The 72089-nt window shown below is 38.4% G+C and overlaps 1 protein-coding gene and 2 long non-coding RNA genes across 5 annotated transcripts; 2 read left to right on the top strand and 1 right to left on the bottom strand.

Moving 5' to 3' along the window:
- Window positions 1–20759: 20759 nt before the first annotated feature.
- LOC126645103 (uncharacterized) lies at window positions 20760–33983 on the bottom strand. The gene is made up of 3 exons (XR_007630068.1): window positions 33312–33983; window positions 23093–23228; window positions 20760–22073 (listed from the first exon to the last, which is right to left on the bottom strand). It is a non-coding gene; the product is annotated as an uncharacterized LOC126645103 (long non-coding RNA).
- On the top strand, window positions 33459–41345 carry LOC126645105 (uncharacterized). Of its 2 annotated transcripts, XR_007630077.1 has the most exons (4): window positions 33459–33514; window positions 34180–34421; window positions 35328–38287; window positions 39322–41345. It is a non-coding gene; the product is annotated as an uncharacterized LOC126645105 (long non-coding RNA). The 2 variants fall into 2 exon arrangements; XR_007630076.1 differs by lacking the exon at window positions 33459–33514 and having other exon boundaries at window positions 33538–34421.
- Window positions 41346–46709: 5364 nt separating this feature from the next.
- SLC38A4 (solute carrier family 38 member 4) lies at window positions 46710–69173 on the top strand. Of its 2 annotated transcripts, XM_050325083.1 has the most exons (16): window positions 46710–46846; window positions 50491–50718; window positions 51496–51574; window positions 52874–52989; window positions 56005–56078; window positions 56204–56296; window positions 57900–57981; window positions 58073–58155; window positions 58267–58325; window positions 58713–58991; window positions 59110–59189; window positions 60277–60377; window positions 61339–61463; window positions 64061–64205; window positions 65125–65222; window positions 66601–69173. In XM_050325083.1, exons 2-16 carry the CDS (start codon window positions 50600–50602, stop codon window positions 66700–66702), a joined length of 1635 nt encoding a protein of 544 aa, XP_050181040.1. In that variant the 5' UTR covers window positions 46710–46846; window positions 50491–50599; the 3' UTR covers window positions 66703–69173. The 2 variants fall into 2 exon arrangements, with proteins under 2 accessions (XP_050181040.1, XP_050181041.1); XM_050325084.1 differs by lacking the exons at window positions 65125–65222; window positions 66601–69173 and adding an exon at window positions 64619–65118.
- Window positions 69174–72089: the final 2916 nt, after the last annotated feature.

Here is a 72089-nt window from a genome sequence, read left to right as displayed (position 1 = left end):
TGTTTAAGTGAAGGATTTGCTTTCATTTGAGAGTAGGAACACAAAGTTTTATGTGTTGCATTAATGTGATAAATCTGAGATTTCCACAGAACCTTCATGCTTATCTTCTCCCTGATGTCTTCTGTAATGAGAAAGTCTCATTATCTAAACCTGTTTTATTCTACACATTTGCTTTGGGTGAGGTCAGAAGGGAGGACAACTGGTAAGAGCAGGAGGAGTTACAGCTCCCTGGCAATACAAAGCACATAAAGGTCTGTTGACCTAGCCCAGCCCAGTTATGACTACATGCCTATGAAAGCTGTGTAATAACCTATATGAAAGCAGAGGGTGTCAGCCAACAGTTATTTCTTTCTTGCGGGTCCCGGTGACACTGAGTGGTGACACCTGCCCAGGTGTCTTGGAGTGATACCATTCTTGTGGCCAGGCTGGTGGTTGAAAGTCCTGGGAATGGTGATGCTGGGTCTGACTCAGAGCAGACAAGTAGAATGAGGACACAGGGTTCTTGCGCTGTTGTCATAACCCTTTAACCCTTCAGTAGCAGCCAGCTATGCTAGCTGTGGATTAGGACCCCAGTATTTTAGGAGCTCCTGTAAAAAGAGTGACAGAAAAGTGTTAACAGAAATGGTAACAGAAAAGTGACCCCTGCACTAAGGACCTTCTAGGCTAAATATTCACAGTGTACATAGACAGCTTCACTACTTAGGCCACCTTTCTCAAACCCTTTCCCCACTTAAAAACATCATTTAAAAGGTTGAAAATTTAGTTTCATCTTTGTTGTCATTTTTTGTTATTTCACATCTCAGAATCCCATAGGAATAGTTATTGACCTATGGAAGTTCTACTGTACCTTGTGATTTCTATCAATGTTACCTTGTAAGAAATAAAACATGAAACTGAGTCAGCAAAAAGCACACAGGCAGCAATTCCCCACCTTGTGTTACATGTATACAGCAAGAATAAACAGCAGATGTCAGCACTAATCCAGAATTTGAAATGTTAAATGGAATTTGATCAGACCCCACTTTACTGTCCTCAAAATGCATATAATCAGACTGTGAAGCAATTCATCAAAACCTCTGCTTGGGAACACAAATATGTTTCTGTTTAAAGAACCTTAGTAAATTTTAATTATCACTTCTACAAAAGTACACCTAGCTAGCAAGGGATGACATCTGTACAGATAGGTTTTATTTTCAACCATGCAGTAAAATATCGCTATCTTCATGCACCTCCATAAAAACAAAGATTATTTTTAATAAGTGGGTTCAGAGGACATAGTAGTTTGGAAAGGGCAAGCGCAAATGTTCAAGAGACACCTGAGGAGCAACAGGGATACCTAAAGCTGAAGGACAGAGGAGAATCAGAAGCCTCTTGGTGCAGTTGGCAGGCAGGGGCTGCAGTTCAGCCTTGCTTTGGGATAGAACAGGATAGGACAAGTGAGTGAAATAGGTGTAAGAACACAACATGATTTTCCTGGAAATCAAGCATAATTTAGCAAGTGTGCAAGTACACACAAACCATGTGCACCTGCATGCTGAACTAATGAATATGTGGGAATAAGAGACCAGAATCCTCCCTGCCCTCTCACCACCCCTTTGAGGTCAATGGATGCTGGATTCCTTCTGGAGAACTTGCAGCACGGACTAATACACTGCCTCCCAGTCCCTGGAAAGTCTTTCACATCTTGGAAAAGAAGGCCAAAAATAAAATTTAAAATGTTTTACAGACTGTAAGGATATTTCCTACCATCATGGAGCACAGTGAAATTCCTCAAGGTTTTGATCACTGTCATGACTACTAGAGATACAATAACCTATACAATACCTAAGATACCCAACATTACTCTTTCAAATATCTGTGGTGGGATCTCTCAAATGTTGCTGCAGTGTGCTGTCTGCAGTAAACCATTCTTGATAAGACTGTTCCCAATAGAAATCTTCCAAAAATAAGGAAAAAAATGCTACTCTAAAAATAGTAGCAAGTTTTATACCAATATTTATGAATGGGTTTATTCTATTGGGGGTTTTTTTCTACCTTTCTGAAGCATTTTCTGTAAAAAAAAAAAAGAAAAATGCCAGGCTTAATGATTTTATTACCCACAACTATAGCTTGGTCTCCAAGGATCACATGTTCCTTAACTGACATTGAATGGAAGAGGACAAGAAATATACCCAGGATCAATTATAAAAGTAAAAGTAGGTTGGCTATTTAAAATCGTATTACTTCTGGTTACAAAAACAAATTGACAGCTGTTTACATTATGAACTTAAAAATTCAGTTCTTCCAAAGCTGAGAGCTAAGTCTCAGTTTGAAGAAACTGGCAAGATAACCAGTGCTACCTTTATTTTTTTTACCAACCACCACAAGCATATTACAGTCAACTGCCTTCCACATCATTCCTTGTTCCCTGAACTCCTTTGTTCTATGCTATTTGAAGGGGGGAGGGGAAGAAAAAAAGGTAGGCTATTTTTATTAACTAGTAAAACAATTACTTTGATTCATCTTCTCTGACCAGAAGAACAAAACAGGTCATCAATCTCAACTTCTCTGTCAGCATAGAGATGTCAAAGCAGAATTAAGTGGTGGAAAAATAGTTGAGGGAGAAAGTGGAAAAAACAAGACACACAAAATCAAAGACAGTAAATCCCATTTCTCAAGAGTGGGAGAGAACTACTGCTGAGTTGCCACAGTGCCACTAGCTGATGCTCTGTCAGGTTAGAAACTTCATTTTTCACACAGAATCAGAGAAACTGTGATACTTGGGAAGGGTGCAGGCTTCTCATGAATTCATGGAAAAAATAGAAAATTAAATTAATTCTCTTTTAAATCCAGGTGAATTAAAAATTCTTTGATCTCCACTCTTTATAATAACAAAGAAAATCATCCTTGAAATTGGTTGCATCATCTTTTCTTTGCAGGATACTTCAGTGCAGGATTAGAGTCCTCTCCTGCCTTCCCCCTAAACTGCTCTCTCCAAGGTGTCTTCTCTCATCCCGAGTGGTAACTAGCTCTTTTCCAAACCAAAGCATGGAAGACTGAATTTTCTACTAATTTCAGTACTCTCTTTATGCACAACAGATGCTCTTAAGCATTACTGCAAGGGATAGTTTGAGCACTATCACACTCTGAAGATGCTTCAATTCCAGCAGCTCCATAAATAAAGTGAAATTCCAAGATCTGTCTACCATAAATGTCCCACATCTAGACTTCTGATATGAAAAGTATTAAAAAAACTACTTAAGCTTTTCTGTTTTACTGCTCCAGCAATGACAGAATGAGAACTAGATTAAGTATATTGGTCCTATAACTAGTTGAATTTCTCTACTGTTTGAAATCCCTGTTAGCCAGAAGAAATGTTCAATAGCTCATGGGTGACCTTTCACTTCAGAGGATTTTAGCCACCGAAAAATGTCTAGGAATCTGGGAGGCAATGAAGACAACAAAAACTGTACAGCATGTAAAAGGTTCTGTCTTACATCCTGCCTCAATATGCAAAACCATTTCTTTTCCCCATTCATCTCATTCATGCACTGGGGGAACAACTAAACTGCATCATCTGTCAGCTGGGGGGTGTGGTGTGGGTGGAGCAACATTAAAAAAAGGGAGCAGAGTTGCTTATTATCAAAGTAGTGATGGTTTTGTGTGCCAAGTAATTTTGGTCCCTCTAGTCATTTCATGTGAGGTCAAGCAGCATCCAGAACACAGACCCTGCAGAGCATTTCCTTCTAATGTCCCTTCCTCTGAGACTTCCCAGGCAAGAGAGGACAGATGTTCCTGGGCCACTAGTGCCCAACAGGGATCTTCAGATGAAGAAACCCCAAAGTCCATCAGATGTTGCTGACAGTCTCAGAGAATGAATATAAATTAATATAAATATGCCAATGTTAACATCATCCTGGTGGAATGTAACAAGGGAATCACCTAATTTAATCAATGCAAACTTTTTCAGTTCACTGCTTGCTTCCTGAAATCATTTTGGGCTACTAAAAAGTAATTATTGAGATACAGAAGTGTTCTGGGTATTAAAAAGAACTTTCAAAAAACCTGAGACGAGATGTAGAGATGTAATTTGAAAGAAAAGAAGTGAGACTGGTTAAAAGTTTTCAAGCATTTCTATAAACAAGGCCATTCATAAAATGCTGGGTAAATTGGAAGTAGGTGGTTCTCTCAGAAATGCTGTCATACACTTTCTTAAAAGGAGCTGGCCATTCAGTACCTACTTTGTGTCTCTTCTACCCTTATCTGTAATCTCATCTGTTACAAGACTCTCCATGTCCTTAAATATTACTTCTTATCAGACCTCTCTAGTCAAAAGCAGATTAAATATTTATGTGTTGCATAAATATATGCCGAAGCCCCTGGTGGTCTAGTGGTTAAGGGCACGGCGCTGTCACCACAGAGGCCCGGGTTTGATTCCCGGTCAGGGCCACTCCCCGGGCCAGATGGAGCTCGTTAGCCCTTAAAGGCAACCCATCTACGTCCTAAGGACCTCGCTGCCACTGTCCAAGCTCGCTTGGCCCCGGCAGATGAACCTTAGGATTAAAGGGTGGGCTCAGTTCCGCGCACACTGTGTCTCACCTAAAAAATCCAATGCGCAGGCTGGAAGGTGTAAAGACCTTCCCCGGATCTTCACTCGCGAAGACTGGCCATTATAAATATATGCCAGTGGGCAGAGTGAGTGAATATGAGAATGCAGCCATATGCAGCCACATAAAGGCATGACTTCATACAGAAAAAGGTGCAACTTCCATCTGATTACAGGGACACCACCATTTCTTGCCTGTCACTTCACATAAGGAGTTCATCAGAAGACCAAATTGACAGGATTGTGCCAACCAACCTTTTTGGATTGGAACACAGACATGTTTTCAGATTTTCAGGATATTTGACTGGTTTAAAATATCAACAGCGGAATATACTCTAACAAAGAGTCCTTATGCAGCCCTCTCAGGAAAGAAAAGTTTATCTCATACATCCATTCAAAGAGATGAAGTGCTAAAAATAATTTACTGTTTCTATACAGTAAAGAATTTTATAATATCACACTCTTTGTCACAATATTATCACTTACACTTTTTTTTAAATAACAGATTGCTGTAAAACCATGAGTAGTTCTTTAATATTTTGCATTATTCTTACTAGCTGTCCACTTATTTCAAAGCCTTGTTTAAAGACAGATTGATTCTTTTCCTCCAAAATAACCCTATGGAAAAATTCAGAATAGTACCTGAGAGCTTCATACGCATTCAAGAATTTAGTTGCACTTCCTGCCTGTGAGAAGTCTGCTATTATTATCCAGATCTTTGTACTTTGAGAATTAATGCATTTAAGGACCAAGATAAGATTTACTCTAAATGCCTGTTTTAAGAAAATGAGGGTATGAATGTTACAGCTCCAGCTCTAAACACTGGTTTTGCAATAATGTAAAGTCAAACACTTGAGATGCAGCCTCCAGGTCCCTCTTGTGTCCCCTTTATTTATTCCATTCCTCATGGGTTCATGAAAGAGCATCCATTGCTGCAAGATTCTCCCTGCCCTTCCAGTCCTTTTGCAATGATTTATACCCAGAATTCAGAATAGACTTTTTGCAGCCATGTATTGGGATTTGAACTGACCACAGCTAAGTAGAGAGCCAGCTAAGCAGGGATCTGAACTTTAACTTCTAACTTCTTGTAAAGTCATCACAGCAAAACAGCAATCACCACCTCCATCAATACTTAGTTAAATTTGAAGGAAACTTGGTTTTGTCAAACAGGGTAAGTTTGAGAAGTTAATTACATGGGTCTCTCTTCATTTCTGGACCCCAAATACCCTAAGAAAAGGAGTAGATGCTGTGTAGAAAAACGTGGAAACACCCAGAAAGGACTGTGGACCTCCAGAGAGGACATAGGAGCACATAGCAGGCTCCTACTGAAGTCAAGTGTCCCTAAAGCTGGCTGAAGAATCTGAACCATGTCCTGAATGTAGACAGAGCCCCACTTTCCCTTCTTACCACCTTGATTGGACTTAATCATACAGCATGAAGGATATTCAAAGCCCTTTAAATTAAAAGGTTGTCTATAATTCTAATTTCCCCTAAATATGGAAATGTTTAATTTTTTTATTTAAGATATCAGAAATTAACCATAAAACACAAAAGACAAGAATCTTGGGAAATACAGTTTGAAAACATGATGCTCCTCCCTCTTTCCTGGACAGTCCATATATTTTGCAGTTCTCCAACAGCCATGTGACTCGTGAGATGTTCTGTGCAGGTTGGTCAGAACACAACACTTCTAGCTTCATTTGAACAGGACCTGAGTTTCAGGTCAGGACTTTCATGTGCAGCTGCCACACACCATTAAAACTGTCAAAATAACCTGCTAACAATGTCTTATGGTCTTAGTAACTATTTTACAAACACTAACAAATTTGTTCACATCTTCCATTCAGAGAAATTAAGGTGTGGGACTGTTGGTAAGAGTCATGTAGTAAATTAGAGCTACAGCAGAGTACCTTACTCCCAAGATAAACTGTCTTCCCTTCTCAGTACCTCACAGAACTCTCTTCCTCACAGCTTCCGTCCTGTTTTCTGTTTTGCTCCATATATTCATAGATATTCTAGGACATCTCTGTGCAGACCATCTTCCAGGTCATATTTTGGTTCTTTCTGGCAGAGCAAGAGATGGTCTCAGCAGATCCAGGTGTGATGTCAGGACAAGCCCTTCATATCTCATAAACTGCCCACTTTGTTTACCCAGAAATAGCAAGATCTGGTTTGTTCCCAGGAGAAAATCCCTCTTTCATTCAGCAGTGATGTGTCCTCTGTAAAATTAAACCTGAAGCCCCTCTGACCGCAGATCTGAGAGGCAGTCAGCAGCAGTAGCTGCAGCCTTGGATACTTGAACACTCATGAAGCATGTCAAAGACCTTCTCCTTTTTACCGAGTTCTCTGCAGGGACCCTGATTATGGCATCATCCCCTCCCCCCTCCGCCCCATAGCTCTGATGGGACCACTGTCCCTGTATTCTTACACACTAACAGCAAAACCAGCAAACCATGGTAGACTGCTTACCTTGCAAGGTGGACCTACCTCATTCCAGTTGTTAACATGTCCAAGTTTCCTCCTGCTTCTTCCAAATGCATCCTTCTAGTTATGATAAAGAATTCTAATACTTTGCAAAAGATCACTAACCCACACAAAGCCTGAGTCTAATGCATCGCACCAAAATTCTGCTGAATTTGAGACACAGGTCCAACTCTGCTGAGAAATTTAGATGGAAACCCAGCCTGGCTTGGCCAGAATCACTGCTCAGCTCTGTAGTCTCCTACTTCTGCACCAACACATGTAGCAAGACACCAACAGCCTGTGAGTCCTTCCCATAAACCCAATATTCCCACTGCAACACATTTTTCGTGACAGGTAGCCAGTGCCACCATTTGTCCTAACAGTGTGAAACAAACTGGGAAGACCTACAAGAGCAGTGGTACCTCCAGATCTCCACTACCTACTGACCAAGCTGGGAAGTGCCCTGTAGCTGAGAGCATTCCCCTGCTCCTGCCCTGCAGCCAGGTGAGGCTGTCAGGCTGGTGAACAGGCTCAGTGTCCCCACACCCCTGGGTGTGTGCTGTGGCTGTCCCTCACAAAGGTGGACATGGACTCAGGTTTCAAGTCCTTGGCTCTTCCCTGCCTTGGGACATGAAGGACAGCCAAAACACCACAACCACCCTACTATAGGTAGTAACATAGGAAAACTTTCTGTTTTCCTATTCTTTCACACAGGAGGACCACAGAATTTGTCCTCAGAAATGCTGTAAGATAACTTGGTTATTGTATTACTTCTGATATTAATTCTGATTCTTCTATCACATTCTGCTGAAATAGGCAAAACTAACCCCCAGTTACTGATGAAGCTGCAATCTAGTCCATGTCAATAATGTAAGTAGTACTTTAGTGCTTGGTTATAGAGGAAATAAAACATTATGAAAAAAAAATTTTTTAAGTACCAAGATAGAGAAAACAAGAATGTTCAACATATCTGCTTCCCCAGAAGAAAAACAGCAACATGTATATTTTAAGTACAGTCATGATATAAGCAAGGAGACACTGTTACCATCTATGCTCACGCTTTGCATGATTAATGATTTTAATATTTTTATGCTTCTAATTTTTGCGTCTCTTTTTGTTCATTGGGGGACATTCAGGATGGGGGTTGTATGCATTTAAAAACCCTTTGAAAATTAAGAATACTGGCCTAGAAATTCTTGGAAAGAATGCAGCTGAGCCATGTAGAAAGGAACAGCATTGATGTATTCGAGGAAGTGTTCCTGCTGAGCTGGCATTTTATAGCTTGTTTCTGTCCAAACCGAACTGCTCATACTGATTCATTAGTAAAGGATCTGCTCTTTGCCAGATCACACTTGCCTATGCCAATCTACTTTAGCCAGGTATTAGCAGTTCCTCTACATGGCACATGCATAGCCTTTCCAACACGGCCATATACTAAAGCCAGTGGCAAAGGATTACAGGGAATGATTTTGCTTTAAAAAACGTTATTTGAATGTGTAGAAACACTTGTTAGAGTTATAACCTATTCCAAAGATTTTCAGTCACAAACTCTGCAGATTGCATGAAAAATATTTACCAAAACCTATCTTTGGTTAAGCAATGTAAACATGTCTGTTTCTGCATCAAACATGCAGAGGGTGTTTTGGTCAGATGCAAAATTGTTGTTGTGCTGAATGAAGACTATTTCTAATGTGAAACTCCTGACTTCCTTTTCATTGTCCTGCAAATCTCTGACTGCCATCCTCCATCTTCACTTTGTTCATCAGCAGCACCTGCCAATTGTTTGCAAGAGCTTCTCTTAAGAGTTTCCAACTCTTCCCACACCTGTGAGCAAAGGAGGTGATTACTATGTGGCTGGCTACCTTAAGACAGATGAGATATTCCTATTTTGTATCCTTCTACTGTAGCTGAAACCTAAATCACAGAAACTGAATCTACACCTAGAAACTCTGTTTCTTAACTTTAAAATTTACATTAGGGTTCTAGTTTGCTGATAGGTGCCCTTCTGGCTGCATATGAAATTTCCTTTATCTAAAACAATAGCTTGTTTTAGCAATCCAATGATTTTAGTATTTTTAAAAAATAGTTTGTAGACATGTCTAAAAAGGAAAGGGAACCTATTATTTATGATAATATCACTGGTGTTACATAAGAGTTACAAAATATCTTGGTCTTTAAAGGAGGCATCTTGCAGGAATTACAAATGAGATTAGAATCACCAGCTGGAGTGATGGGAAACCCACAGAGAGATATAGCAAGGCATCCCAGCAAGGCAAAGCCCCAGAGCTGTGCTGAGCAGCACGGACAAGGAGCTGCTGTCTGCAGCAAGAGCTTTCCCACTGCAGTAGCTGCTCCTAAGTGTGAACCTGTCCTCTTTCTGGCCTTTGAGTTGTTTCAACTAACACCTTTTACCTCACCATTGGAGTAGGATAACAGCTTTGGAGAAAAAATAGTTTAAACTAAGAAGTTTAAACATGGAAGGTTTTTGATAGAAACACTGGACATCCAGGTTGACTTACACTATTTACACCAAACTGACTTTGCATTTTTTTAACATGGCTTACCCAGGAGTCTTTCGTTAAAACTACTGATTTCACTACATGTCTGTTTTGCTTCTCTGGAATTATAACTGTTCCTGCATGAGCAAGCTGGATGAGACTGCATATGAGAAGGCAAGTACATGTTCAGTGTCTTCCTAGATGGAGGAAAAAAGCCACTGTGGAATAAACTAGGCACACCTGAGAGTAATTTTCTATCTGACCTCCCAAGACTACAGAGCTTTTCTTGGTCTAGTGTTTGTTTGAAAAATTATGGTAAATTATCCTCTTAAATGTGTGCATAAGATAGATGCATGTTTCAGTACCTTGGTGATACAGGACTGCTTGACGTAGGGGCGCAGTGATGTTTAGCTAAGCATTAGAGACATGTGAGGAGCTGATGCCTGTTTCTAAACCTGTGATTTACCATAGCAAACAAGGGACCAAAAGGACGTATGATTATGTAGTTCAACACTTAGTGTGACAGGAACAGACTTTGAATTCCTCTTCTGCCTCCCAGCACCATTTCTGCATTCTACATTAAAGTATGATCAGTTAAAATATAAAACCAAGTCTTGGGAAGGGGAGCTTCAGTCAGGGTAGGTTCTCTGTGCCCCACAGCAGGGAAGGCCTCCTGTGCATCTTTGCTCTCCACTCTGCTTTCTGGGAAGCCAATGAGTCTAACCAGCAGTGCAACTCCACTCTAGTAGACAAGTGAGAGGCCAAGAAGAGGAGAAGCTGTCAATGCTCAGCCCGTGGTATCTGAAAGCCAAATAGGATGGCACAGAGAGGCCCTATACTTGATTTCTCCTGCAAACTTATGGATAGCTGAGTTTTTCCAAAAACTGCCATTAACTTTAAACACTTCTAATTAGACTTCAAGGCAAAAGACATCTTTCAGGACAATTCAGGATTGACTTCTTCCCCCTCAGGACCTATAGATAGAGATTATAGTATTTCAAAACTGTCTGTTAGTGGCAACACAGTACTGTACTATTTGTTCCATTAATTACTTAACACACAAATAGACTTGAGATAATATTCTCAGCACTATTTACAAGGTCTTCTGAAGTCAGGCCTCAGTTTTGTTCTTCAAATGTTTTGAACAAAGTGAAAGCCATGTGGGTGGATTTAATGGTCAAGCTTGACAGTCTGGGGCCACACAGCTCCTGCTGGACTCGTAGTGTAAGCAGAGTAAGGGAACATCAGCATGAAAAAGACCTGAGAAAGGCCTGAAAAAGCGTATTTAGACATACATTTATTGCTCTGACAGTGAAGAAGTGATTGACTTCATAACAAACATTTATAGAAATTTGAAAAATATATCCTTATATAAACAAAGGAGTGCTAAACATAGTGAATTATTATCTTCTCAATCCATAGATCCACTGCAATTGCCGCAAAGTTTAAGAATATGTTTAAGCTACAGAAGGTAGTGGATTTAACTAGCTAAAGAAATAAGGAGCATAATGAAATACAACTTCACCAAACTAGCAAGTCACCTTTTGAGGAATACAAATGGAAAATTTGGAATAGCCATTTTAATTTAAAAACAGATGGAGCATGAAGATTTTGAAACACATTTTACACTTTCTACTTCATGAGTTCTGAAGTCCTTCAGGTGCTGCCAAATTGAATGAATAGATGGCAGTCAAAGTAAAACCAGACATTTTCCCTTGCTCTCTTCTTTTATACACATATACACACATACATACAGAGAGAGAGAAGAGAGATGATTCATGATAATGGAATTTGAATGAAAGAATTACTGGGCATTTACTTTTCTGTTTTACTCTCTAAGGTATCCAGTTCTTCTAAGAAGCAAGTCAGCCCTGTTTTGTTCCTTGACGTATCAAGAAATTATGATTAACCTTGAATTGGATAGAAATTAGGGATGAATGATGGCATTTAACTGATGACTAAAATCCTACTTGTCTCTTAAACACTAGCTGGTTACAAAGTAGGATCTAGATAAGATGATAAGTAATTTCAAGTACTTAAAATGCAAGTGGCACCACCCTCAGTGGTGATATGTATCTACATTTGCTAAAGCTTCTTCTTCCTCTTCCTTTGGGCACCCTGATACCCACATACCTTACATCAAGGTGCAGGAATCTAAAGGATAAAAGAAAACTTATGTTCACTCATGTACATGCTTGTGACCATATGAGGAAATTTTGAAAGGATGACACATTTTACATTTCTTCAGCAGAAAAGCTGTGGTACCTGGCACTTTCAAAACTGAAAGTATGAATCTACTATGAAGGTACTGAAATATATAGCTTTCTCTTTTACATAATTTTGAAATAAATGGATTTATAAAGTGCACCATCATTTTACAGCAGTTAAGTCACAGCCAGTCATTCCCTGAGGAACTGGGTTATCAGGTTTCCATCTTGATTTTCATGAGGCCTTCAGCTTTGTATTTTTCTGGAAATTTACAATATTGCATCTTGAAATGCTGTCTATTTGCTGTGAAATTGATAGCTTGCATTTTCTCACCCAGTTTTCTTTCCTTCTGCAACAAGATCAGATGGCTAAAGTCAAGGTCCTCTAAAGGACCCTTTCAACCCAAACCATTCCATGATTCTATGATTCTGCAATTCTATGATTCTATGATTCTATGATTCTATGATTTATTCAAAACAACATCTATATGCATAACGTTTTTGACAAATTTTATGTTATGGAGTAAAAAATTATTTTTAATGAAACAAAATAAATTGTTTTTTGTGGAAACACTTCGTAAGTTTCAATGCTTTAATCAGCATTAGAAATCTACTTATACCAAGATGAAATCTCTTTGAAGTTATTGCAATTTATATATTTTTCTGGAATTTTAAATGCTAATTTTAAATGCCAAAAATGCAGTTTTTTAAATATTCACTGATAAAATGGAATCTTAAAAACAGTGGTTACAAAATAATTTTTAAACAGGAAGCATAGTATGTTATAGAAAACTCATAAACTAATTTCACCAAATACATTGCAAACAAAGAAGAATTTGAATAGCTCCACAAGGAAATAAACCTATAGTGGGTAAAATTCTGCACATATAGAGTCAGGTTTTAGGTAATGTCTTTTTCCTATGCAACTTATAATGGGCCTTAGATTGATGGGAATTTGCAACTTTCTTGAAATATCATCAGCTGAAGCCTTTCACTTCAGCTTATAATTTTCTTTAGTTGTAACATATGTTCTTAATGTTATTTTACTACAAAGGTGATATTACTTGTACTGTACCGTGCCCTTATCCAAAAAAGTGCTAATCATGTATATGGTTACATGCTTTCCCAGATATTTTTGAACCACAGACTAAGACCTGACATATAAATCTACATACAAATTGAATGTTTCATTTTTATTTTCAAGCTCAAAGCCTGAATCAGCATTTTCAGCTCCAAAATCCCAAAGACTGCTTTTACTGAAATAATTAGTAATAATTATATTTTAACTAAGGTTCAAGTATTTTATTTTCTTCCCACTCATAATATCAATGTTTCCACAGTGACAAGTAAAATACATCATCTCATATTTCACAATAAAGAAACCCTGAATAAACATGGGCATGGTAACTGTAGCTGATTAATTTAACTCTGGATTTAAAATTCACCATCAGTCATTAATTGCAAAAAAACTTTTATGATCCTTATGGTCAACAACTGTGAGTTAATGACAGCCACAAGGTAGGGCTGGTATTCAAGCTGATGAGGTCATGTCCTTTACTTCTGAATCCGTTTACATTTTTTTCTTTAACAAGCCAAGGCAGATTGATTGCAACGAAGTGTTGTACTATGCTCAACTCAGAGAATTCATAAGTAAGAATAGCGTTAAATTCTCACTAAATAGATTCCTTTTTTCCTTACGTGGTAGATGGAGATTCCAGCTTTTTAGAGTTTTACACGTATGGACCTCATGCAGTGTGTGGCAATTCAGCCTGACTAGATGTTTGAATTGTGCTCTGTCATTTTATTCCAAGGTTATTAACCCTTCCTTGACACTGCTGTAAAATTTTGGTCAATTTTGAAACTAATTGTTCAAAATAAAAAGACGTAATATTTTTCATTTAAAATTTTCTGAATAAATATTGCAATTTTCAAGTTGCTTCAAGGCTCAAAATGTTTACCAAACTGGATCACAACCTGTGATTAGTTTCATCCCATTTCATAAGGTATATTCTAATCATGCTGGATCAAAAACTGATTTGTCTGTGGGCTCAGAGAAAAGTTATAACCTCCTTAAGAGGTTATAGGCTACTTCAAAGAAGTGAAAACAGCTAAAATGCCACTCAGGTGGCAACTTTTTCTTCTTCTGTACTTTATCCTTTGTGTCAGGTTTCCACAGCTGTCTATGATAAGGAAGAACACGGACATTCAAGGCTGTTGAAAATTGTTTTGGAAAGGAAAAAGAAAATAAAAGCCTACCAAACCAATAATGAATTTAGGTTCTCTATTTTCTTAGATTCCTTAGAGATCACATTGAGCCAGAACTGATCAGTTCCAGTTCCTACTAACATCAAACTGTCCAATACTTCCCACTGATGAGCTGTGATGTGCCTTATAATCTTGTCCAGTTTTATTTGGGCTGGATTTTTCCATGATGGATAACAAGCTAAGGCACTTCTATGTCTATACATAACTTCCATGCTTCAGCTGCTAATTAATGATCAATATTAAGAAAAAATTCTTGAACTGGTGGAACTACCTTCCAGAGCAGCCCAAAGAAAAACTTCTGGAAAAATTCATAGTAGGAACAGCAACAAAGAAGAGAGGAAGATCATTAAATATCAGTCATATTTTAAAAAGATGCATGACTTGAGAATTCACTGGCAGTCTTGATTCTTTCATTTCTATAACCTCCAAGTGCTTGAACTCACAGCCTTAAAATTCTGTTAAGGGAACTTTTACACCTGTGTGTGTAGGTTGCTGGGTGTATTTCAGTTTTAATTATAAAATAATCTTGAAAGAGAGATCAAGAATATGAGGCTGCATGAACTCAAGAAGTATCAGCCATAGGTGGATTATATAAATGTCATATGAACAAAACAAGCAGGATGGTTCTGCTCATTTAAACATCTTAGTTTCAAAGAGGCTTAATTGTGAAACAGGTTGCATAAAATAAGATTTCCTCTTCATCTCACAGTTTTTTTACTAAAAGTTAACATTAAACATATACCAAATAATATAGCTCATGTAAAGTATGGTACATGGAGTCCTTTCCTAGGAAATATAACAACTTATGCTTACTCCAGCCATTAATTAGCCCAATTAAACGCAGAACCAGTCAAATAATTTCAATTTTAATAATGAAATCCTGAGTACACTCCATTTTTCTTCATAAAGAAAAGATTTTATCTTGAAATGTTTAGAACTGCATTATTCCTAAATATATCCCAACTCAAATTTGATTCCTGCTTGGACTTTGAAATACTCTGTTTAAATTAGAGCTAGCTTAATAACAGCTAAAATATGAGCTATGGTGATACTAGTATTGACATTTGAAAATTTAAAATAACATTTATGTGCAAATAGATATATATGGAGAAGGTTAACGCTCTGATAGTGTTCTAAAATTTCTGTGTTTCATTCTGATTTTTTCTCTACTCTCAATCCCTGCCAGTACCAGTATGCTGGTAATACAGTGAGTCTTTGTTTAACCTAAAACAACAACGTTTCAAGCTTCATTTTATTTTGTGATTTATTTCTGAGTTTCTACCTGTTTTCATTGTCTAATTTAAATACATCTATACATATATATATGTGTGTGTGTATACACATATGTAATAAGGCATTGTAGATGGTAAGATGAGTAGCAGAGGTAGATGAGAAAAGCAGAAAAGTAGACAGATTCTGTTCGTGTCTTTAGTTCTAAATTCTTACCAGAACATTCGCAATTTATTTTCAAATTCTGCATAATTTTTACAGTGTTGGGATGGGGGCTTGGTCGTTGAGCTTGGGGTTCTGGACATTTTAAAATATTGGCCATCAGAATTTTTTAAAATAACATTGCCTAATTTTCTTCTGCTTTATTTCTCGTGCTCACACAGAAAGTAAGAACTGTTTCATTCTCTTCAGATTAATATTTTTTGGAAAGTCACTATAATTGTCCTCCCTTGATTTGTAACACCAATAACCTTGTAACATCAATAACCTTGTTCACCTTCCAATTGAGGAAAATATTAGTAATTACGGTAGAGATTTTAGCACAGCTGCAGTAAACCTGGCTCCCTACACCAGGGTCCCCTCTGCAGCATTTTGCTCTCTGGCTAGAACATCTCTCATGAACACACTGGTATATTGCAAGGACAAAAAAAATATGCCTTTAAATGGTAAGAAAACACCTCAGGCTGCAGCTCAGACCACTTTATGTGCTTGAGCCAGTCTTCTGGTAGTGTATGAAGGGGAGTTTTCCATCTATAGACCTTTGGCAAGGGCTGCCTAAGACATTCAGGGTGCTGAATGTTGACACAGTGGTGGAATTTTTGCTATCCCATGTCTGTCCTTTAATAATATTTTATATTACTTCTCAATGAATCTCGGGTTCAGGACAGGTCACATTTTGTTTAACAAGCACTGAAACTAGAATAAATTTACAAAGATACTTCTTACTCTATTCTAGACTAAGATCTCCTGCTCTTAAAGTATGGTCATCAATCTTTTGATATGATACTGTTCAAGACCATTTAGTATGTATAGTTCCTTCAGAAAGCAATATTTCTCAATGCTTAACAAAACATTCCTGCAACAAGAAGTCATTCTGCATTTCACCCTTCCAGCCTCAGCAATCAACTGTGCTTGTTGCATGTGTGTTTTATTTAGTTTGGCTCAGTATTTCCCTTAGTTTAGAGATCAAGAAAGTGAAGCTGTACAGTAAAAATAAGGCCTCTGTGGGTTGAAAGGAAAAAAAAAAAGGGGCAAAAGGATGGGGAACATTTCATTGTATGTGGCTTGTATCTAATATCTTTGTTAACAGTATGCTTCAGATGCTTTGCATTAAAACTTAATATAGAGAATGCTGTGTATGTACCAAAATCAAGGGCATTATTGGATAAATGCTATCACTGTGCCCAAGTTCTGATTTATTCTGACATAAAATTGCTTGCCTGCAGTTGAAGGTTCATTCTTCAACCCAAAGACATAAGTAAATACTGATAATAAGGATTTAAATTATCATAACAGTTTTTATAAATTTTATCAGTTTTTATTCTCTTAGTTTTATGCTTTTAACTGCCATTATATAGTCATATTAATATTGATAATTAAGACAGGCACATGAAATACTCTGTTTTAGTCTCATTCCAGTGTCAACCTGTACAAGTTGACTGTCTTCCACAATTGGATGGACCATTTTCTTATTGCATGCTTTTTCTTTTTGTTCTAGACAGCCATCTCTCTTACTTTTCTACCTAGGTCATGCTACACTCTCACTTTTCCTGTAGCTAACATATATTCTTACAGGGTAAAACACTAATGAGCTGAAAGAAAGGGCTGAGGAAGGAAATAAGAGGGAGTTAAGAGACTCCTGGAGAAAAAGGCACTCTGATTTCCCAAGTGCATGGATGACAATGTAGCTGCTGGAACACATTGGCTTAGAACACTTTGACAGTTTCTTTCTAAAAATTTCCATTTTGGTTCTGGGTGAAGGTGAAATGTCCTGGAAGGTTTGAGCTAAAGGAAGTGGTAGCTTTTTATGTGAACTATGAGTAATGAAGCCATGGTTTCCAAAAATAAAGTGCCAAAATATTTAGGGTCTTATTATTGACTTATTTGTCTGTGATGTTTTATTTTAAAGAGAAACAATCACAAAAGTAAACCTGGAAATACTACTTAATCAAATGAGCAAAGTGTAATAGCTATTTACCTAATTAAGAAATCAAGAGGCTGAGAATGCCAAAGGTTGCATAACCTTAATTCAATGAATATTTTTCTAGCCATAGCTATTGGTTATTTGGTGAAAATAAGTGATGCTATTCCCAACCCAGTGTTTACTGAGCTACCTGAGCAGCTCAAGCAGAAGCCACATGGAACTGCTGTTCCCCTCCCGGTGAGCTGCCTGGAGCAACAGCCCAGCTCTGTCCATGGGACAGGTTAACATTTCGTGTACTAACAAGCCAGTCTTTTACTGAAGCAAGATAATATAGGACTTTATGGATTTTAATATGTATATGTATAAAATTTAGAGTTGAATGTATACCCTTGGATTTTACCTGGTCTTTGTTAACTATTAATCATCACAACGTTATTGCTAGTAGGGATTGTCACAACATTCATTCTTGTAGGTGCAATCCTTGCTAAAAATGTTCTTCAGTGTGGAGACATCAGTATTTGTTTGATGCAGTTTTCTACATGCAGTATATGTTTTCATACTAATGAAAAACACTTATCTCTGCTCAATTATATATCCATAAAGTAAAGAGCAATAATTGAGTGCATATTACCTGTCTTCCTAAAGTGCATTTCTCCTGTGTGACAGGCATAATGTTTCAATTGCCAGCTCAAGAGTTAAGACAAGAAGTGCCATAATCAGTTTGTCCATGTGCCCTTTAATCCGTTGTTCTGCATACTCTCATGTATGTAATAGTATGCATTATTTATTAAATGAGCACACACACACTTGTCCTCAGGAAAGATGTACATTTGAAAGTAATAAATGAAAAATATTCTTTTGCGGAATCCAATTAATTTCTGAACTCAATTTGTCTGCGTATTTGGCTGGGGCTTTTTTTAAGTTGGTGTGGTTAATTATGGTAATCCAGTAGTATTACTCTGTCTTCACTGTAATAGTAAAAAATACTTTTGTTTAAAGAAACTTCTTTTTGTTTTTCTCCTTGGGAATGTATGTGGTTTGTATGGGATCATAAACAGATGTTTGTGAGTCTCGGTTAATTTTTCTTATCAGTAGCCTTGGAGAGAGAAAAATTATTTAATCAAATGATTTAATGTTATTTAAGTAGGAATAAAGTAACCAGGTTCATATTATTCTTAAGAGCACTTCATAAACCCAAGTGAGATTACTCATGTGAACAAGATCAATAGGATTAAGCTTTCTGATTGCTAACTAGTTTGTGTGATGTCAAAATGGATGTCCATGTAGTTTGAGTATTAAAAATTGAACCAAGGATAGAACTTGGATTCAGAGGATAATTCTTCTAATTTAAAAGATTGACAACTCAAATAAAGTGAAAGTTGCTTCTGATAATGTAATCTAGCAGTTCATCCAATTCAAAAAGACATTTGTCTGTTAACTAATATGTGAATTTTAGCACTTTGCTCCAAGGAGTGTCCTTTGATTACATCTGGATAACACTTAACATGTAGGGTTGCAACCTCAAGGCACTCAAGAGACAGTAGTTTTTACATTAATTGTAGGAAGACATAATTTTCCATTGAACCATCTGGAGCAGTAAGACCTGGGACAGGGTTGCAGAAGAATTCACTAAACCCTGAAAATTCAAAACTAAACTGAGACTTTGTCCTTTTTCACCAGATAACACAAGTTTTTGCAACAGGTCTTACATAACTGGCAGCTGTAATATATAAACAAATTGTATTGAGTTAAGAGAAAAAAAGAGTCAGTGTCTTAACTATGAATGTCTTTACTTTCATGAATTTAGGTTTACTCCTGAAAAAGAGATACCTTTTTTCGTGGTGGCTAGTAGGAAAACAGAACTTTACAGAGGATCAGTGTTACAGATACCTTTTCTGCCACATGCAGATGTTTAACCCTTGGGCAGAAGCAAGTGAATATTCAGATTGCTGTGATTACTAAAATTAAGTCTCAACTACCTATTTGAAGAAGTAGCCTACAAAATTACATTAAAAAAAACCAAACCAAAACAAAACAAAAGTGCATCATACCAGCCAAACCAAGCACAAAGCAATTTCTTCTAGAAGAAATTATGCATAAATCTCTGGCTTGTGCGGAAGCTATGTTAATCTGCTTTTGTAATTATCTTCCCTTACTCTTAGTGTACATGTCAGTGTATATCCAGTGAGCCAAATTGCATATAAAATCAAAATAAAGTTCCACTAAATATCTCTTTCATCAAAACCAAAGAGACAGTTCAGAGAATCACATTTCACACAGGATATATCGACAGAAGGAACTGTAAATGCCAGTGAACATTCCCCATGGCTTAGTGTCTCTTCTCCTGTTAAATCTTTCCTGGTTTAAAGTACAAATAATTTTTCAGCTTTGCTCTTCAATGCTCATCAGGTTCTCCAGAAGGATTGCTTCAACCCTGCATGATGAGTCAGTGTTCTCAGTGAGGCTGGTGTCATGTGGGCTTGTAGGGGACAGCCACTGGGACTGGCAGATAGTACTGGGCATCTGACAATCCAGACATCAGCAGGTCACCATGAACTTTACATAGTCATTTCCCTAAGAACTAACAGAACCTTAGCCAATTATTTCCCAGAGTTTGAATCTGCGATTTTGTGGTCCACAGCCTGAAAGAGCTCCAGGGGCAGCCATCTTTTTGTGGCTCATTGCCTTTTCTCTATCCTCTTTATTAAATGAGAAATAAAACACAGTGAATTACAGGATTAAGCAGCTGAACTTCTGTTCTGCCAAGAATGCTAAGACCCACTGCAGACGGGGAAGGAGGTTTCATACATGCCTTTGGAAACAATCCTGTTACCATTTCCCTAAGAGAGTATTTCTGACCCATCATATGCCCTGTGATGGCAGCAGAAATAATCACAGCTCTAAAAAACCACTGGAGCAGTCCTTGTTGAAATCTTTTTTTTACTATGGTGAGGCCCTGCACCCTCTCTGCTCTGCCCATATTTCTCTGCCCTGTGTAAACTCCTGTCCTTGCAAGGAGTGAGCCCTTCTCCCTTGGCAGGAGAGGGCTTGATCCCTGCGTTTGAGTGTATGTGGTTGCCTGAGCTCCACAGAGACACACAGTTCCCAAAGGAAGTTGAACATCTTAAAGTTAACTCTTCATGTTCTACCCAAAGGGATTTCATGTCCATCAGACTCTCACTCCAAGCATATATTTGCCAACTATGATATGGAATATTGACTTCCAAAAAGTGGAAGTGCAAAGAACTAAGTTAAGCACAAAGAACTAGCTAAGTGCAAAGAACTGACTAAGTGTTCATCTTTGACCAGGATTGGAAAAAGAATAGTTAGGAAACTGACTTCCTAGATTTCATTTGATACACCAAAAATACAGAAGCAGAAGGGTGAGCATATATTTGTGACAGCCCAACTGTTTGCAGAGCTGGGTTGGGACCTGGCTCCAAAGAGATAAACATGGGACCTCCACAGAAGTCCATGCTGCTCAATACACTGAGCAGTCCTAGTATCAACACAAGCATAGGGGTACAAACAATTAGAAGAGGACAGAAACAGCCGAGTCCAGCAGTGCTGACAGGGAGAAAGGCTGTACAACCACAACCACAAGCACCTCAGATGGGCTGAACTGAAAAGATCAAAAGGAAAAAGGTTGAGCAGGAACATCGAGCAATGAGATGTCCCATCCCAACATTACTATGAGCATTTGTTTCAAAGAACAGATGTTTTCTATAAAGCTGACTTGGAAATTGGTACCTTCCTACTTCTGAGAGAATTCTTTCACTTCATCTTTTTACTGGCAGAAGTACTGTTATTGCTTTACATTCCTGCCAGCCCTGCAGAGCCACCTCAGCACTAAGGAGGTGAACCGGAGTCTATTTTGGCATAAAGCAGAAACGACACAGCTTGATCTCAGATCCCAGGGTGGACTTTCAGTGCTGGCAGTCAAGAAAGTCAAGGGTTTATTTGTAAATTAAAAGAAAGGTCATCAGGAAAGTCACTGGAGAAAAAAAAAGAAAAAAGATATTATGGAACCCTACCATGTCATTTATAGTCTCTTTATAGATGAGAACATAGTTTATGGAATGTAATGTGAGTTATAAATAATATTATTGTTTATTTCAGCCAAAAAGCTGTAGTTCATTATTAATAGAATGGATGTGTTTCTGTTGTTTTGCTCATTACTTTATTGTAAAATATACCTGTAACGATAATCTATGGAAAAATTACTGCAGTAATGGTGAAAAGAATAGTAAAAGAACTTACACAGAGTATTTCCAGTAAGCAAAATACCCAAAGATTATTTAATATCTTTGTTCTCTTAAATCAAATAACTGGGGGGGGGGGAACCAACTAAAAACAATGCCAAAAGCATTGCCAAAAAACAAAAAGCCCCAAAAGCCCCAAAAAACAAATACATTTCCAAAATAAATAAGGGAAGAGAGGTGAATTGGCAGATTTGACTTGAAGTTAACTCTTAAAAAGGGACCATTTGTACCAATAAATCTGGGAGAAAGGCTTAGTCATTTTCTATATCTGTTCAACACTCAGGGTATTCCATTATCTTGGCTGGTGTGTGGTGCATACTCAACAGTAAATCCATACAATATCATATCAATCTTTAATGCCCACTTATTTCAAGCTCCATTGATGAGGAATTACTATGTGATGTCAAATAGAAATGTTCCCTGCAAAAGAGAAATAAATATTCTTTTTCAAATATTGTAATTGAAAACACTATGAAAAACATGGACATAGCAAAAAAATAAGTCACGCTGTCCAGAAATCTGACATGGTAATACTGAAAAATTTGTGGTACTTCACTGAGCCATGTAATGCTGGCATTTAATTTTTAGAAAGGTGATGTGAACAGTTTTTTTACTGTTAAAAAAATTAGAAATGGAATTTTAAGCAACACAAAACATTAACTACTATAAAACAATCATTTTAACATCAAGTTACAATATGTGCAATAGATTTTCTCCATCAGGAGTAAGGCAGGTGGGGGAAAAGTAAAGATGAAATACATTTTTGTGAGGGAAGGATAATGATGCAAGGGGATGTGCTTTGATTTTTAATGAATGAGTCCACCCAGTGAATATCTACAGCAACATGTATAGCAGGAAGTCATGAGCTATTCCCATGGCTCCCTAGGTGGTCACCACTTTGCATGAGGAAAAGGTAGGGGTAGGAGATTGACAGGGGTCTCCTCCATGGATCCAGAGACTGAAGACCAAGCTCTGGTCTGCACTGGTGCCAAAGGCCATTTTAAACAAATCCAGTTATAAATAGAAACTCTTCTGTTGAATCCAAGGACTCAAAGGCAGCTTTTCTAGCTGTCACTAGTTTCAGAAAATGGTATGTTTTGGTCATGCTTTTTGGAAAGACATATAGGCAGACCTTTGACTCATTTTGTTACAGGTTGTGAAGGGTTTAGTAACCTGAATTTACAGTAGCAAGGACGAGTGAGGTTACAGATATATCCCTGTGACAGTTAATCACCGGGTTCTCAAGATAATACAAAAAAGTAATACCATGGTGACTAGGTTACTTCTGTCACTTAAACTAAATTGCATAACCCTAGGTCTTGAAAAGTAATCTAGAATGTTACTGTTTGATAATATGGTCATATTATTATTTCAGTCCTTTGAAGGCCACAACCAGCAATTCCTAGTTTGGGGAACTGGTAAATTTGTGGTGGATGTACCTTGGATCAATCAGCCATGAAAATACAAACAAACAAACACAAAAAACAGAAGGGCTACAGATGTCAGGAAGCCACAGCAAAGTTCACATAGGCTATGACAAACTCTGCCACCGTAGGTTCACAATTAATATTATCCCTAAAATGAACAAAGAGACAGTCAAAAGAGAGCACAGTCAGCAGCTTAAAGTTTTGAATGATAACAAAGGTGTAAATTGTCACACAAGTTCTCAGGCAGGCATTCGTTGACAGGCTTTCACCAGCGCTGGCTGGACCATCCCTTCTCACCCGAGCAGCAGCAGCAGCATGTTTTGCGCAGGAAGGGAGTCATGGCAAGGGAATAAAAACCAGAGGTTAAATACAGCTCTTGGCACAGCTTGTCTAGGCAGGAGGCCACCAGGACTGGAGAGAGCATGGGTTGACCATCTCCTCCAGCCCCTGCGTCTCTTGGCCTCAGCCCCCACCAGGAACAGGGCACCGGTCTGGGAGGGCACAGAACCAGGGTGGGAGCCTCACCCAGCAGCACTCAGACTCCAAGTCAGGGTGAAGGTGCACCCTTGAACTCCATCTCAGCCATAGTTACCTGGGACCAGAGCATGTCACCAGTGCTCAGGAACATTAAGGACCATCCCTTCTGTTGCTGTACATCATCCCTTACCCCAAGTATAAATAACTCTCCATGAAAAAGAATAGAAAACCAGTGGGAAAATGGTACTGTTATAAAAAAAATTTACATATAAGGTGGATACACTTCATCAGTAGATTTTAAACAGATTTTTAAACATCAGATTTTTAAACATCTTCAATGAATAAACTTGTTAGTTTGTAAGAAAAAAATACCATTTCCCTCTGATCAAATAGGAACATGCTTATTGTGAATGAGGTTTTGGGACTTAATAAAATGCTTCAAGGGTTTAACTGAACCATTGCCTCTGCTATCAAAAATATTCACAATATATTTGAGGGGTTTGCATTTCTGTACCACAGAGAGAGGACCTTTGTGAACCATCTTTCTGTGGCATAGCATGAATTCTCAGGACTGATAAAGGGAGAATGCCAAAGTAATAAATCCCTCAGCGATTAGCTAAGTGGAAGAATTCGGAGACTTCAGCACGGCAGCAGAGACTTTATAAAATACATCAGGAGTTTTAACCTTTTAACTTGACGGAGGTGGGCAATTTCTGAGAGCCCATGAGGGGTTTGTAAGAAAAACAAGCATTTTGTCAGTAGGATTAAATTCACTGCAGGAAATCCTTACACATTCAAAATTTATTAGAAATCTGTAAATAGAAAATAGAAGAAAGCTCTTGGTATAATAAGTTGGTAATAAAGGTGACTAAATCAGATAAAGCAGCAGAAATAAAACTCATTAATTTTAACTTCCAAGAAATAGTGCAATTTAAAACAAGTTAAATCAAAGTATAAGATAAAGATTTCAACAGTAATAGGGATGGTCAACATGTATTTATTTTTATTCTAAAATTGATCATTATTTCTGCTGCAAAATATATAAAACCTCAGTTGTCCTGAATGACTAATCCAAAAATGGTGGAGATTATATTGCTCTGGTCTGCACTAACTGATCTCTTGTACTCATCACCCAACTAGCTTAGGTTTTCACAGCCATTCTAAAGATAAAATTCTGTGGTGTTGGCAAGTCTTTAAAGTCTATAAGCACATTTTTAAATCAACTGGTTCAGCAAAATTGCTATGAAAACCTACAAGAACAATATGACACACACCCAGATAGACCAGTTTAATACTGAAGAAGACATGTAAGGTATATCATTAAGCAAGAAAGTTTAGATTTTTAGTGAATGGATGTGCTGAACAACACTGAATACATTCATGCAATCACAGAATCATGGAAACACAGAATGTTTTGGGTTGGAAAGGACCTTCTACATCACCTAGTTGCAACCTCCCTGCCACAGGCAGGGACAAGTTGCACTACACCAGGTAGCTCAAAGTCTCATCCAGCCTGGCCTTGAACACTTCCAGGGATGGGGCATCCGCAACTTCTCTGGGCAACCTCTTTCGGTACCTCAGCACCCTCACAGTAAAGAATTTCTTCCTAATATCTAATTTAAACCTATCCTCTTTCAGTTTAAGGCCCTTTCCTACTTGTCCTACCACTACATGCCCCTGTAAAAAGTTCCTCTCCACCTCTCTTGTAAGCCTTCTAGGTACTGGAAGGCTCTTATAAGCTCTCCATGGAGCCTTCTCTTCTTGAAGTTGAACAGCCCCAATTCTCTCCACCTTTGCTCATAAAAGAGGTGATCTGGTCAGTCTGTATTTGTATTTGGGATTGCTCTGGCTACAAGAGCTGGTGGGACAAGTCTGAGAAGAGAGGGAAATGGGAAAGGAAGTGTTGGAATCTGCTTAGGGCTTTGATATGTTGGCATCCCACATCAGCAAGGTGAAAATAAGTTTTAGCCATGTAGGATATTAAAGTTATAATTCTTGATATTGTGGATTTTTTCCCTCAAAATTCAGCCAGGTAGGTCTGTAAAGTCACAGAAGTCCGTACATTTTCAGGGTTGAAAGAACATCACTTTTTGTGTATCAAAAAAGAAATTGCATTATTTAAGAAAAAAAGTCAGTGTACATCTGAAGACAGAAATTTCAGCAATTTGATGATGCTACCATTTTTAATCCTCATCTGTCTACTGGGAGTACATGTGAGGACATTGTAAACAGTCTTGTTCCTGTTAATTCGTTCCACCTCACCTCTCGCAAACCGGAAGCCATAAAGAATAATTTGTCTGAGCTGTTCCAAACAAATCTTTTCATGTCTTCTCTATTTATGAAAATCCTGAGTTCTTTAAAGCACATCCATACGTTTTGAAGATATTACAAAAAATAAGTTATACTATTTACTAGAACTCATTTTAATAATCACGAGTATAGAAAATAGATTCTTTTGCATTTTGATAACTGCATTCATTCTTGTGATATTTCTTTATTTAGATATATGCCATTAGAATTGTTGTAAACACAGTAGTTGTTTGATTTCACATTCTTCTTCTGGCAAAAACACAGGCATTTTTATAATTCTCAGGTATATTTTAGCATATTAATTATTTTTCATATAGATAAGGATTTTTCACTCTTCATACCTATGACATATAACATTTCTAACACATAATTCGGAATACTGAATTGAAGGATGTCAACATAAAATATATCTGAACAAAAACTTTTGGATCTTGTTTCTACTGCTCTGCTGGGCTTCAGCATTTCAGAGACATTTTGTACATTGGAGATACCTAAATATTTTCCAGTGGTATCCTCTTTTCTCTCCTTACTAATCCCAAGAACATGGATTTCATTCTTTAATTGTTTTGTTCAGTTGCTTGCATTCGTCATGCCATTTAATCTGCTGAACCTTGGGGGGCTTGAATTATGATTAAAATGCAAATTCAAATGGTAGGTGAACCGCAAGGGTTCCCCTTTGATTAAAAATAACACTTTTCATTATTTTTAAAAAAATCAATATTAAATTATTTTAACATAGCTGTGAGCTATGTTAAAATTTTAACATAGTTAAAGCATAGTTAAAATTTTAACATAGCTGTGAGCTGTCTTTTGGGCTATCCAAGATTCAAAACCAGACAGGAGCGAGAGGGTAAAAAGTCTTTTTAAGGGAAACACCTCTGGGCTGGCTTGACATTGATGTTGTGGGGGAGGCACTGCTGAGGTGTAAAAGAATGGTGAAGTGTTGCTTTATGTTTCCTGCAAAATATAGAGCTTTCTGCTGTGAAGTGTAGAAAGTAATTGCTATTGATGATTAAACTGGACAGCACTTCACAGGTTTTACAGGCAGCCAGTTCTAGGGGGAACACATAATGACATTAATTTTTATCATTTTTGTGATATTCTATATAAGAAATCTGAAGGTCTAAAGCCTCACTGTTTCCATAGACATTGAGCATCCAGATGCATTGTGGCTCATCTTAGAATACCAGCTCTATACAATCACAAATGTATATCAGTTTGCGTCCATGTGAGTTTCTATATTGCACACCCAGTGCAATCCCTTCCTTTCTTCGGAAAATAGTGCAGATCTTAAAACATACAGTTCACTGGTGAATCAGGTAGTTGCTCAGTCCAAGCAGGCTAAAGCAGACTGGGAAGAAAGAGCATGAAAAGTCAACCCTAGTGCATACTAGCAATTTAGTAGAGCTAGCAGCCTTGTCTCTATGTTTAAATCCTTCCAGGTGGTCCCAATGGACTAAATGTGGAGAGGAGGGAAGCTTGTAGCCTGGAGTTGTGCACAGTTCCCAAGTTCCTCATATGATGCTTCTGTGCTCAAGTTACAGCACATAACCAGCAGATAAAAGACTTTTGATGTGTGTCTCCCAAGGAAGTTGGTGAACAGTGAGGAAAGAACGTATGGAGACAACTTTATGTGGCAAAACAGAGTACTTGTTCTGTATCAGTCTTCTCAGGTAATATGAGAAAATGGGTCTTCCCCCTCTGCAAGTGAAATCTGGGAAGAGATGATATGTTTGCTTAATATCAAGAAAAGAACAAAGCAATATGACCACTTAATTATCCTTCCAGGAGTAAATTCTGCCGTTAATTTTTGGGTAAAGTGTAAGAAATATACAGCAGCAAAAACTTCACTGCAGGAAGTGTAGCAGCCCACTAGATATCATCAGGAACTCACTTTAGGCACTGCATAAAGTGATTTGAAGTTGAAAATGAAAGCACTTAAGTAGAAAAAGAACATTCAGTAACTTTGTAAATACAATGATGTTTTGTTTATACAAAACAAGAAAAGCCAATCTGCATAAATTGAAGGGACACATATTACTTGATAAAATTCAAGATGCAGAGGGATAATGAGAAAGAAACTGTAAAATGTCTAAAAGTGTGATAAAAGACTGTCTAGAAGAAAACCTGCTTTCAAGCTTAACTGTATTCACATAACTCTACTGAATGTCTTATGGTGAAAGGTTGTATTTTTGCCAGATCTCAGACTATTAGGCCCAAAAAGGACAGATGAGTTTCCCAGATTAATAGGGAATGTAAGGATTCAGAGTATCATTTAGGAGGAGCTCAGTAGTGTGTTTGTCACTATTTTTGCTACAGTGAATTGGGGAGTTAGTCAAACTTATATTTTGAACCAGTAATAATAACACAATGAAAATACCAGCCAGTAATACATTAATTTACATAACATCAAGTTATGCTGCTTTTTGTCATACTGTATGGCAAAGTATTTTTGAAACACAATTTGGAATTGATAGATGTTTACCTAATATTCATGTGTATTTCCTCAGAAACATTTGCCGTATCTTAGAAGCAGCATATCTGCAATGTGGTGCAGGGGTTGCTATGGTGAGTTCACATCTCTTATTTAATCCTGTACCTGAGTAAATACACATTGTAACAATCTCCGTTAAAGGTGCTATTAGTAAAGTTATGTCAGCATTTCTATGAAAAATACATGTTTTCCTGTTATGATTTGGTCAAAAAAACCAAAGAAAACTATTCCTAAACCCAATGCAGAGAAGTATTTATACTCTTCTACTGTATTTTTATCACAACATCAATAACTTTCTGAAGTCTTCTGTCATAAAAATCAAATTAGAAAATCAATACATTTGTTTTTTTCTTTTCAATACATTTGTTTCTTTCTTTATTAGTTAATGGCTTTGATTACTTATGGGACCTTTCAATTAGAAAAATCTTTAGGAAAATTTGGGGGTTAGTTTTAATTTCACTGTTCCAGTTGGTGCCAGTGGGCATTCAGTTACTCATTAATTGCAGTACTTGTTTTGCAACCTTTCTGTACAGCCCTTCTGTACTGCCAGAGTCAGATAAAGCCACTTCTGTATAAAGGAGAACCAGGTCCTTAGTACTGGTATTTAATTATTCAATTTAACTAAATGGCATCAGAAAGGTAACTTGAAGACTCCAGTGCATTCTTTTTGATGAATTATTTGAGTCACTCTCCAGGATAACACACAGGAGAGAAGGGTTTGGCTGAAAGTAATGGAATACTTTTATCTTTTTGACACCTATTTAGTTTTCTTATCATTTCTTTCGAAAAAGAGTGAGTAACTTTCCAAGAATATTTTTCCCTATGCTCTCTCCTGTGTATATCGGGATAGTTCTTGCATTGTATATTTGTATAAATTTGTAGATTTACCTGATTAAATATTTTGCTTTCATTGGCTTTTTTTAACAAACTTTTGTAGGTAACATCTATATTTGACAAAATCCCTTGCAGTTAGTAATATTTTTGAAGGAAAACTGCTACAAAAGTATTTCTAAATATATATATATTTACTCAAAGTTTTAAGGACCTGGGTAGAAAAGTCAGAACATACCACAGAAAAAAATAATTACGTTTATCCAACTTGCCTGCAAGGTCTGATTATTACACTAGGGCTTCCTGGAACTTGCATGTGTGCTTACATGTTGACCTTGTGAAGACTACAATTTTAAGTGGAACACTTTCTTCTGTGCTTCATGTCATCCAGTAAGAGTGGACGGTTATTACCAAATTGTCTGAAAAGTGTGGCTATCTTTCTCGTAAGTCAGGAAGAACACGGTTGGATGGAGAAATTCAAACAGATCACAGATGTACTTCATTAGCTGGTAATGAGAAAGGGAGGCTGTTTTTTGAGAATTTACTCCAATAGTCAGAGAGATGTGATATGTTTCAGATATTGCCCTGACATAAACCACGGAAGCTGGTTTTTTCACAAAAAGGCCTTTAAACTAAGGCCCTTCATGTAGAATGGAGTCATAGAGATCCTTGAAACAATTTTGATGGTGTTTTGAGGATGTCTCCAAGTTTTAAGTGCTACAGTATTTGGATGTTGCTGCCCAACTGGTTGCTCAGTTCCTGCATAGTGTAGACATCAAACTCTACAAAACCAAGGATTACAGCACTTGAAGATGTGAAATGCTCTTTCAATCTTCTGCTTTACAACCTACATTTCAAATACAAGCCAATATCTGACATTGCAGTATAAGGATCAAAAGCTGCAACACTAAAAATTTTAGAAAATACCATCCAGTAATATAAACAAAGGAATAGTAGAACATATTGAATTTTACTTATCTTCTGGCACTTTCCTGTGAGTAGAACATGACTAAAGTACTAGTCTACCCACTTTTCAAAAGAATTACCACTATGAAGACTAGTAGCTAATCTTTTTTCTTCTATTAGTATCCTGTATTCATATTTTCCATATCAGTTATCTTCATTTGTACTAATCAATGTGCAAAAAAATCCTCCTAAGACAGTAAGTCAGCATACTCCTTCTTTCTCTTTTTATCTCTTTCCTTCACTTGTGCATAAAAGAACTGGAGCAAGGACAACTGGAGGGAAAGGACTAAGTTCTACATTTAAGGATCATCATTGGAACATTTTTCAGACCCCAAGGCTGAATACCCATGTAGTATCATCAGGGTAAAGCATGGCAGCTCTGTCCATCTCATGCATGATAAGACACAAATGACTTTTTCAAATAAATGAAACCCAGAAAACAGCATCTGAGCTTGAAAAAAAAACCAACAGAAAACAATGTGATACACCAGAGCAATGTGCTAAGAGCAACCTCTCATCATCCCTTAGCAGATCAGTGTCTACATGTTGAAATAGTTGACACATCTCTAGTTTCCTTATTGGCATTACCACTAGAATGCATTCAAATTATTCCCTTGAGGTGGCAAAGGTATAGAATAAAATACCTAGAAGAGATTGAAAAAGTCTTGGTGTATGCTTAAAAATTTTTACCAGCGTGATACCATTTTTTGTATGTATCACTTTTCTGAGACATGATAGCTTGTTTTAAAGTTATTTTTATATACTTATCAATTTTGTTTTGTGGTAACTCCAGTATTTCTTAGTGAAACTCATTGGTGGCTAAGACTTCATGATGTTACCTTCTCTATTCTTATAACAGAAAATTTATCAGGAAAAGCTAGAAATGTGATCTTGTGGGTTACGTCTTTACCAAAATCTTATGGACCATCAGTGAACCATAGATTCTAGACATGCAAGAGACACCCTTGTTGCATAATTTTACATGATTTTAGTCTGCTCCTCCTCAGAAAACAAAAATGCAGAACCACAGTATGAAAATTTTCATCATTATCCAAGTGTGTAAAGTTCAGAAAAGGGAAAAATTCATCATCTTGTCAATATTTTGAATTTCAATCTCAAATCGTGGAAAGCACAACGTTGTATAAAATATCAGACTATCACATTAAAGAGTACAGAGTTTGAAGGAAGTAATAAAAAAATTTAAGAATTATGTTTTTGAGAAAAATATAAAGAATGTTTAAAAACATTGCTTTAAGGTCAGATGTCCAATTAAAAGATGAAAGTTCATGCATCATATTAACCAATCAAAAAATTCTACAAAAACTAACTGATATTCTTAAAATCATTTTGAAATAGGGAGGAAATTGTTATCACACTTTCCTTCTCATCACAATTCAATATTAGCACTTGAAAAACCTGTCATATACCACTAACACTGATGAGTCTTGAAAGTAGTAGAAATCAAGATTACAATCTGGTCTTGGTAATTCATTTGATGATTCAGATTTCATAACCAGCATGGACAGTTTCTCTATACACAACCAAACCATTATTTTGCTTCAAGGCAAATTTTTATTCAAAATAAATAGAAAATTGCAAAACATCAGGGGGGAAAAAAAGAAAAGAAAGCATAACATCTTCTTGTTTTTCTAGCTATCTAGAAATTACCTTAATTTACAAAGCACCTGTGATTCTTAATAAGCTTTCCTTTTTCTCTCTAATCTATCTGGCAGTTAGATCTGGACATTTAAAAGTAATTTTTGAGACATTAATGTTAAAGTCATTGCAGAGGACGAGAAAAGACAGGATAAGTTAACAGGAATCAGAAAATTCCACCATGAAACCAAAAGTTGAAATTTAAGCTCATCACAGGTCTTGTTAGGAGGCATGGGTTTACATTCTGCTTTTAAATCAGATTAGTGGTAAATGTTCTGATTATTGAAACTGATAGAAGCAAAATTACTGGATGCTGAATGAATATGATTTTTTAGTATTTTTGCTTTTTATGTTGAAAAATTAGGGGATGACAAGGCTACTCAGACAGATCTTCCTTTGCCAGTAATAAGACCTTAGTCTGAATAAATATCTCAGGATTCAGCCCATGTTTCTACTTTATGGTTTATTACCTACAAACTCCAAAGCAAGTGAAAACACAAAGTAAATAAAAGAATAAGTAGCTGATGGACATTTTTAGTTTTGTTTGAAATAGGTGCCACAGGACTTCATACATCTTAAAAGCATGCCTTGTACTTTTTTTGTTTCTACTTTACTGTGGAAAGCATCATTCCTATTCTGAGAACATTTACTTTTGTGACACTAAGTGTATCATTAGATCACATCTTCCTCCATGAGAGAGTGAAGTTTGTCACATGCATAACTACTGCCCACAGGAGTAGAAGGGACATTTTGAGTCAAGTCCTTTCTGACAATTTACATTATTGACCAGGGGTGGAGAAAGAAATGAGTGACACCAGCTGTCATGGTCATTTCTGATTCCTTTGGGTTTGGGGCTATAATGGTTCCAGAAACAGCTCCAAGAGAGAAGGAACATTACAGAAATTTCTTCAGCTAATTAAAGTTAAATGTTGACAGGCTGAAGGGATTCCCATTCAGACAGTGGCAGAAGAAAAGCTAAAACAGAGTCCAGAAAGAAAGTGTAAAGTGTGACTGACTCAGGATATACAAACTTTCCCCTCTAGGTCAAAGCATCAAACTTGGCCCAGAAGGGAGGCAATTGAAAAATGTCTGTTATCACTGTTGCTGTTCAGAATGTTGCATGAAATTTAGTGATAGCTAGTCCAGCTGCACGTATCATAAAACTCTTGTTATAATTTTCAGCTGTTTACAGTTTAGCATAAATCAGAAACAGATCTGAAACACACCGTATAGTTTGAATTGAAGTCATAATCCTGATACAAGTAATACTTGTTTCCTCTTGCCGAAGTGGTGAAGCTAGAGTAGCAGATCTTTAACATCAACCAAATATGGACAAGAAGGAGCTCTATACACAAACACTTCTAGAAATAGAAGTATATTCATTTTCAAATAAAAATATCACTGAGCAGTACACACAGACATTGTATCTGTACAGGAAATGGATGTTTCCCACCTTCATAATTAAATACGACTATAGAAAGTAAATTTCTCACTTACCACATAGCACTGCTTGCAATAACAAAACAAGCTTTATCTTCTGAGTCTCCTTGTTTTGCTGGAATGGAGGTGGGGAAAAATCCAGCTCAGTTCATCAACATGTTTAAATAGTCTCTTTGAGAAAAGATTCAGAAGCAAACATGTACCATTGCACTGGGCAGCTGCTCTTGTGGATTTCCAGTTAAACAAACATCTATTGCAAGGTATGTCTCGTAATGAGATTGTTTTCTCTAGGTTTTTTCTAGGGTCATGGTCGTCACCTGGGAATTGTGGTTTTCAGATTTACGAAATTACTAGTCGATATTTGTGCAAATTTAGACAGTAGTATAATAAATAATAGTGGTATATGAATGTGCAGCAGATAAAAGTAGAGCACTAATTTCCTCTATGATTTCCAGATTTTACTTCAAACTACACTTAACAGAATAAACAGAGTAAGCAACAAAATTTATACCATGTTAAAAAATTTTTAATATTTGAGGGGGAAAAAAAGACGTGTAAACTAATGGTGACAAAACAATATATAAATACAGCTCTGTTTTAACAGTACCTGTATACATAATTTCGGATTACTTTGAACAGGTAAGAGCAAAGTAAAGAAGGATGAGTCTTTGCAGAAATGGTGCCTGCTCATTGCCCCGTGTTGACAGCCTTTCCTGCCATGTTCATTCAGTCTGCTGAACCAGGAAAAAGCTTTCACTAAAAAGATTTGCTTAGAAGAAATATTCATTGCTTATTGGAAGTCAAGAACCAGTTTTAGTAATTTAGGGTTTTTCTTGGAAAAAAAAAAAAAGCTACTATACTAATGGATTTTTTCTCATTAAGTACTACTTTAACCAGCATGGTAAAAACTTTTTTTTGTTTTCAGCTTCAGAAAGACAAAACTCTCCAATTTGGACTTCTTTTCTAAGCGCTTCCTCAACTGTACAGAATTACAAGAAGGTCTCATCTACTGCCAAGCCTCTATACTCACTTCTGAGTTAGTTCTCAAAGCGGAGTGAAGTATCTGGCTTCACTTTTCTCTAATTTTTACCAGATGTGTTTCAGTTTAAAACTTGATTGACATTTATCTTACCTTGACAGAAGCTTGATTACTTGCGATAGGAAAAGGTTCTTTATGTTATTTTTTGATAAACAGTTACTTTTCCATCCCAGGTTAAGATACTAACTCTTACCCGTTCCCAAACAGCCACAGCTGAAATTTTTTTACATTAAACAAATATTAGGTGCTTGTGGCTGGCATGATGCCTTAGTGTCCAGTAAAGTTACTTCTTGGATTTGCTTATTTTGATGAAGTTTTAGCAAAAGTAAAATGCGAAATCAAATTTTCTCCAAGAGTTCTACTGAGGCGGGACTCTGATAAACTCTGTTAATCTAGGATTAAAGAGAGAAAAAAAATCCAGGAATAAAGGCCCTTTGATAGCAGTGGGGGATGAGAAAGGGAAAATGTTCTCGCTGCAGACTAATCAGAGTGTAATTGCTAAAGGAACCAATCTTTCATTAATTGCAAAAGCAGTAAACTCAATCAGCTACAGTGCCAAAATATTGCTGTTCAGCTGAAGAATTTTATTGAATTAATTGATTTAATTGTTTTAAGTAATGCTGTTATAAGAGTCATTATTAAGAAACATTATATAATATCAATTAAGCAACATTGTATGATCTCAATATAATTTTCTGAAACATAAAAACTTTTTATGAGGCAAGTGTAACGGATTTTTTCTCATTAAGTACTACTTTAACCAGCATGGTAAAAACTTTTTTTTGTTTTCAGCTTCAGAAAGACAAAACTCTCCAATTTGGACTTCTTTTCTAAGCGCTTCCTCAACTGTACAGAATTACAAGAAGGTCTCATCTACTGCCAAGCCTCTATACTCACTTTTGAGTTAGTTCTCAAAGTGGAGTGAAGTATCTGGCTTCACTTTTCTCTAATTTTTACCAGATGTGTTTCAGTTTAAAACTTGATTGACATTTATCTTACCTTGACAGAAGCTTGATTACTTGCGATAGGAAAAGGTTCTTTATGTTATTTTTTGATAAACAGTTACTTTTCTATCCCAGGTTAAGATACTAACTCTTACCCGTTCCCAAACAGCAACAGCTGAAATTTTTTTACATTAAACAAATATTAGGTGCTTGTGGCTGGCATGATGCCTTAGTGTCCAGTAAAGTTACTTCTTGGATTTGCTTATTTTGATGAAGTTTTAGCAAAAGTAAAATGCGAAATCAAATTTTCTCCAAGAGTTCTACTGAGGCGGGACTCTGTTAAACTCTGTTAATTTAGGATTAAAGAGAGAAAAAAAATCCAGGAATAAAGGCCCTTTGATAGCAGTGGGGGATGAGAAAGGGAAAATGTTCTCGCTGCGGACTAATCAGAGTGTAATTGCTAAAGGAACCAATCTTTCATTAATTGCAAAAGCAGTAAACTCAATCAGCTACAGTGCCAAAATATTGCTGTTCAGCTGAAGAATTTTATTGAATTAATTGATTTAATTGTTTTAAGTAATGCTGTTATAAGAGTCATTATTAAGAAACATTATATAATATCAATTAAGCAACATTGTATGATCTCAATATAATTTTCTGAAACATAAAAACTTTTTATGAGGCAAGTGATTTTCTTCTCAAAAAAAAAAAAAAAAGATGAGACAATGATTTTGATTTAAAAGAGCATCCTGACTAGGCTATGTTTCATTAGAAATTGCCAGTACTTGATTTTGGATGTCATCATAGGTGATGTGAAGCACTTTGTAAGTAAAGGGTGCTTTAACTATGTTTAGACTAGCTTAAACATTTCTGATAGCATTTTCTCAGAGTCAAAAAGTTGGTTTCATCCAATCTGCCTAATCTGGATACAAAGGACCAGGGAAGTCTGCCTCCTGCCTTTGCACACCCTCCCTCCACTCCTTTTTAGTCCTGCAGGAACATTGTACAAGTGCTGCAGGTTACTCGCTACTTCCAGAATTTGTTTAAACTGTAATAAGCAGTCCTGTCTTATCTTCCAGTCTTCTGCCTGATTATTGTCATTTACATCTCTCTCCCTTCTGCCAGATGTTAGTGCAGTCACAGGACGACACTCTGGGTTAAAACTAAATTCTTTTTTTTTCCCTCCCATATGTATTTATGACTATTTGCAGTCACTGGGGAAGCAAGGAGAGTGAAAACAGTGATTGGGTCAGTGTGAAGTTGGCACTGCCTCTTTTAGCATCAGCATTTGCTTATGTTGACTTAAGGGAGTTGTGGGACTACAGAGTTAGCATTGCTCCTACAGGGCTCAAACCCAGCCAGGGTCTCTGGAGCTAGAAGCGGGAACCCAGACACATCAGCCACTTGTTCCCTTCCTTCCCCAACAGTGTTTGGGCTGAATGAAAATTAATCTCATTGACACCAGTTCTGATGTATCATCTCTTAAACTCAAAACCAGAGGGAAAGTGCTGTATGTAACCCTATAAAAACAGCAAGTGCAGTGTCCTGGCCATCTCTGTGTAATCTTTCTGAGCCTGTGACAGAGACAATAAATATTGACATCAGTACAACATCAAGCAAGCTGTTTGGGAAGTTCTCGTGCCACCATAAACCTTCAGTATATTTTTAGCAATATCCCATTAGTCAGTGAATCACAGATAACCTGATAGCATAAGATTTGTAGGGAAAGGCAATGTAATTCATTAGATCCAATTGCATAATTCAGCAGGGAACAATCACATTTCCAGATGTCAAGAGGTAAAGCTTGTTAGTCTTTCAGATATGGTACACAATCGAGGAGGTAGTGACAGTGACTGAGTTCCCATAAGATGACTTTCTCTGAACGCTATTTGTGTTCAGAAAGTCACTTGACTTCCTACCATCAAGCTGTGGACTCAGTGCAGCTCAAGGGTCCAAAAGGCCAAATGGGCAAAATGCCTCGAAAGCCTCTTGGACAAGGTTATGCTGAAACTCATTGCAGCTGCAATATGAGAATAGGTTTGTCATTACTGTTGCTGTTATTTTTAGCTATTACAGATATATACATTACATCTATATCTTGTGTGGCTTGTCCTCTCAATCAAACACCATTGCACTAGCAACCATACAGGTAGGCAGTACATAACTGTTTCTAACTCACATTTTTCAGAAAGGAATAGAGCTTGAAACTCAGGAAATCTCATAAGTTAGGACTGGAATTCAGGAAGGCATCTTTTCCATGGAAGGCCTCTCAGGATTAAGTGCAGTACTGAGAGGTGAAGGACAAACTGCTGGGTCAGATACAGGCTACAACCACATGAAGCTGCTAAACTTGTTGGATCAATGGCTTGATCAGAAAGAGCAAAGCCTTGCAGAATTTTCAGTTTGGTCAGTGCAAAAGTATGTTTTGCACATGGTAGCAGGAGGGATATAAAAACATGCCAGTGTAATAAACATGTTTCAGCTAGTATAATAAACAGAATTTGGAGCCTTCAGAGCTGAGCCAGATTTCTCTTTCAAAAGAGTAAAAATGCAACACCAGGCATTGTCTCATATGACAAATGATAATAATGAGTAATAACAATAACATGAATCATTGTTATAAGTCATCTGGTGATTTCAAAAATTTTTTAGAAACTCTAAAGCATTCAGAAAGTTACTCCCACGGGGTGAGGAACACTATCAAGAGAATTATGTGAAACCGATAGAGATAAAGCTTTTCAACAAAGAAAAAGTAGGAACAAGAATGTGTTACATAGAGTATGTTTTCAATAATGTTAACCCTCTTTGCATTTTGTCTTTTGTTTTATGTGGTTTTCTATATTATTCAATCCTTAAACAGATGATAAATTGCAGCCAACTTTCCTTGAGGGACATTGCTACTTAGCCTTGAATGTACTTATCCCTGTGATGTCCAAGTGAAATAGGGATGTACTGCATTCCCAATTTTGCAGGTTAAAGGCTGGGGGAGCAGAGATTCACTAAGGACATTGCAAGATCTTATTCTGAACTGTCTTGAGTTTGTCTACAAGGTATGTTTTGGGTAGACATGAGCTGGCACTGCCCATGCTCAAAGTCAGTCCAGCCCACAGAACCCTTAGGAGTGCAACAGAAGAGAACTGAAGCTTTGTTAGGCTGTCACATTTCATAGCAGTAGCTGTATGCTTGGTGTATTTTGAACAGGAGGGGCAGATTTGTACAGTGAAGAAACTTTGACTTTATAGAGCCTGAGTTGCACATGTCTGGAGCTGCTTGGCTCAGGTGGTGACCAAACCAGACAGGACTTTTTCGCCCCTGGGAAAGTGTCAGTGCCTTACACACTGGTGTCTGAGCACTTATTGCCACTCTAGCGCCTAAGCTGTCCCTGAATGTTGTCTTAGAGGTGTGTTCAACAAGGAGGAAAAGTCTGCAGCAGAACCAGAAACTAATTTTTCTACCCTGGACTCACTGCAGGGCACCTGGGTAGAGCAGGCTGTATGGGTGTATTGGATCTGCCCCTCACTGCTGGAAGAGTGTAATGGACTCAGACTCTACTGAGCCAGAAATGTATATATTTCACCTTTATTTCATTGATTTTAATAAATGGGAAATTGGTGTAAGATATCAACACCCATATGTCTCCTGAAAGCCTGCTTTTACTCTTGTGTGAAAATAAACGTTTTTAAGAATGGTACCTCATCGTGATTCCTTCTAAAGAGCTGACTCTGCTCTTAGGTTCTAAAATACATTGTTAAGTGGTGCAAAGTATTATACATTGCTCAGACAGCACAAATAGCAGTACTGCTCTCCCGTAAAGTCTGATAATGAAGGGGAATCTCATTATTTTCTCAGGCTGATTTTAATCACATTGACTTTATATGAACATCTTGTTATTTTTATAAACAGAAATGTAGCCATGGGGCCCTAAAAATTACTGTTAAAACGAAGTTATCAGTGGTTTTCCTTGAGCGTTTTATAAAAACTTGTGCCTCTCTGCCTCCAAGAAGAACCTGTCTCTCTCTTCTCATATTCCCATTAGGTTTCTGTAGGCAGCAAACATATCTCTACTTTTCCTTGTTTTCTGTAGACTGACCAAGCCGAGCTCCCTCAACCTCTCCTTGTATGCCTTGCACTCCACCACCATCTTGCTGTACTCCTTTCTGGGGGAACAAAACTCAAAAGTGCCCTATGGAGGGGAATAATCTTTTCTACACCTTTGACCCACTGACTGCACTCCAGATAATGCAATCCAGATGGTTTCATGAGAACTCTTCAAGGCCTTCACTCTGTGAACCTGGGGTGAGGAACAGTGATGGCAGGCCTTCTATCCCAGCACATCATGCTGGCACATATGGAGGCATTTGAGAACTGTACACTACTAAACAAATATACGCTCATCTGGCTTACTAAAAATTAACAAAAATGTATGTATGTGTCCCATGTGTCCCCTATTAAATTACCTTGCTGTGAGCTCTCCCCAGCCTGTGTGACTGGAAGCGTGTTTATCTCATGGTAGATAACTGCAGATATATGCTGTAGTGGACACATGTCCGGTCATGCAATGGGACAGGCATTGTGCCTCAGGGAAAGGGGATCCATAAGCAGGCTAGTCCAGCCTAATCCTGCTGGAAATCCTGCTGGAAATCTTTCCTTGTTTACAGTTGAAGGACCTTCATGAGAAGTGGCTGCAGAGATGGAAATCACTTAAATTAAATGTTTAGGCAGGTTGGATCTGAGCTGGTCTGCTTCTGATGGATTTCTCAGAATGCAAGGGGTCATTGCAGCTGATGCAAAAATTAGCCTCCTGAAATGAGGATGGGAATCAAAATATCAAACTTAGTTTAACTCTTTAACTCTTATTCTTTCGGGACCTGCAGGTTTTCCAGATCTTAAAAGAAACAGAGGTTCCAAAGACATACCTCATGCAGCTCTGGATGCTCCCAGAGCCCCTTAGTCTCAGCATCACTCACTACCCAAGTCAGAGGTGTCAAAGCAGTGGTAGATTTGAGAGTCTGAATCATTCACTCACATATGGACAGAACATGACAGTAGCTGTGAGAAACGCCAGGCACTCTGTTAGTCACGTGAAAGGGTCGATGTCTACCTTAGCAAAAACTACAGTGAAAAAAGACTGGAGACGTTGCAATACATAGTTCCATATAATCAGGGGTGTTAAGACTTCTCATATATATCAGTATAGGCTAAAGAGATATAATAGCTCAATATTCTTCAGTGAGCTATTACGTTTAAAATCATATAAAATCATGGTATTATATTCCATGTTATCCAGCTGTGGCTAGTCACTACCCAGTGAATTCATCATTCCTTTGCCCCACAGCTTTGTTTGCTCAGCCTTATTCCATGTAGAGCATGGACAATATGTTCTTTCTAGCACGTGGGCATTTCTAGAGCAAACAACAGATACAAGCTTGCAGCGAAAGTCTCCAGATAGCTCCTGCCTTTGCTCAGACAAAGCTTGAAGCCAGGAATAATTGTCCTGACAGTGCAAGACATTCCCAAATATGTTCAGAAAATAATGGCGGGGGAAATGGTACCACTAAAGTAATTTTTTTTATGTGAGGGTTTAGAACAACAGAAGGCATGGGGTAAAAATCTAGAGGATGTTTTTGTCTGTTCCTGGCATTGTTCAGACATAAAGAAGGCAAACAAATTTTCATGATATGTACTTCTTTGAAATAGTGTAAATAATACCGTTATACCTTATACCCTTCCCAAAGCCTAGATTCATACCATAAGCCTTTAAGCAGCAGACTGAAGTGTATTACACAAACTGGTTGGTGACCTTAAACCCCTTCTAGGTGGTTGGAATAATTTTCAGAAATGTTCTTTTCTCTCTCTATTGAGATTATACAGACACTGAGGCACATTTTCTCCCATCCTTAATCACTGCAGCAAAGTGCCTTTTGTTAGGTGTTATGAACGCCTAGTTTTCCTTTTTACTTAAAAATGTTGGGCAGCAATAAATACACTCTGCAGTGTCAGGAATCATTACAATAGGGAGATATGGTAACGTCACAAAGGAAATATCCTGTGCCGTCCATAGTCGTACTTAATGTTATAAGCACACAAACTCAAAAAGCACAGTAGTAAAGCAGTTAATATATTGTAAATTATAGTCATGATTCTGAAAGTTTTGTTTCTTATAAAGAATTATATTTAATAAAATTAATCAAATTAGTTTTATTTAATATTCTCTCCTAGCTCTTCCCCAGTTCACTGTAGCAAATTGCAAATGCAACTTTTCATGCTTACCCTTGCTTGAAGCTCATTATTGCCAAAGAGACTGGAATAAACTTGGAAAAAAGAAAAAATTCTGGTTTTGACAAGGAAACACAGGATGTTGCAGCTTTTTAAGAACATACCAGTTATTCTGCTACACAGAATTTAATACATTTACTATCACCAGTTTTGTTTTCGAAACTGGGAATAATAATATTGTAAAAGAACACTCTGCAGCTCTTTTGTGGGTAATTATGTGTTTTCAGAGTATGTGTGAAGACAGAAAGGTTTCTAAAGACAAAACCTTCTCCACTTTCTCCAGCAAATCTCTTCAAGAAATCAATAGACTATTGAATTCCCCACTAAGTCCTCTTTTTAACTTGCATCTGACACATGGAGTGTTGTTTGCCTAGTGTCTGGCTATGTCTCACCTAATTGCATTTCTGCCATCAGTATTTTTGAGAACATCTTTAATATCCCAGAATCATAGAATCACAGAATACACTGAGTTGGAAGAGACCCACAGTGATCATCAAGTCCAGCTCCTGGCCCTGCACAAGACTATCCCCAAGAGTCACACCATGGGCATGAGAATATTGTCCAAAAGCTTCTTGAACTCTGTCATGCTTAGTGCTGTGACCACTTATCTGAAGAGCCTGTTTTAGTGCACAACCCCACTCTGGGTGAAGAACCTTTTCCTAATATCCAACCTAAACCTCCCTTGACACACCTTCAAACCATTCCTTCAGGTCCTGTTGCTGGCCACCACAGAGAAGAGATCAGATCCCCTCACGAAGAAGTTGTAGACTGCAATGAGGTATCCTTGTGTTCCTGTCTGTTACACTAAGCAGTGTCACAGACTCAACAAAACACTGGTTGGAAGAGACACGTGGAGAGCAGCTGATCCAGCATCCTCCACAAAGAGGGGTTGACACAAATATCAGGTCATCTCAGACATGACTTTGCCTTACAAAGTCTCAGAAACCTTCAAGGGCAGTGACTCTGCAGCCTCTGCTCCCTAAGCAATCTGTTCCTGAGTTGCACTGTTTCATGTCCATTGGACATTCTCATGTCCAGTGTGAACCTTCCATACTCTAGTGGCTCCCACTCCATGTCTGGGCTGTCTGGCCCTACTGAGAAGAGTCTGCCCTGTCATCATCATAAATATCCTTCCAGTAACTATCCTTCCATGAGCTTGCTCTCATGCCTCCCTTTAGCTTCCCCTTTGCCAGCCTAAACAAACACTGCTTTCTTAAAGTTTTCTATTTTGAAAAATGTAAATTATTTTTTCCAGTTGAAATCATGCAGCATCTTAAATTTGCAGGATCTGGATGAGAACTCAGGCAAGTTGTTTGAGATACAGGAGTTGACATTGCCCGACTTGGTCTTAAACATTAAAGAACTGTGAAATAAAAAATTATTTTTAATGGGTATTTCTGAGGGCAAAACATAGTTAGAGTCTGATAATACTGAGATGATCGTTGCAAAAATCTTCCTAACCCTTTTAAAGTGTGGATTTGGACCTGTGTATAGATGTGTGTGTAAGGTCAGGTGCTTTGAATGCAGTTCGCTTATCATCACCAGGACTCATTTGACTTCTAGTGTACTGGTGTAGAGCAGCCAGCCAAAACAAAATTGCAAAATATACTCTGCTTTGCTGTACAAACTAACTGTCTTGGTGACAATGACAATGAGTACAGAGAGAAAACTAAACTCAGAGCTCCAAAAAAATCTCCTTCAACTTCAGAAGATAGTATTTGAGCAAGAAGCAAACACAGACATAAGGCTCTTGTATCAGGAGGGAGGTAGTGTGAGTCAGAGAGCAGCAATTACCACGAAACAGGCATATTCTCATTATTTTTCTTAGCTTATAGGTGAGAACGGTATTTCCTGTTTGTATAAAACAGGAAACATTTTAATGGAACATTTAACATTATCTCACATTCCAAAAAATAAGGCCAAAATACAGGAAAAAAAGTGTGCTTAGAATTTTCGTAAAACATCTCCAGCATGTTCAGTACAACCTTATTTCACCCTGTAAAGTTTTTTTGTCAACCTAGGCTCTATGCATTGCAGTGTAAGCAGCTACAGGGACAGCAGCACAGCCCTGACTTGCCTTGCCCAAGCCCAGGTCCCAGAGGCTGACCACCACCTCAAGTGTGGGGGACAGCAGCTGTGGCAGAGGCAGGCAGCAGAACATGCTGGATTTCGCCCAGCAGTTCCCCAGTGATCCCCGTGTTTGGGGAACCTGAAGTACCAAGCTCTGGGCCAGCACCTCCAGTTCACACAACCAGATCAGCCCTTTTTTGCTCTTTACCTCAGACAAGGGCTCTGAGCAATGGCTGGTAGGTTTTGCTAACTAAAGAGCATTATAGCATTCGGAAAACAGGACCTGTTGATGTGGCAAAATGTAGGAGGTTGTACCTGGAATGCAAGGATCACTGAGCCCTTTCTAATGGCAATGCCACCCCTACCAGCTCTAGGCTTTGCCAAAAACATCTGCTCTGGAAACAACCTTCTAACTATAGAAGACCCTGGAAACACATTTATAGATACAGAAAATTGTTTCTTCCTTCTCTGTGCAGGAAATGTGACCTAAATCCTTAGATGTGCCACATCTGGAAATTTCTCCTGTAAACGGTGGCAGGTATTACTGCAATAGGTATTGGGATGATAGGTAGCCAAAAAGCACCATATGAGAAAGCATATCTACCAAACATCGTAGTTCTAATTGCAGTTGACCTGATTTCCCCAGAGAAAGGGTAAACAGGTTCTGAGCTGAGAAAACATTCCCTGGTGAGCTTCTGGTTGTTCCATAGGCACTGAGGGTGAGTATTGCAGCTTGTAATATGATCCCACAAATTAACACAGAAGAGCTTTATTTAGTAGCATTAGGGAGAAAGGTGGTCAAGAGCACACTTGGCCATTCTTTGAATGTAAGAGGAGCTACTCTGACTGCATTGTGTCTGTGGCAGAGATACATCATACAGAAGGCTAGTTCCAGCTACAAAGAGGCATGGATGTGATGGATATCACAAGGTTACGTTTTCTTTCATTCACTGTTTCCAACATTCTAATCAAGAATTTAATCCTGTTCTTTTCACAAAACAAAGAAATTTTTATTTTTTTTCTGTGAACTCTGGCATGATCTCAAGCAATCCTAGCATATACAAAGTTTTCTTTACAAATAGTGAAATCAAACACAGCCAAGTTGAAGACAAGACAGAAAGGACTGTGCAGTCCTAAGGTAACCATATGTGAAAATTGTACACTGACATTTGCTCTGCTGAAAGAAGTCTTTCTTGATGAAAATTAAGAGGTGCTTTTCTAGTTAGGGATAGACAGAAAGAACTGTCAGTGACAAGAGACCCCATGTTAATACAGCTGGCTCCTTTGCAGAAAAAATTGCCTATGAGCATGTGGATGGTTCCTGCCAGCCCCATCTACCTGTACACGTTATGGTGCCTGGCATCTTTGGGGCAACAAGTGCTGGTAAAGGGAAACTGCTGGGCACCCTTGACTCTGATGACTCCATCTCCCCATGCGCTGAAGAAAGACCCACCTAAGTATCCTGAGGTAGCTGCAGAGATAATTGTGCCACACTACTGAGGCTTGATGGGTATCAGACATAGACATTGATATCTGCAGTATTTGAAAAGGAAATTAACTATAATCTTGATTATTATTTATTTAATCAGGTTCAAAAAATGCATGAGAAGTAATTTTCACAGCTGTTGCTGATTTGTTAGCACATCTGTCCCCAACTCTCCCTGCTGTTTTCTTTATGGTTTGCAATCTTATTTTCCTTTGTTTAAAGAAATGTTTTTCTGTCCCCTGTTGTTACATGAAACATCCACATGAGCAACAGTGAAATAAGGAGGCTGCCCATACCCACAGCCCTCTCAAGTGTGCAAAGTAAACAGGCTCAAGCAGAGTGGGGCTGCCTCCTCCAGCCCCTCCTGCAGCTCTGCTCCCTCACCCTAGCAATGACATAGGACAATCTGGTGTTAAACGGGTGCTGAGAACTGCTTCAATACCTTAAGGACACATATTCTTTGTAATATGTCTTAGAAGGAGAGCCTGTTTCCCTCATTAAACCAGGTGATGCACTGGAAAACACAGGGAGCTTTCAGATTCAAAGTGCCTTCAACAACTCTAAGCCCAAAAATTTTTTTCGTTTTTCCACCTATGTGCTAGGTTTAAAGCAAGATAGGACCTCTAGCTCTTAATCTTTGGACTGTACTACTTTTGGCATCATATGGCATGATGGTCCTTACAATCAGTCATTTTTTCATGGGAACGCAGAATTGAGGGAGTCAGAGCTTATTTTTGTTAAACTATTTGTCTATCTTGGACCTCAGATTTTTTTGAAAGACGGGAATTCTGAAACCGGTATACCACAGCCAGTGCTGGCAGCAAGCAAACAAAAGCCCTGGTCAGAGTAGGTCAGGGTTGGGTTCACACAGGTTGTCACGCAGCCTGAGCTAAAGCAGTCTGAGTGCTCCACAGGAAACTCTAAGAACTAAAAATCACATCCCCTCACTTGCCCTAGCATTCACAGTCAGGCCAGTCTGAGGGCTTTAATGACCAAGACTACATGGGAGGGAGGGTTGGAGGGTTCATCGTGGTTTTTAATTAAAGTCATTATATAATTGGATGAAAGGTGGTAAATTCTACAGTATTACAGGCACATCACTGGTAATGAAATATTTCTCCACAGGCCTATATTGTCATTAAATGAATAACATTTGTTACTTGACATATACCTCTATAATTCTAATTACAGTAAATATTTCAACTGGGAAACGAAGGCACAGGTCAACTAGCCCATTTGAAAGCACACACTTCTGACCAAGCCCAGACAGGCAGGGCAAGATGTATGTCTATAGTCAGAGATAACAGATGTGTGGAGACCATAGGTATTTTTCCCAGATCTTATTTTCCAGGCTTATTACTATTGTGCTACTGCAAGTTTCATGCACGTGCATTATTGAAAAATCAAGACTGAAATGAAAGTGTGATTAAACCTGGGTGAAGCACTCTGTGGACAAATGTTTCGTAATAGTGCTACGCTCAGAGAGCAAATAGCTCTGGTAACGGAGATGTTTGCCCTCAGTGTGCTCCAGTAAACTGATTTACCTTTCTTCTCTTTTTTTCCCCTTTTTTTTAAAAAAGAGCTGACGCAAGTTTGTTGAAGGGAGTTGTTGGGGTGTAGCAGCTGTCGATTGGTTCGTCTCATACACTCCCATTTGTCTTTAAATCACTGTTCAACTGCTCTAGGTTGCACATGAGCAAACTTTTCCTTACAGGTGCAACTCCTAAAAGATATAACCTGCCTAGGAAGTGAGGAAGAGAACCTGCTTGACTCAGAGGTAAACTTTCTTTCTTTAAAATGTTTGATCAATGTATTTTAGAGATTACTCACGTCTTCCAAAACTGGGAATTAGAAATTTAATTAACCTGTACGTATAAGTGCAATGTGAAGGATAGGCTCCTTAAGATTTACTGATATGGTAATTTACATTGGCAAATATCCTTGGTATTTCTCCAAGAATGAAATTTAGCCTTCTCTTTTGTACAGAAAATCAAAACCTAAGAAACCAGAGAAGCAGCATAAGTGTTCAAAATTGTCTTGTCAATTAAGAAATGAATGATTGTTTTCCTTTGCAGCCCTTGGCTAACTTCTGAGAATTTTTTTCAAGGCTCTTGATTTACTTGGCTAACATTTCTTTAAACAAAAGAATTTGTGAAAGTTTTACATTTTAATTATGTGTTTCACAGTGACAGCACTTATTTAATTTTGAAATAGCCACATAGACAATAATATTATAAAGTCACTGTCATGAAGACAAAGAATCTGGCAAAATCTGCTAAATCAGATACCATGGAGGAGATTACAAATACTAATACTGCAAAACCCATGAAAGTGTTAGTCATATCTGTGACCCAGTATTATTTGCTAAGTGATTGCCCATTCTCTTAATGTCCTAACTGCAGACTGGACAGGAATCAATAACATTGTGAAATCAGAGAGCAAAAATGTCATCATTTTCCTAATCATTGCTGAAAACCATTGCTTAATAAATGATGTAGAACAGCACCTTATACTTGAAGAGGAAAATCAGTTTTATAGAAATATATAACTTCCCTACTAATAATAGGTAAATGTCTTTTGCAATAAGTACTTCCATTTTAATATTATACTTCAAGAAAAATCTTTTCTGTTCAGCCAAATGTCCCAGGAGGCAGCAAAACCATCAGCATATTGAAGCCAAGTCTGAGGAACATTGTAAATCTAAGAGATTTTTCATGTATGTTTAGGTACCAACTTCAGAACTCAGAAGCATAAAGCATGAAATCCCAGAGAAGCTAAAACATATGAACTTTGGTGTTTCTCCTCCAATATTACATGCTAAGCTTCTGGCAAGGCCCAGGCCTGCCTGAGCTCGGTGGCCATGCTGTCACGCCATCCCTGCCCTTGTTCCTGGCCATCCCCCAGGAACAGCAGCCTAGCCAGCACAAATCCCTGAAGGGGTGCAACTGAGCACCTGATGCCAGTGCATTCCCCTTTATCTAAATACCTTGCATGTTGAGCAGTGACTCCAGAGGCACAGGGTTACCCATTTCCCCCTCAGGTGAAGGAGTGGTGGTTCTGCCTCTTCTATGTTACTCATGGGGAGGACATGTTGCCAGTGCCTGAACATCTTCCCAAACCTCTCAGTATCTGCAGTGCTAGGATCCTGAAGATATGGATTTCCACCAACTAAGGACCAGCTCTGCAAAGTTCTGCTGAAGTTCAAGACACCACTGGTCGTAATTACATCCATTAGTGTTTGCAGGATGCAAATCTAATACCAGGCCTGTTTCATGGATTTCGTTCTGTCCACATTTATGCGAATGGTTTTCAGCTCAGGGTTTGTAGACTTCTTGATCTCTACCAACCTCTCCCTAAAAAGTTATGACTGCAAGAAAGCAGGTTCTCAACAGGTTTCATTTTGCCCCCTGAGGATTTGCACTTTCACACATTAAAAAATAAACAAAAAATAGAAAACTGCTTTATGCAGTAATTCCACAGCCTCTTGAGGTGACACCCATAAATCAGATGACTTGTGCAAATGTTTGACAGGACAATGTCCAGATGATTCTTATGCAGTAATATGTCAATTTTTCCTCGCCTTTCCAAATTGAGTTTGCTGTGCTGCACAGACTTTCATCCTCAGCCTAATCTTTGTGTTGTTTAACTCCTGGGAACTTTTTTGCTTACTTTTACCTCTGTTTCCCACCTCTTTGAAGATCTGTATCTTTTGGACTACCACTTCTGGAAAAGACATTTCTCCAACAAGAGTTAGGCAATGCACACAGGGGAGATTTTATACTTTACCAGAACAGGGATAAGCACAGTTAGATTTGTTTGCCTGACTTTTACACCACAGATTAAAAATAAGCATCAAGAATTGAAATGACTGTGTTTCTTAGACAGGATAGTGTCTGAGTTTGACGATAGTTCTGTGAATGAAACTGTGGTTCTTAGGGCTCTGTCAGGATCTTGGGGGAGGGGGAAAAGAGAGGTCTTATTGCTTTGTAACTCATGGAGTTATTCATGTCCTGAGTGGGCAGAATCCCCCAGCCACTGGAATGCAAGTGCAAGCAGCTCTGCCTTGATGTCTGAGTCTCTCATCCCCTCACACACACTCTCTGTGAGGCAGCAGAAAGAATTAAACACAGTCACTCTCTCTGGTAGCAAATCTAGTGTATTGTGATATTGCTTTCAATTTTCAGTTGTCTGGTCTGCGTGAATGCTTTTAGTAAGAAGTAAGGAATTTGAATTTAATTTATGGCCTGGGGTCAGTTTTAACCTCCAGGATTAAATTTAAAGTTTACATTCACATTTTAAACACATGCACTTCAACATCTTGCCACTACAAATACGCTTGTAAATGTTCTTAAGAACAGTGTGTGATCAGTAACAGAGGATAGAGACGATCTGGTCATCAAGTAGGACTTAGAGCCAGACACAGAAATTACTTGTTGTGGTGTTTTATGATATTGTTTTTGTGCAATGCTGAGCTACATTTATCATGTAATATTTATGAAAAATGTCATGGATCTGGCCAGTGTGCCTGATTTTAAGGTAGCAGGTAGAGGGTCAGGAACCTGTAACACTGGCTGCAAGCTTGCCAGCAATGAGTTTTCTGGTCTGTGTTCACTCCTTCACTGGTGTCACCTCAGCTGTGAAATGGAAATATAAAATACCTCAAGGAATATCTTTTGGAAGGGAAAAGTATTGCAAAACTGCAACATTTCTTGCACAGTCTTTTCATTTTGAGTCTGGTTATGAGCAAATGAATCCACATATGTATCTACAGAGGAGTCGGTAAAGTAACATGCAGCTGCTGAAATCCCAGAGGTGAAGTTCCCTTTGTAAATTTGGTCTGTACAGTTTTATTTGGCCCATACAGAAATAAAGAGTTGAGCATCATATGATTTTTAAAAGGCAGGAATTTTTCTAACAGACTCAAGTAAGAATTAAACACAAGTACACTGAAAACCAGAAACCGGTCTATCAGAATTGCACCTCCCAATCATCAAAAAGTGATCATACAGAAATGCTCACCTCTGTCAGATCCCAGCGAAAGGGACAAGTCTACAATACATTTAAACCTGTGACAGCATTAATCTTACAACAACTGGGAAAGTGTACTGTACTCCTTTTTTAACAGCAAACACTTTTGCGTCACTCTCTCCCAGAAATTCCAAAGAAGCAGTTCAGGAAATCATGTTCTTCTTGCTTTGTATTTTTGCCAGGTGCTGGACACCCACTTTACCATTTTAAGGGAGACAGGAGGGCCAAGTGCTGGCATATAAAGGAACCTTTATGCTTGCCCAGAATTTTCCCAGTTTGTAACAGTTTCCCCTCTTAATGCTATTATCAAGATCAAACACAAACAGAACAATTCACACTGATTTATCTAATTTGAAGAAAATTCTAATGAGTTCTATTGTGTTTTGTTTGCAGAACAGAGTGTTCCAGCAGTCCCTGCATGACAGAGAGGTGCAAGCAGACAGCACGGTGCTGTTTACCCTGAAGAAGTGAGTGTGTGTGTTGGAAAGCGCTGACCTCTCTAATGGATCGTATGGAGCTGCAAAAAGTCAACATTGAGCTTGACGACCAGAGCAACAGTGGGGAAAGCCTCGAAGACAACTACACAGAGCTGGTTGATTCAGAAAAGGCTGCAATTAGGAGGTAAGCATTTAACTGTTCTATTAAGGCTAGAAAGCAGTAATCAAAAAACAAGCTTCACTAATGGCATCTGGGACAGTTTTCTCACAGCAATGACCCTCCCCATTCTGCCCTCTGGAGGACAGTGCACCCAGTACATCCAAGGCAGCCCAGGTCCCTCCTTGCCACCACCTGGAGTGACCTCTGCAGGCTCCCAGCCCCTTGGCAATTTCCAGCCACTCCAGTCAGATAGTACATGCGTAAATTAATACACTCTCAGAGCAGTGCAACCTCAGCAGCTCAGTTCTCCCACAGGGACAGTCCACCCTCAGGTGATCCAGCAGAACACACCATAGCAGTAGCACCTGCATGACTGGAGAAAGACATCTCAAAAACAGCCATTGGCCTCCAGCTCTCAGCTTGCTGCACGCTCCCCCCCACCCACGTTTGTCCACCAGGGCAGTTGCGAGGCGCTTCGTTACTCTGATGCGAAGTATGTGCTCAGCTTTAGCACACTGCTGTATGGAATTCTACTTTCCAGCATCTGCCAATCAGATATAATTTGAAGATTACTGGGTTTAAAACTAAATTCCAAGGTAAAGCAAAGATCTATTAAACATGCCATTGGAAATGATAATCTTACAGGAGAAGAGAGCGTTTTTCTGAAGGATTTTTAAATATTTATTGTAATGTCAAAGGAAAATTTCCACTAATGACAAAAGGTATTACTAGAATAAAATATGTGTCATAAGTTTTATCTAATATTTTCTTATTTTTCTTTGTGTTCAATCCGTTTGCTAGTGAAGATGCAGAAAGTCAGAAGTTCCTTACAAATGGATATCTGGGTAAAAAGAAACTGGAAGACTATAATGAAGAATATGTAAGTTTTATTAATTTTTAATGAATTAATGAATAATTACAAAATAAGTCTTATTAACCTGAATCTTTTTTCCAAAAGTTCCAGTAAACAAAGTCACTTGATCAACATAACTTTGGCTTTCGAAGAATAAACACATTTTCTAACAGTTAGTGCAACAAAGCCTTTCTGTTGTCTTACAAGTAAAACTGGGTCTTTCTTTCACAAGTAATCAGAAAAATTATTGAGATCACACTTGAACTTCAGTAGCACCCATGTAATCTCACCTGTGTTCAGCCATTGTGGGTCTGCATCCATTTTTCTGACAAGACATTTGGTTAAGAGGGACTTTGTTGCTCCAAAAGCCAGGTAGATCTGAGCCTTAGTGTGTACGTGGTTGTATTGTTTGTTTCCAGCATCAGTGTAAATGAATACACATCCAGCTACATTGTTTTAAAGAAAGGACATTCTTGTTTTGGCTTTATGATGCTGAGCATTACATGCACAATGCACCTCTCACTCCTTAGACAACTCCATGTGCAAGTGGAAGCACAGCACCAGTTCCTGGGGTGTGGATGTGGGTACCTGTCCACTCAGGATTTAACTTTATTCAAAGTTTTCATGACTTTAGTGAAAAGAAAGATATTATTTTATTGGTTGTGTTACAGGTTTTATTAGAACTGATCACATAAAACCAAAATATTTTATTTGTGATTGTACGCTAAAATTAAGAGCCATATTCCCCCTTTTTCTTTTCCAGTTGGTGTCTGTTGTAACTCCGTAACGGGTCATCCTCCCTGTCCTAGGTTTTGTCCTCTTCCACTCACCTGCCTCCAGCCCCAGACACCCAGCCCTCATTTTTTTTCTCCCCTAGACACACTTTTGTTTCCCCAGAGAAAGAAACACATCCTACCTGGAGAAAAATTCAAAAATCAGTTGTATTAAGTTATGAAAATAAAAACCACCCGATTTTTTAAAATCAATTGGTGGGTAATCTATAAGATAGCAGCATGTATTTCTACTGGCTAACACAGGCAGTGTAACTGTGTCACCTCAGTCACCTGTCAGGAATGTAGCCATGCTCCTCTCTGAGAAAACTGAAGAGTGGGAAGAGGCAAACACTACCACCATAGCTGTCTTTTGGGGTAAAGAGACTCCTTATGGTGGCAAGCATCTGTGGACTTGGGAACCTTGAAGAAGGTTCTCTAAAGATCTCTAAAGATCAAGGGACCAGTGCAGGGAAATCCAGCAATGAGGATGATTAGTCTGTCTTGCTCAGTAAAACACAAATTAATTGCCATTTACTGGTTTTGCACCCAACAGCATGGAGGTAGAATCTCCTTTGGAATGTCCTCGTTCAACCTCAGCAATGCCATTATGGGCAGCGGCATCTTAGGGCTCTCCTATGCCATGGCCAACACAGGAATTATCCTTTTCATGTAAGTACATAGAAAGAAAGCAAATAGAATATAAGAATGGAGCTGGCACTGAAGCTTTTATGATAAGAGAGGTATGTTAAGCTTGTTTAGTTAGCTGAAAGGTTTTTTAAGATCATCTGTAATTAAACCACGAGGAACCACTGCTGAAAAGCCTCTTTTTCCTTATATTTTAGACCTGTTCTGTATCAGGAACACAACTGTGAATTGATACTGTGAGGTCAAAAAACAGAAGGAAAGAACAGTATACCGGTCCTAAAATAAAGTTAGCAATCTTACTGGTTCATTATGGGACTCCAACAAGGGAATTAAATCACCCATAAATATATTTACACCATTCCAGCTATCTAATCACTATGTAGAAATAAAAGAAGAATATTCAGTATAATCTGAAATAGCAACATGCTTTGAATGTAAATGCATTCAGAGATTTATCCAGATTTAATGTTACTCCCTCAAGTCTATTTGTACACAATGTGCACAGATGAAAGCAATAGTATGTGGCTGGCAGTATCTATACAGAATGGGTTTTGATAGACAGTAACAGATAGCCATGGTAAGTTTTTTAATAGATGGCTAACCTCTGGCTCATTTTAATGAGACAGATTATACCAAAAAAAAGTTGGTTTTCCTTTTTTTATAACTGGTTTTAATTTTAACTGAAGTGTTAATTTTAACCTCCCATGAGAATAATGATAGTATTAGGTCATTGTCTGACATTAGTGGAATCCAGCAAGCCTTTAAACCAGGTTGCTTGGCTGTTTTTATATCGCTTCTTGCTTGGGAAGACTGTGTAACTACAAGAGAAACAGCATTTGAAATACTACGTGTAGATTCCAGTTGCTAAGGAACATCTCCTGTTTTGCCAGTAGAATTTTTAACTGAAAATTAATTGTATATTCAAACGCTGTTCTGGGTAAGTGCTTCATAACACCTGCACTCTACTGGCTTAGACATAGTATTTGCAGATCAAAAATGAAAGCTGGTTCTAAAATTGTCTGCATCAGGGTTAGAAAAATGTCGGAGTTTTTCTTTTCTCCAGCTTTCTCTGAGCACTTGTACTAACTAGTATGCCCATAAATTATCACTGGAAAGAAAACCATGATACATTAAGCCTCATTAGTAGGGAAAAAACATTATCTTTGTAATATCACTATTTTTAAGTTCTGTTCATTCACACAGGTGGCTAAAAAATAAATCTGATATCAGCCTAATCACATTAGCTCTGTTAGCAGTGCTGGAGCAGGGAGTAAGGCTAAAGCACTACATGGAGACTTAAACAGCCAGAAAAAGGGCATCTCCACCCAGAGGTTGCTTTCTTTTCTCTTCTATTTCCATATTTCCTCCATGAAAATATTCTCCCTACTGGTAGAGGAAGGAGTTTTATTTAAAAGTATAAGCTTTTGTGTGGATATTTTTTCTCCCCTGGCATGTAACCATTTGCTGGAAGTTCTGTTTTCACAGATCACAACGTTAGTGTTACTGAGACAGAAAAGTCCCATCTACCTAAATAGAAACTGCTGGACATTAATTCTAATTTAGATGATGCTGGTAGAATCATCTACATTTTTTGTAATTTACTGTTCTCATGTTGCTCAAGCACTTTCATGATGGAAGATGTCCTACAGGGTGAAGGTGAAAGGAGGGTTTCTAAAACTCAGAAGCTCTCTAGAACTTCCCATTACATTCCTCCTGTGGAGGAGGTTTACAATAGCACAGAGATTGCTTGAGAGTGTCACTTCTGCTGCCTGGCATGATTTAACCAGTGAAAGTAGGAGGACTTTGTATTACCCTACCTCGTGTCAGGACATGGAAACATGAACAGCATGCTCCAGGGTTCCCCTGATCAAGAAGGACGCCATCTCAGCAGGATACACTGTGATCTCAGGCATGACTCCCCCTTACCATATCGTGTGAGCCTACATCATGACAGGCAACCCTTCTCACCATGAAGGCTGTAGTACTGTCTGTCTCTGTCAAAGAGAGAAACTTCAGAAAAAATTGTGATGGTCTGGTAGCCATCACCTTGCCCCAGATCCTGGGTCTGATCTTAGACTGTAACTCATTTATGAACTTAGCTGTCAGTGTCTCCCATATCTATACCAAACTGCATGTTCAGGGGGGTGGAAGGTGTGAGCACAGCCTCCTGTTCAGCTGTGGAGTAAGGCACATCTGTTTCCTAGCTCTGTCACGTTATCGCATTCCCTTCTGCACCAGCACTTGTGCAGGTTGATGACAAGACAGTTATGGTAATAAGATGTACTGCCCACAGTGTTGTGCCCTGAATATGTCACACAAAGTTACATTTTTCACCAACAGTTTGTAAGAGGCTGAAATCACCGGATGCAAATTTTATGTGGAAGGAACATGGCAGTAATCAAACTAATGAGTTCAGGCACCAGTACCTTCAAGCAGACTAGTCTAGAAGACTTAGCTACAAGTGCTCCAAGAGCAGGTTTTCCAGTATCATGCCATGCTTTAACATTATGCAAAGTTTTTTATGTACTTGCACAGCAGGCAACTAACTCCACAATGATATGACAGAAGCCAAAAGCAGTAACCACCCAGGAGACAGCTGTGAAGTTTTCACAATCATGTTTTTGTTTTGGTTTGGGGTTTCAGGGTTTTTTTTTTGTGACAGCTCTGAATAAGGAAAGATATGAAACTGAGAGGTCAAGGAGCAGGTAAGAGTCCAAAGACCAGACTCTTGAATAGAAATCTGTTTGCTTTAGTAGAATCTTGTTAAGATACAAGATTCTATCATTGTGGAATAGCACAGAAGTGGCACCTACTGGACTTAAACAAGCCTTCAGGGGCTTTTGGAGTGTATAAGGTGCAACTGTACTCACAAGTAAGCTAGAGTTGACACTTATCTCTGCATTTAGCACTGGGAGACCAAAGAACAAACATGCTGAAAACTATTTATGTGTTGAAACTCATGAAAATGAGCAAGTGTAAGTTCAAATCCACTGTCTCTGATGTCCTGCTTAGGATTCTAATTTCTGCTTTGCCTTACAGAGTTTTGCTGCTCAGCGTAGCAATATTGTCACTCTACTCGGTCCACCTCTTACTGAAGATATCAAAAGAAGGAGGTATGAGAAGCAGACTGTGGCTGATAGAGAGTCCCTGCTGCACATATTTTACCTTGGAATGCAATTCATCAAGTATGCAGTGGTTCAAGTGGTTTTTTTTGTTTTTCATTTTGCATTTTTTTCAGGATCATTAATATATGAAAAACTGGGAGAAAAGGCATTTGGCTGGCCTGGAAAGTGCGGTGTTTTCATTTCAGTTACAATGCAGAACATTGGAGGTAGGGGAAAGAATTTTCTATCTTCCAATGCTTTTCTACAGAACACAAGTGCTTTCCTCCCTCTATCTGGCTAAATGGCATCAGAGTTGAGCCAGATACAGCATACACTGTATTGCAAAAAGGAAGGACATAAGGAGTTAATCTCATTTTGATTCAGCTACCTGACACTTCAGTGTATGGTGAAAGACAGTTACCTGGGATCTCTCCATGGTCAGTGGAAAGATTTCAGTGATGGTCAAAGTGGCCTGGCTGACTGTCCTCTAGGAATTGACCATTTCTCTTTGAGTACAACTCAGACTGTTCTTCTTAGCATCTAGTTGAACCATCTGCTTCAACTTAGAAAAGATTAGTCCAATGTATAAGGAACAGCATATGGTTCTGCCTTAAAGGCTCTTAAGTAAGTCATTTTTCAGCTTAATTCTCTCCTTGAAATAACGTTTGGGTTGTGTTCTCCTGAAGATGCTGTGTGTTTAAAAGTAAGTTTTTAATGTATTCACCTACAAAGACACTTCCTGTGAAACATCTATCAAGTAATCTTCATTGTCTCAGGACAGGAGGCTGTTTACTTACCAATATAAATAGTAGGGATAGGACTGTATACTCATGCAGTGAAGCTTGTTTCCTTTTACTATCCTGGAAGAAACCTTTTAGGGCACTGAAGAAGGAGCCTTTTAGAGGACTGAAAGCTCAAGGGAGTTTGTAATTTTTTACAGATTCCTTAAGGAGAAGTAACTGAAATTTAAATTAAATATACCATTAGTCAATTGAATGTATGCAGATATTTTTGTCTCTATTTGTCTCTATTTTGTCTCCATTGCTGTATTTTGCAAATCTCCATCAACAGATCATTATTGTCCTTTTATAGCAACTTTGCTACCCAGATAGAGGTAGTTCACACCTCTCTACTGCAAAAGACTTTTGGATTTTTTCATAAAAGGTGCTATTCTATGGTCTTCCTTTCCTTCCTCAAGCCTAAATATCAAATTGATTGAATTCAGGAATGAAGCATGCTTCCTATTAAAGAAGAATAGTTGTTCCTCTAGTCCTTGTCTAGATTGATTTATAGGTCTCCAGAGATCTCTCTGTGGCAAACATAAAACAAATGAAAGATGCATTCCTTTCGGAAGTACATTTAAATGAGGTGCATAGAAGTCCACTCTTCCATCAAGAATCTCGACAACTAGTTGTTTTCTTGTTATACAGAGAAGAGTGTTAGAAGGATGAAGTTGAAAATAGGGAGGATAAGGTAGATGAAGAGATATAGAGTTAGTAACAATTTAAGTTACTACAGAAGGGGATGGACAGTGTCCATTGGAAAAATAACATTTACAACAAGAGAGTAAAAGGAAAAGTTAGGAGTGATTTAAGTATGCTGTTAATTCAGTAGTAACTGTATTGTATTCTAATACAATAATGTCATTCTAATGTCATTCAGGACATGTTCATAACAATTTGAAGGGCACACATCATTTATTTAGTCACACTTTCATTTGAACAAAACTCATTTCTCTCCTTTTGAAAAAAAAATCTTTTTCTTTTTTTGGAACTACTCTTTTCCCTGAAGGTGTTTAATTTTTCAGTTTTGTTTTGGGTTTTTTTTCAGCAATGTCAAGCTACCTCTTTATTATTAAATATGAACTTCCAGAAGTCATCAGAGCATTTATGAAACTTGAGGAGAATTCTGGGTAGGTACCTTTTTCCAACCTGAACTTCAGATGAAAATTTTTCACTTCGATGTCAATGATGTTTGTTGTTATTTTTATTCATCCTCTTTAGAGAATGGTACCTGAATGGGAACTACCTCGTCATACTTGTAACAGTTTTGGTTATTCTTCCCCTCTCCCTTCTAAAAACCTTAGGTAAGCTTAATGCACTGCTTAAGCTCCTTTTTTATTTCTATTAGGATTGTGAATTTATATGTAGCTGAACTGGTTTCTTTTTTGTTTTGTTTTGTTTTTCTTACTGCACAGGTTATCTTGGTTATACGAGTGGGTTTTCGCTGACCTGTATGGTTTTCTTTGTCAGTGTGGTAGGTGACTGTTTGGGTGTTGTCTCTAAGCAAACAAAGAACTTGCAAACCCTTAAACACTGTTGTATTTCTTACCATGACAATTTAATGTGAATGTTAGAATAGCACCTGCAACTGAATCAAATCAACAAGCCTATTACTGAATGAAATCAGGATAAAAAATTCAGTTTAAAAAACACTTGAGAATAAAAAATAGAACAGGATAACAGCAAAGGCAGATTAACAACAAATATTTGCAAGAGAAGCAGAAGTGGTAACACTTGATTTCTAGCTCCCTCTATTTCCCCTCTCTCTTCTGTGTGCCTGTTTATACTTCTGCTGGAATACCCCAGGTGTGTAATCACCTACAGTGGTACTCTTCTGATGACGTTGTCTACTCTTTTGTAGGTAATCTTCAAGAAATCCCAAATACCCTGTCCTCTCCCCATCATGGACCGTGGAGTTCAAAACTGGACCATCACCAATAACACAGTGCCAATGCACCTGATCATGTTACCAAATGAGTCACTTGGTTCTGGTGTGAATTTCATGATGGACAACACAGCTGGGCACTTACCAGGCCTTGAGGAGCCAAAAGATACCTCCCCCAAAAGCAGTGTAGAATATGAAGCGCACAGTGACAGCAGTGACAAGTGTCAGCCAAAATACTTTGTGTTCAACTCACGGGTAAGGGAGATTCTGCAGACTTTGTCTTTAACCCTTTGGACTACAGCTAAACTGCTGGCTGCCAAAAGTCAGAGGTACAACCATGACCATTCTTACTAATGGAAGCTTTATTTTACAGACTGCCTATGCAATACCCATCCTGGCATTTGCATTCGTATGCCACCCTGAGGTGCTACCAATATACAGTGAACTGAAAGAGTAAGGTTCTTAAATTTTGTCCAATACTTCCAGTTAACCACAGCTAGAGATCATTTTCTACATGTTGCCTCTTGACTGCAGATGTATAAACACACACATGATAATGATTTATCGCTTTACATAAAAAGCAGATATTGGCTTTGCTTTGACCTTATAGTCAGATATTGGTGACAGAGAACCATTGTATTGATCAATGTTTACTTAGGAAAGGAGGAATTTGGGCAGTTCTTTAGAGGATGTGAAATAAACTGGAGAACTTTGTTGCACTGAAGCAGATAATTCTTGTTTCTAATAATATCTTAATGAGTTGTATGTCTGTGTCAGTTGCTACTTACTCTTAAAGTTTCTTGTGGTGCCATTGGTTTGGGTGTCTCACATAGTCCCTTCACCCAGCCTATTTTGCTTAAGAAATATCAAAAATCAAATATACTTGCTCAAATCAGCACAGAGTTGATAGTTGGAAAGCACTAATCAAAGGCATTTGTTGAACAGCAAAAAATACATTACAAGAGGATGTGCTGCAAAACTCAAGGAGGCTATGTACCATTAGCTCCTATTTCAGCAGGTTTAACCTCAGAAGCAATAAGAATTCTCAGATAACTTGGGAACATATTTCCAGGTCCTATAAGATGAAGATTATCTTTAACCAAAGGATTTATAAAGAAAGGATTTGACCTGCAAGTAGTCCTTGAACCTGCAGAACAGCCCTATGTAAATATAAGGCTATGTTCATACAGAGCTGGCTAAAAGCTCTTGCCTATTCTTACTACCAGTCCTGTTATTTTAGCCCTTCCTTTTTTTTTTTTTATTTAAAATACACTGAGACTGATAGTTAATAAATAATGATTTACAAAATAATGTGGCACATTTTATGTTATCAGAGAGAAAGCAATAGAAACGGAGTTTCAACACAAGTCTATGATGCTATGCACAGAGCTGTAAAGCATCAACAGCTTTGTGTCACCAATATAGTTGCTATGAACTTACTAGAAAGGGAGGATGTGTCAGAGAGCTAAGATACTTCTGAGTACTTCTTGTACAAATGGAGGCTTTATAGGACTGTTACTCTCTTTCTTTTGTACTTCAGTCGCTCCCGAAAGCGGATGCAGAATGTCTCAAATATCTCCATCACTGGCATGCTTATCATGTATCTTCTGGCTGCCCTCTTTGGATACCTTACCTTCTACGGTAGGTCAAAATCCTGTTCTCTGCAGAAGTTTCCCTGTCATTTCAAAGTAGATGAGCTGGTTCTATCTCAGAGGCCCAAGTATTAATGCATTTTTTGTGGGCCCAAATCCAAGTGTAAGCAACATTCAATTATAATAAGCAGCATGCAATCTCCTGAATGATCTGTGGCACTTCTCCAGCTGTCAGACCACCAGTTCCTCACCTTTGAGAGACTCAGAGGCATCTACTAGGGGGACAAGTTGTGTATCTCTTCGCTTTGTGAACTTAGACAAGAAGCTGCTGTAAACTTGGCTCTTGTCAAAGGCCAAGAGTGACGGTACTAAAAATATTCTAGAGCTCAACAGTTTTACATGACACTATTAAATGCTACCCAATCCAGCTCTGACACCACTAGTTCAGATTCATCTATGCTGAAAAACAGGTGCAAATCATTCTACTGTAAAAAATATGGATGAGCTAGACTCACCAATAGGCAAACAGAGTAGTCCCTCTATTAGTACACCATTTTATGCAAACGCCACTTCTTTTTAGCTCATTAGTTCCTCCATGCAGCAAAGAAATGAATGATACAGCACAATCTTCTCCCTATCGCTGGGCCAAGGGAGCTCTGTCTGAGAGTTGGGACATGTGCGTGGAGGTCAAAGGGAGCTGTCACCAGTTCAGTTGGTTCATATTTCATATCACAGAAATTATTTTTACTTCAGCTTCTGTATCCATTCAAAGTCTTTCTTAAAGTCATATCAAAGATACTAGAGTACAAAGCATCACCTCAGAGCTGTATTATCCTCATCGTCTCTGAATGATGGACTTGTATCAGTCACGGTGGGAAAATTCCTCTTTCATGTCTAGCCCATAACAGCGGCTGGGATAAAGCTAATCTTACCTGACTGCAGTACAAAGATCTTTTTGCGTGTTCAGATATTGCTTAAGTGATTTAGCTCCTTTCTGTTTCCTTTTTTAGGAGAAGTTGAAGATGAGCTACTTCATACGTACACTAAAGTGTACACCTTCGACACCCTTTTGCTGTCAGTTCGCTTGGCAGTGCTGGTAGCTGTAACTCTGACTGTGCCCCTTGTCCTTTTCCCCGTAAGTAACACAGTTGCTGAAGCTGAAATCAGGGCTAGCCCATATACACTGACTGCATGTGCTCAGCACAGGCATTTGAAGACATTTGAAGAAAAATAAGACATTGAAGAAAAATAAGCCTGAATTTTTATTTAGAAGGGTCTGTTTTCCTCATATGCAGTTTGATCAGAGCATGGACCTTAGGCAGTTAGGGCTGCAAAATTTGAAAGACTGAAATAAATCAGTCTTTATAAATAAATCAGGAATGACTTCTCTGTCTCTCTGGCTTTTTCTGTACTATATTTATCAGAGCAGCGCTAAGTACCAAAGATGGGGATATACTGAAAACACTTATGAGATTTCCTAACAGAAATATAGGCACCTACTGTAGCATCCAAACTCAGGACACGCATGTGAATCTCAGGTCACACACTGTGCAGGACTCCCAGACCCAGCTGCCAAAGCAGAGGGACAGAGGCCCTGTGCTCACCTTACATGCTTGAGTCTATGGACAGGGGAGGAAGCTAAATGCCAGAAAACAAGGGCATGCAAGACTCAGACACATAGTCAGCTGTCTGTGCAAAGTTTGGAGCTTCTGTGTTCTCTTCACAGGGAAAAACAAATATCCACAGTAGCAGGGACAGAAAGACACAGGTAACCAAACAGTTCTGTGCTGGAGTGGGCGTCGGCACTTCTGCAGAGGGACTGACCCTCCTCAGGCATCAATCTCCCCTGAAGAGCAGACCTCTAGGCTCCTGAATGCATAGGACTGTCTGTCATGCCTTCCCTGAGGGGTTATGCAGCTGGGGAGAAAATAGTTGATCCTGGTGATTAGGTTTTGGGAGGCTGGTGTGTCATTTGTACGGCAAGTACAAGCCCAGCATCATGCTGACAGAGGGCTCCCTGCAACCCACGTCACACCACAGGGATCCCATCTGATGAGAACAGTAACCCTGGGGTCCTGTTGATCCGCTGTCCTGGATGCAATGCAGGTCTGTGCAGATACTGTTTCCAGGCTTGCTGACAAATGCCTTAGAGCAGTAATCACTTGTAGCTTGGAGAACACCAGTGCTCTGCCTTAAATGTCATGTTTAAACCAGTGGCTAAATGTTTAAATTAGTATTAATAAACTCATTGCACTTCATGGGAAAACAAGCTAATGGCATTGCAAAAGCCTCTGTCTGTCAGATGTAACATTTTTCCTTTTAACTTTCTGTAAAATCATTCTTATATCTGAATAGTGTGAAGTCTTCACATTTGCATACCACAGCACTAATTGCTCTGTTAAGAGGACTCCTGAGAAAATAACATTTGCTTGTAAGCCAGAATATCAAAGAGATTTACACAGCCTAGTAGGACAGCCAGAACAGCAGATATTATTACTCCAAATAAGCAATATAATTATTTCAACTACTTTTGTAATTAATTATTGCATTTGTATTTTCTCGAAGTAGTCAGAGTTCTTTCTTTAAAAAAAATTCATTTCATGGTTAAAAAAAAATAAACTATGGATTTACGTACCATTAGTCAGTGTAAAACTTCCAACTGATAAATCCTTTTTAAGGACTATGTCACAGAAGGGAGAACGGACAAGCTGCTGAGAGTAAGTGCACAGAAACATAGCTAGCAGTTTTTTGCTTCAATAAAGCTGTTTTACACCAACTCAGGGGCTGGAAAAAATATTTGCAATCTACCTCTCTCTTCCTAATATTGGCTGACATCAACATGAAAAACATAAAATACAAAATTCATGCTGTGTTTTCAAGTGATGGACTCCAAGTCTGACAAAACCCTATACATTTATTCAGTTGCCAAACTCACCCAGAAACAGTTGTATATTATTTTAAAAGAATGAACAGAAGTGGGTTTGGAGCTTTTTTACAGTGTAAAAATATTGTTGTTCAATTTCTACATTTCAAATTTTAAGTTAATCATGGTACTTGAGAGTAACACTATCTCCAGCCATCAAATGGATTTGTTTTTGACCTTTTTCCTACTTACCATCTTTCATGATGAAAAAGAAAAAAAAAAATCTGTGTTGTGTGAGAAAGTCAGTGGAGCAAAAAGGATCCTCTGCAGCAGCTTTTAGGATTATAATTTCCAAGTGGCATTGAAAAATATACTTTTATTTTCTGATGTGTATATGTATATAATTAATGAAAGTAAAACAACAGCTTCCTCTTTCTCTCAGAAAAGTAAATGACAGAACTCCTGTGGGATTTTCAGAGGGATCAGGTTCAGAAACAGAGGAACTCCTATTTCACACATGCATTTTTTGCCTGCTGATTAGTATTCATAGTGGGGGGTTCTTTGGGTGGGTTTTTTTGCTAATATTTGCATCTTTCAGTTGAACAGATTTCATGTCCTGGATTTTACACCCTATTTACTTGATTTTCTCCTACACTGCAAATATTTGAGTTTCTGCATTAAACTGTGAACCCAGTTCTCAAAAACGTACATCAGAGTGAGATTACGTTATGGGAATCAAAGACTGAAAACACATTTTTTCAGTCAGAATTTCTCACAGCAAAAGTAATTAACATAGATCCTTTTTAAAAGTGAAAAGCAAAGAAAAAATAATTGTTGTTTTACTTTCCCTCCTGGTTTTCATCTTGCAGATCCGTTCATCTATCAGTGCGTTGCTGTTTCCCAAAAGGCCATTCAGCTGGATAAGACATTTCCTGATTGCAGCAGTAATTCTGGCTTTTAATAACCTGCTTGTAATATTTGTTCCAACTATTAAAGACATCTTTGGATTTATCGGTAGGTTTCATAAACGCTTTGTTAATTCTTTTTACAACATATTTACATTCATGGGCTGCATGACAGTCTCAGTTTGGGTCTTACAGTATAGTAATATAAACACAGATTAAAGTTAAAAGGGATATCATTCCCAAACAACTGACATACAAAGCTGAAGGCTACCCAGTTTTGTTGCTACCTTTCATGAGGCACAAGGAATCCAATAATCCCAGTATAAAAACTGATAAGGAATCCCATTTTGACAAAAAGGTTATTTAATATTTGTGGAGGAGTTGGAAATTACCTTTGGTTTTCAAGCACCTATAGAATGAACAAAGCCTATTGACTTCTAAACTGTGACGTAAGAAAATGAGAGAAGTGACACATTTATTTTGACATTCACAGTTCTCTCCCTACCTTTTTCTTTTGGTCAGTTTTGGCCTTTGATCAGAGAGGTCCATGAAGAGCCTCTGTCTTCCGAGCTGCTTGAAGAGTCATGAATGCAGATGCCCTTGACAAAGACACCTCCATGGGCTTTCTGCAGCTGGTTTGCTCCTCCCTGCCTGTTGTGCCTGGGACACCATGATGGGCTCTGCTGAGCAGAGAGGAGTAGGAACTTCCTAGGAACAGATCATCCACTCTCTTTTCGATACCTGCTCTCCAGGGTCATCCCACCCTGGCAGTGTCTATTTGTCCTTGTTTTACCAGCTGACATGCAGACATTGGTTTGAAAAAATCCTCTCAGTAACAAGTGTCTCTTCAGGCCCCAAGCGTTCAAACAAGTGTTTGGACATCTACAACTCTCCATGAATACTGTCTACAGAGAGAACATTTTGTGCAGCTGGGCTTGGAACAGCAGCTGCCTTCCCACCTGCTCTCTTTGGCAGGTGCACCACATTGCTTTTCTGACAGATGGTGTCAACTCTGCTCTCTCTTCCAGGAGCCTCTTCTGCTACGATGTTGATTTTCATCCTCCCTGGTGCCTTCTACCTGCGACTTGTGGAGAAGGAACCCCTGAGGTCTCCCCAGAAGATAGGGGTAAGAGAGCTGGCAGCAATTGCAAAAATAAGTATGGGTGGGTGTGTACTTTCCACTGGTCACAAATATTCAGACCTTTGACTTACAATATGTGGCAGTTGCTCATAAATGGTAGCGTTTCACTGAAAATATAGGTTGGACAGTGTGATTCACCACAGGCTTCACAAGCTGAAGCCTTTAGTGCCCTACTACTCTTGATACACAACACTAAGTATTTAGGATAAAGTGTGTCTTAAACCACTATAAAAAAACATTTATTTAATCAGATCTAAGGTCTAGTTAACACCTGCATTTGCATAAATAGCATCAAGACTAAATAAACATATAAGAAACTGTAGGTTCATGCTAGTACTGCAGAGATAAATAAGTAATAGTGATTTCCCCTCTGAGACAGATCCATACACCTACAGGAGTCATATATGAAGGTCTATCATTTATGCACAGCATGTGTCTGTATGTCGTGCTGGACTGCCACAGCAGTACTTTTCATCCTGAACATCAATAACTGTCTGCACTTTAATTTAAATTTACACAATTTAACTATCACCAAGGAAATGTTCTTTGAAAATTTAATTAGAAAGGTTATTAATGAAATATATAGGCAGGCACATAAATAAACAGGTGAGCATATATATATATATATATATATATGCTCACAAAAAACATGAAAGTTAACCAATACATACTGCAAGTATAAAAGAAGAGGTTTGTTATCATGAAATTATTTCTACCATGGCTTTTGGAAATGTTTTTCTAGAGAGATTGTGAATATTTGTTCATGTCTCCTTGCTTACTCTTCATGTTGCTGTGTGTTAGGCACATCTAGAATTTCACACCCTGCACTGAGATTACATACAATATTCATCGTTGTGTTGCAAGGCAGAATAATATTAACTGTGGACAGATTATGGTAAACTAAAGCCCCAGTAAACCAGAGAGTGACTACAAGCATCTGAATCACTTGAATATACACAGAAATACCTTTAGATAAGAGATACTGGCTTACCTGATTGTCTAATAAGGATAAAACAGATTAACTCTGAAGATGTTCTTAATGTCAGAGACTCTGGTAATTAATTGAAAATTCATCAATTTTTAAAGAAAAAGAAAAGCTGTTCCTGTGTCATGTTTTGTATTATTGGTCACAGTAACAAAATGGGTTGTCTTCATATCTAGCCTTGTAAAGCCTGGTTCTCTTGGACTGAAATTCACACAAGAATAACTTTGATTCATGTACAACATTACTTGGGCTTTAGTCATAGTTTTTTTTTCACACCCAAACTCAGGCCCTGGGTGTTATATAAATGTGGGACAGACTGTGAGCTACAACCTGCTCAGTCAGTTGTTTCATTAATAAAATTTCCTTTTCCAATTGCAGGCTCTGATTTTTCTCATAGTTGGCATAATCTTCATGATTGTGAGTATGACTCTTATTGTAATGGACTGGATTTACAATCCCCCAAGTTCCAGACATCACTAACCTGTGGAGACAACCAAGTGCTTTTTATGACGTAAATATTTGTATTGTGTGCTCCGAAAAACATCTAAATGGGATTGTTATTCCTGGCTAGTAACTGCAGTACTTCAAAAACAGTTTCTGGTGAGGTTACAAGAGCCCAATGGAGTCTATGTCATCCTTTTCAGTAAGGATCGTTATTTATGCATTAGAAACCTGAGCTTAGCATTTCTGGCCAGGTGAAATGAAATGTGTGGTGTGAATGCTTCCTATTTTCAAAACCAAAATAACTTTGTACATAGTCCTCAAAAATAGCTTGGTGTCACCCCATTTAAAATCTCCCATCATGATCATAACCACAGTTCCTAGAGCCTTGGAAAGTTAATGGCCAGAAAACCAGATAGTGCCTTGTTCTCGATCTGAAGCTCATGGGAGTGGCTGCCCAGGTCCAAGCGAAAGGGTACAGTTCCTGTAGGGGATCTAAAAGGTGACTCCTCACTGCCTGATAGACCAATCTGACTATCAGAAAGATGATGGCTTTGACAAGCCAGTGGACAAAGCTGAGCATTAGATTTCTTGTCCAAATGTATCGCCCTTGGCAGGTGATGGCTTGTCATACAGAATTAAGGTCTCTGACACAGATCCTGTGTTGGAACATGTGCTTGAAGAACAGTTGGACATTCTCATTTTGTTGTTAAAGATGCCTGTGCTGAGAACATCAGACATTTCTGCTGTAGGTTGTGGTTTCTTTCTTTACTTTTTTAATTGTTGTGTGAGCTTGCATCACTGAACAAGTTGTATCCTCTGTAGAAACTTGTCTTCCACTCTCACAGGAATTTAAAGAGACCACAAGGTGTGGCAAAGCACCCTATCCAGTATTGTTCAGTACTTGTATATTTGATAAATGTTCAGTGCAGGAAACTGTAATTTGCTATATATAAAAATATATGTATTTATGTACATAATTTTTTGTTTTTCTCCAGTCATAAAAATATTACACTGTGGTAAATGATTTTTGAAATTTTTTTATGTGTTTTCATAGCCACACACTTAATATTGTTTTGAAGAAAACATAATGAATTGTTTGGTTTGTAAAAGGTTCATTTTTATTCACTATTGTAAAAAATATACCTGTAGCAAGTCACCTAACTGTTACCTGTGTAAAAACACATTCAGGTGTATACTACTTATGTTACAATAAATTGCAAGATGTTTTCCTCTGGAAAATTTTTAATATGTGCCTTAAAATTCTGTATTGCCATTTTACACCAAAAATTTGGATAACTTGGTATGTTGCTGTACCTTAACTTGCCTGTGCATACACTAGCATTCAACAACGTCATATGTAATTAAGGTACGCAAAGGTAACAACATTACTGACAATCTCAAATGTATCATGCTATGCAGCTGTGCAAGACAGGAAAAAAACATTATGTTCTGTGTTATATGGATGCTTAATTAACACTCAGATCATGTTTTGGGCTATACTGTGGAGTACTCACTACATATGCTCTCTGTACACACCAGGGAGAAGTAGTCAGAGAGGTCACATTAACTCCTTAGCCCAGGGAATGAGGGGGAAGGTGAGACTCTTGGTTTTATCATGTTTACACAAGTCCAAGCTCATGTAATTGGAGTTTTCATTTTCCAACTTAGAAAGCTGTTGAGTAAACACCTGTGAACTCAGAAGGCTATGAGGCACTTGGAAGTTGTGTCTGCTCCCTCCTTGGCTTTGCACAAAAATCTGTATGTGTGTGTTTGCATAAATGTATGTATACTTACAGATTAACTGGAAAAGCATATCCATGCCAAATGCTACCTTTCTGAGCAATATTGTATGCCCACTTGAGTACCGTATCCTTAATATACTGGGAAACACTTCCTTGTGAATGTTAAGTCTGGCTTTGCATTTTTTAAGAAAAATGTGCCAAAAATATTTACCTCTGTTTTAAGCAGACCAATAACAATAATGCTGCTTTACTACTGAAGAGGCCTTTAACGTGGACTGGAGTTAATAGTAGCACAATGCCACACCTCTCTTCCTGATACCATTACTGAGAGTTATATGTATGAAATTGTAACTGCCTCTTTGCGTCAGAGTAAAAGCACATATCATGACTACGACTGCATGTAGAGACTTAGGAATTCATGTAGCCCACCTAAAATATAGATGACCTCAAGAAAAATGAAGAGCTATGGAACCATGGGATAACTCACTGCGTTTTTATGGCACAGAACTGTCAGTGTCCAAAACAGAGGTAGAGAGGCTGTAAAATGTCGTGTTTTCAAGTAAAAATACATTGGTCACAGTTATATGCAGCTGCAGTGCACACTGGAAGTAAGGGCACTATTGCCCACTAACTTATTAGCACTGCTGCAAATGGTGAATGTTGGAGTTTCTTATTAGTTTTGTATTGCTGACAATAGGCCTGGTGAGGATTTTTGTTACAAAACCGTCTATGGATGTATAATAAATCAATTTTTCAAAGACTGTAGATTTTTTTTTCTTCTGTTTTAGACTAGCAGGAGAAGGAATTTTTTTCTTTTAAATCAAGCAGAGTCAAGCTGGTAGCCTTAACACAGGCATCACTGAAACTGCATTCCCTTTCAAGAGAGAAATTTGTGTATCCATGTATCTGCAGATGAGCAAGATGGTATCCCCTTCATATAATAACCCTTTCGCATTCCCTGTTTTGTATCTATTCATGGAGCTGCATAGACATCACCAGGTAAAGAATGGCTGCTGTTAAAAGTGGAGTTATCTGTGAGATACTGAATGTCTTTGGATTAACTGGGATACACAGTATAGCCGCTAAGTATAGTCACTAAGTGTACTATAGGAGTAAATATAGTATATCACTAAGTATAGTATAGGAACAAGCACCAGATGGTACTGCTCTGTATAAATACTTCCTATGATTGCAGCTGTGGGTTTTCCTGCTGTTACATACTTGTCTGGTGTATAATCACAGCTCAGAATATACTGGTCTATACATACCTCTAGCACCGATGAGCTCATGGGAGAAACATGAAGCCAGCCAGCATTTGCAACCTGCCCACTAATAAGGGAGGCACTGCAGACCCAGATGCATGCTCAACAACTTCGACACAAAGATCTGCCCTGATTTTCTCTTTCCCTTGTAGTTAGGCATCCTTAATTCCTTGCAGCATCAGCTTTGCTCTGTCTCTGTGGTGCTTGAGGTATAAATTTCTAGTGGCAGGAGGATGTTTTAATTAAACAATTACAATTGTTGCAAAGTAAATGAATGGAGTTAAAAGTAAAAGGTATGTCTTCGAGGACAAGAAAAAAGCAATGAAAATATATTAGAAATTTTAGTGGTCAAAGAGGTGTGTCATTAAATGGATGTGAAAAGAATGCCAGAAGTGATATAGGGGAAAAACAAAACATAACAAAACAAAACAAAAACAAGAAGTAATGAATATTTCAGCTCTGGAAAGGGACAGAAAAAGAGACACTCTTTATAGGGCAAAGTCCTCTCTAGTCCATAAATAATCAAAGATTATATTCAATAACATCTATCTTAAAGAGGGGCAGCAGGCCTAAGTAAGTCAGAACAGCTGACTTTGGTGTTAATTTTCAGACGTGCTTGGCTGGTTCTCAATGACTGACATAATAGTAATTAAAGCTAGTCAGCAATTACTTACTAAGAGGTCTAGTTGGTGCTATAGGTGGAAAATTTCCATTTATTTGATTTTAAATTTCAATGCAAATTTTACTGAAAATGTGCTATTGCAACAAAATTTTGGCACAGCCCTGGTAAACCTGAGAGTAAACCTGCCTGGTTTCCCATTACTCTGCCTGGCAAGGCACTGTGGGCTCAGGGAGGGTTACAGTTCCCAGTCACCACCTGGCAATGGAGAAGGGCCAGCCCACTGACACCTAGCCCAGATAGGCCCAGTGCTTTGGCTGGGGGTCCAGGGTGAGCTTGGGGTCACAGAGTTTTCTTCTGTGAAGCTTGGTCTCTGTGCTGCTGTGGCAAGCCTATCAATATTTCCATAGTATATTGTGCTGTCTAGTAGAATCCGGGGGGAGGGGGGAATTGTTTTAGTTAATTAAAATCATCACATACTACAAACACTTAAAAGCTTGTGTTGAAGCTGGGGGATAAAGCCGGTTTTCTTAACAGTATGAGACGTGAAGCTGGAAGGGATCTCAAGTGACCTTCTATTCCACACCTGGGTTAGATAGCAGTCTTAGGCGAGTGTTTAAAGGTACAACATCAGCTTGAGCTGCTTATTTCAGACTAAGTGAAATCAAAGAAAAAAAAAATGTGCTGAATGGTTTCACAACCATTAAAGTGTCGAAGAGATGTTTCCAGCTATGCAGAATACATTGCTGCTACCTCAGTAATAACCTTCTGCACAAAAAGGTGCTGGGGGTATTCACTCTGCTGCAGAGCTGCTGCCTTCATCAGCAAAGCATTAACAATGAAAGCAAATACATCATGTGGAGCCTAATCCCCTTGCTACCACCTGAACCAAGTTCTAAACCCAATGCATCACATAATGAGAAATAGCTTTGGAAATCAATAATAATAATAATAATAATAATAATATAATAATATAATAATAATGGCCAGTCTTCGCGAGCGAAGATCTGGGGAAGGTCTTTCCACCTTCCAGCCTGCGCATTGGATTTTTTAGGTGAGACACAGTGTGCGCGGAACTGAGCCCACCCTTTAATCCTAAGGTTCATCTGCCGGGGCCAAGCGAGCTTGGACGGTGGCAGCGAGGTCCTTAGGACGTAGGTGGGTTGCCTTTAAGGGCTAACGAGCCCCACCTGCCCGGGAGTGGCCCTGACCGGGAATCGAACCCGGGTCTCCGCGGTGATAGCGCGGCGCCTTTACCACTAGACCAGCACAACGTCCTAATTTTGCTACATAAAATGAGAAGGAGACCTTGTGCTGTTACTAACAGTGAAACAGAAGGTGTTTATCAGCCAGCAAAAGCAAAACCAAAAATAAAAGGATGCCTACTTGGCTACAGCTCTGCAGAACACTTCGAAGTGGATGTTTCAAGTTCCACACACTCAAATGGAAAGTATTCACAGCATTCATTCAGCTTTACATGTATCACGCACCATTCCTGGCTCATTTATCTTAAGGCTTGGGAAAGTCCTTGGGAAAGTTCTCCTCGGTACCAAATTGTCTACACCTAAATTATTACCTAGCTGTTTATTTCCAAAAGGAGGGTCTGTACCTCCTCTGAGGTGGAAGCTTGCCGATTGCAGGAAGCGATGGATGCATACCATCAGTGTAATAGAAGGGTTAACTTTGTTCATAAAATCTTATGTGTATGAGGGAGTCAGAACTTTTTGTTGTAATTAAACAAGAGGAGTTTCACAGACAGCTTGTTAATCAAGCAAGTGTCAATAAACAACTGATAAGAAC

The sequence above is a fragment of the Myiozetetes cayanensis genome, unplaced genomic scaffold, assembly GCF_022539395.1.
Source record: "Myiozetetes cayanensis isolate MyiCay16 unplaced genomic scaffold, myiCay2020 scf3, whole genome shotgun sequence".
Taxonomy (NCBI): domain Eukaryota; kingdom Metazoa; phylum Chordata; class Aves; order Passeriformes; family Tyrannidae; genus Myiozetetes; species Myiozetetes cayanensis.
Note: the sequence above shows the minus strand (reverse complement) of the source record. Positions and strands in the feature narration are given on the sequence as shown.

Bases quoted from the DNA above. Each gene is read 5' to 3' on its own strand.
- SLC38A4 (XM_050325083.1), top strand. From the start codon at position 50,600: ATGGATCGTATGGAGCTGCAAAAAGTCAACATTGAGCTTGACGACCAG. The intron at 58,156-58,266 runs GTAAGCTTAATG...CTTACTGCACAG, and splicing joins CTCCCTTCTAAAAACCTTAG to GTTATCTTGGTTATACGAGT. The intron at 60,378-61,338 runs GTAGGTCAAAAT...TTCCTTTTTTAG, and splicing joins TGGATACCTTACCTTCTACG to GAGAAGTTGAAGATGAGCTA.